The sequence below is a fragment of the Tachysurus fulvidraco genome, chromosome 12 (genome assembly GCF_022655615.1).
Source record: "Tachysurus fulvidraco isolate hzauxx_2018 chromosome 12, HZAU_PFXX_2.0, whole genome shotgun sequence".
In the NCBI taxonomy this organism is placed as follows: domain Eukaryota; kingdom Metazoa; phylum Chordata; class Actinopteri; order Siluriformes; family Bagridae; genus Tachysurus; species Tachysurus fulvidraco.
Window position 1 is genome coordinate 12,287,602 of NC_062529.1, and position 72,089 is coordinate 12,359,690.

At 36.3% G+C, this 72,089-nt stretch overlaps 3 protein-coding genes and 1 long non-coding RNA gene across 10 annotated transcripts in view; 2 read left to right on the plus strand and 2 right to left on the minus strand.

Annotated features, from left to right (window-relative positions):
- The first annotated feature begins 7,354 nt into the window (after positions 1 to 7,354).
- On the plus strand, positions 7,355 to 15,279 carry nkx2.2a (NK2 homeobox 2a). The gene is made up of 3 exons (XM_027172177.2): positions 7,355 to 7,689; positions 12,574 to 12,888; positions 13,490 to 15,279. Exons 2-3 carry the CDS (start codon positions 12,633 to 12,635, stop codon positions 14,038 to 14,040), a joined length of 807 nt encoding a protein of 268 aa, XP_027027978.1. The 5' UTR covers positions 7,355 to 7,689; positions 12,574 to 12,632; the 3' UTR covers positions 14,041 to 15,279.
- Positions 15,280 to 25,976: 10,697 nt separating this feature from the next.
- LOC125146059 lies at positions 25,977 to 29,873 on the minus strand. 2 transcript variants are annotated; one of them, XR_007144566.1, is made up of 4 exons: positions 29,761 to 29,873; positions 29,133 to 29,225; positions 28,392 to 28,523; positions 25,977 to 28,231 (listed from the first exon to the last, which is right to left on the minus strand). It is a non-coding gene; the product is annotated as an uncharacterized LOC125146059 (long non-coding RNA). The 2 variants fall into 2 exon arrangements; XR_007144565.1 differs by having other exon boundaries at positions 25,977 to 28,523.
- Positions 29,874 to 37,024: 7,151 nt separating this feature from the next.
- Positions 37,025 to 39,652, plus strand: nkx2.4a (NK2 homeobox 4a). The gene is made up of 2 exons (XM_027172700.2): positions 37,025 to 37,848; positions 38,261 to 39,652. Exons 1-2 carry the CDS (start codon positions 37,479 to 37,481, stop codon positions 38,941 to 38,943), a joined length of 1,053 nt encoding a protein of 350 aa, XP_027028501.1. The 5' UTR covers positions 37,025 to 37,478; the 3' UTR covers positions 38,944 to 39,652.
- An 18,964-nt stretch (positions 39,653 to 58,616) lies between these two features.
- Positions 58,617 to 72,089, minus strand: part of kiz (kizuna centrosomal protein) — a 25,762-nt gene continuing 12,289 nt past the window's right edge. For 3 of the 6 annotated variants that reach the window (XM_027172663.2, XM_027172662.2, XM_027172668.2), the window contains 7 exons: positions 71,907 to 72,074; positions 71,386 to 71,536; positions 69,801 to 69,957; positions 68,255 to 68,317; positions 66,410 to 66,514; positions 59,978 to 60,027; positions 58,617 to 58,967 (listed from right to left, as the gene is read on the minus strand). In XM_027172663.2, the coding sequence (XP_027028464.2) occupies positions 58,800 to 58,967; positions 59,978 to 60,027; positions 66,410 to 66,514; positions 68,255 to 68,317; positions 69,801 to 69,957; positions 71,386 to 71,536; positions 71,907 to 72,074 (862 nt within the window). In that variant the 3' untranslated portion in view covers positions 58,617 to 58,799. Of the gene's footprint in view, positions 58,968 to 59,977; positions 60,028 to 65,808; positions 65,864 to 66,409; positions 66,515 to 68,254; positions 68,318 to 69,800; positions 69,958 to 71,385; positions 71,537 to 71,906; positions 72,075 to 72,089 lie in introns of all 6 variants that reach the window. The other 3 variants (XM_027172664.2, XM_027172666.2, XM_027172665.2) reach the window with 3 other exon arrangements.

Genomic DNA, 72,089 nt, shown 5'->3' on the forward strand with positions numbered 1-72,089 from the left:
CAAACAGGAGCGTGTTACTGTAAGTAATATCGTCCTAGAATTAAAACATCTTCTATAATTTTATTAAATGTAAAGGTGTGTATTGCAAGCAGTTCCTCACAAATCATTCAAATGCACAAATATTAAACAGGTAGGCATCTGAAAAGGCTCTCAATTTGTTGTCACGTGTCACTGGTAACATGAAATTAATATTGATTTTAGTTACCTTTATCTGTTGGCCACATTCTTTGGCTTCAAATGTGTTTTTTGGCTACATTGCATTGTTGAATGGAAACTAACAATGAAAAATATCAGTCAACTATTTGCTTTATCAACGGCGTTCAGCGGATCAGTCTACTAGGTTAATAAATCAATCTAGATGTTTATAACCAATCTTATTATATATATATATATATATATATATATATATATATATATATATATATATATATATATATATATATATATATATATACACACACACATACATACAAATATATTATTTGTGCACAGAATATGTACAAGCATTTATCAGCTATAATATCTAACTAACAAACACATTAAAATCTATGCATTAAAGGGAAGGAAAATGCAGTAGAAATGTCTCTTTCATCTTTGTTGTCTCTGAACAAACTAATAAGTAATATTAAAATAAAATGAGCTCTTAAGATCTCATCAGTATACCTGGGCACACTGAGACATGCTGCAAAGCTGTAAAAAAAATTTGATGCAGCACTAAAGTGTTAACTGCTGATAGTGAATTAGCACTGCAGCTACTTACCTAATGCTATCAATAGAGGTAGATGCTGTTAGCTTGCACTAATAAATGCCTAGCCATTGTAACACAAATCAGAGAAGATAGAAGTATGGAATAAATATTCCTATATTTGCTGTTTAGGAATACTGATGTGGATAACTGCTATACAACTAACTAGCATTAGCATGTAAGCTAGCAGTCATTAGAAGTTATTCCAAAAGAAATGATTCTCTGTATAGTTGTAAATTAGTAAAAACCTACAATAAAGTAAAAAAAATCAATAATTATTATTGTTGTTATCAATAATAATAATAATAATAATAATAATAATAATAATAATAATAATAATAATAATAATAATAATAATACATTTATAGGAAGCTCAATCTCCTCCATAATGGGAAACTCCATAACTTTAACCAGTAGCAAATCTTCTGTGTGTGACCTGTGTTTTCCTAAATAATTAGTAGGATTATGGTTATTTATCAATATATTTAGCATTGAGTGTTGCATACAGACAAAGAAATCCATTTGAAGCTGCTTTTATTAATAGGAAGATGCAGAACAGTATATGAAGAACAGTATATGAACATGAGAAATGGATAAAAAGCCCTCACTTTCAGAAGCTTCGTATAGTGTGAGCTGTTTTTCAAACAAAGCAGTTGAATAAGAGTTTTAATGTCAAGTATGATTTCCAGCCATAAGTGCAGCAAAACAGTTTTCTTGACTATTGACACTATACAAGCAAGTGGGACATGTGAGGAGGGGGAACCAGTCACCGTGTATACAGTAGTGTTTAAAGTAAATGCTACATTATGTGTGAAGGACCATATCCTCTCTTTTTATCATTTCAACAATGATTTTCTAAGTACCTGCCAAACCACTGTTTAGTAAGAGAACATATAATTATCTTTTGTTTACTTTAATAAGAAGACCTAGAAGTGCCTGCACATTACGCATATGCACACACTCATGCACTAGAAATAAACCTAAAACCAGCAAGAATTATATTATCCCATTCATGAGCTGTAATTAAAACATTAGTAATTAATTGCCCTTAACTAACCCAAATGCTATGCAAATGTGGGTGACTCAGAGAGATGCGCAACAAAAGACTTTTTTCCCCTCCTGCTTGCTGGCAATTTAAGGTTCACCTCTGAAAATGTTGTTTAGAATGTGACGTGATGGTGCTGTTTTATTTCAAGAGGTACTTATCTCAAAGTCAACATCTTACTTCTGTTTTCCCTGATGCCATGCTTCGCCACCTTTATTAGATGGTAGCCTGGCAACCACAAGAGTGTGGCTATAGCAAATGGCTGAATTTGGGATGTGACTGACCTGACGTAGCCCACCAGCCCTGACCTTCACAGCCATTTTGGTTTGCTTTTCTCTCCATGCCCTGGAAGGTGTCAGTGATAAATATTACCTTTTTTCGGCAGGTGTGACCACATGGAGAGGCCCATCGCACCAAGGAGGTCACAAACCCATGCCATTACCCCCATTTATTCCAGTAATGGCCCATTACATGTCACCCATTGAAAATGTGTCTATTTGTGGTCTGTGAGAAATAAAGACAATAATTAGCTGTGAGACGTGGCACTGCATACAGTACTTTTTCTGTACTTGGGTTGAGCAGTGTTCCCTGCACCCAGTGAGTCTTCAACCACTAGATGGCAGCAAAGGCAAGAGCCAAACAGGAGGCCAAGCAATTGTTTTACGTCCTGCTAGAATCACTTTGCTTTCCCAAAGGAAAAGATTGAGAATGCAGAGACACAAATGAGAGATGCACAAGAATGTTTACTTTTTGCTCATGCACTTTTGTGAGGATGAAGCCTTAAAATTATGACCTGAGATTATGTTATATGTTCAGGCTACAACCTAAAAATGCAAGATTAATAAATAAATCAGAGCTAGCTTGCCTAATAATGCAAATAATTCTTACTTATTTGTGTTGGGGCAAGTTTTCAACATAGGCCAGTGTTCTTCTTCAGCTTTCAATATTATTCTGCCTGTTTAAATCATAGACATAATGAGTAAAATCCAATGACTGTTATTTAATACTTGAATGACATTTAAATGTTCCCTGACCTGTTCTCACTTTCTGTATTATTATCAGACCAATCTGATTTTGCACATGTTTTAAAGAAATATAAGAATAATATAATCACATGTCTGTGCTATGACTACTTGATGCACTTCATAGTGTAAATAATGTGTGTATTTTGTAAATATTACATTGTGCTGCTGTGTAGTGTCATTAGGCTGATTGGTATGTAAATGCCCAGAAGCTTTTGTTTTTGTTTCATTTTATTAATTAAATATAAATTGTGCTTTGCTCCATGTCAAATGGCATAATTGGATAGGATTTTTTGCCTTCATTGTGGAGACATGTTTATATGAATTGTAAAAAAGAGATGGCCAATTAAGGTTGCTTGAAGATGAGTTCCTCATAGGTCCTTTACATTTTATTCTTCAATTGGTATCACCTTATAAAAGCACCCTTTCAGTATTGAAGAATGGACAGCAAATTTGATTCCCTTCACAGATGGACTTCAATCTATCATCACAAATTGTCATCTTGACCGCTTTAGATGAAAGTTTTCCCCTCTCCACAAAACGTGCTAATTGCCATCATAGGTCCAATATAAAGCATATATCTACTGCACAATTATCCGAAATTTGTCTGCCCATCTGTAGAAGACACATTGAATTTCTTGCTCTTCTCAGCTTTTATTTTCGATGTGTTAATTAAGAGGCTTCAGAAAAAGCAGATGGGTAATGTGCGTCTTTCTGGGGTGATGTCTAGTTCAAGGTGAGTGTTACAACCATTTCAAAATCGTGGTCTTGTCTCTTTGTATGGCCGGCCTACCTGGAGTAGAACACTAGCTCAACCTCAATTTAAAAGCCAGTACACTCTGGCTGTCTAACAAGCAGACCCAACTGAGGCATACACACACAGGACAAATATTATTTTCTCATCCTTATGAATCATAATATTTTTCTAATGGAAAGTTATTCTAATATAAATCAGTTGTCTAGTCATTCCTTATTCAGCAAAATCATGCAGAGCTAATGTTCATTATCAGGCATGGATTATTGAGAAAATTACCAGCATTACAATCAGCGAAAGCAGCTATGATCTCTTTAAAGTGGTGTGATTCTTTGCTCATCTTAGATAGTGATCTCTAAAAATGAAATTTTAAAAGGAAGTTTGGATTATCTTTTCACAAGTCTAAATACTCTCCAGGCATTTTATTCTTTGTTAGAATTGACTTTGAAACAAGACTGATATATTCAAGTACATCAGACATGGAAGTGAGTGAAATGGAATGAAAGCTCCTTTTGAAATGTGAAGTAAGCCCTTGTTATGCTTTGATGGTGTGAAGGATGGCTACTTAATATCTTCTTATTGTGCCACTTTTGCAGTGAAACCAAAATATATATATTTTTTTTATCTGACATCAAATTATTGTGTTTTAATTTTTTATAAAATGAATCATATAGAAAAAGAGCTTCCATGATTATCTTTGGACAGCCTGTTTATTTGGACAATGGAGACACTGATATCATATTGCCAGAGTAGCTGCTCACATCCTGGAGGATTGCAGATGGTGTGTGAAGGACAGATTGGCTGGTCTACCAAAAAGGCCAGGGCTGATCTGATTTACAATGTGCCATGGCAATGTGATGTGACATGGTATTGACACCAAGAAGTCTGACTGAAAGGTACAGCAGCCTTTGCCATGTTTACCACATGGTAAACCACAATAAAAGACAGTGGAACTACTTGAATACATTAACACATTACTTGTAAGTACGCAAAAACTTTGTTTCCCCTCCATCATCTTTTAGGTTTGTCATATGATTGGTTCCTGAAAGAGTCCAGCATTCAGGCAAGAGAGAATGCAATCTTCAGAAATGGTATGTACAGCCTTTCCTGGGCACTACAATAGAAATGAAAAATGTCTAAAAGAAGAAATTGGAAGAGAACCTGCTGTAATCAGTATTCATCAATGTTAATTGTGGAATTTGGAGTTGTAGCACAACGTTATAGTCATAAACAAAATCACATGTATAAACCTGTCAGTCAGTTGTTTATTTGATATTTGGCTGATTTGAACCTTCTTGACTTCACTTGTTCTGTCTGTAGTTTGTGTGGTGAGCATGAGCTAAGTGCTGTTTAGTTTTGATTTCTACCCGACTGTGCATCAAAATTGAGCTTCTTAGGAATAATTGCAGGACACCTAATCAGTGGCTAAGACTTCCACACATTCATATTGATTCCTCCCCCCACTCACCCCCTACCCCCTCCTCTGGTTTAAATCACAAATAATCTGCACAAATGTGCAATCATGGAACATTTCAAGTGTTTGTCTCAATTGTTTTTAAATGAACCATTGTTCATTACTGTGAAGTTTTGGTGCAATTGTCATGCTGTAGATTCAGTTTATAATCTACTCTTCTTTAATTCAACATCAATTCAACATCTTGCTTAAATATAAAGTCTTCCACATTGCAGTGCATTATAATGTTGCCCTGGTAAAGAACATTGAGTTTTGTCATAAATCTATCATTATATTGGCTTTAGGTTGATAAATTGTTATTGGTGATGTTATGCCCTATGATTATAGATGTTTTGGGCTTTATGGAATTATAAATTATTTCATAAGTTTGTGAATAGCAGACATTCTTTCTGCTTTATGTACGTGTACGTTAACAGACACTTCATGCTAGCAGCCATCACCTGATTGACTCACTGGCATCAGAAAGGCGTAGAGCCTTCTCTGGCTTTGGCCTTACTGACATTATGGCTCTTCCAGCATTAAGTTGAATTTTAAATTCACAGCTTTGTCTTGTTCACAGAGAATCAAGCCTTTCTTTTTCAATCATTGTCCAGTGTTCTGAAATTTCCTTATTCATATGACCTGGCATCTTGAAGCACCATTTAATCAGAGACGTCCTTGTATTTCAGTCAGAAGTGTAAAACGGTTCCTTTTATGTCGATATCAGTGGTCATCATGCTAACCAAAAAGTAAGGTGTGAACAAGTCCCAAGATCAGGAATCTTTCTCACACTAAAATGCACAAGGCCACCCGGGTGTTAATTGAACATTTTTGCTCAGAGTGCACCCTTGGATGAGAATGCACAAAGCTCTCAGTTACGTTTGTGGAGAAGCATTCCTTCCTCATGAGTGTCTTCCTTTGAGTGGCTGATATATTGAAACTTGAACTGATAGATTAAAGAATGGCATGCCATTGGTGTCTTTATGTGCATGGTGTGCTTGTCCAGCTCATCTGAAGTGTCTCAGTCATCAGGCTTTGGGCAGGGATGAGTTCTAATAGATTGACCACAAGGGTCTATCTTCCCCATCGTCTTTCTGAAGGTCTTTTAGTTGGCCCTCTGAGTAGATTTAATGGAACTCCCACGGCACAAGAGGATTCACATGTTAGAGTGAGTGGAAAGCATTTTTGTACTGACTAGGCCCTGCATGAATACATTGCAGGTCTTACCTACTACTTTAGGTTAATGTGGACTTAGAATGCTGTAATGAGGCTGTTTTATGTATCCTCTAGTCTTAGCAGTACTCTTAAGAGGAGAGATAGTGCTGGACTAATCTTTTATCACTAAAGTGGAGACCTACAAAACCTATCAGTAATGTATTCTTCATTGACTGCTTCTTGCTTCTGCATTACTTGGCAACACCATCATTATAATAGGAGGATTCCAGACTGCACACAGGAAAATTACCCATTCAAACTGACCTCCTCAGTTAGCAAAGAAGAGAGATTAGCTCTCCATGTCTCTCTCTCTCTCTCTCTCTCTCTCTCTCTCTCTCTCTCTCTCTCTCTCTCTCTCTCTCTCTTAAACACACACACACACACACACACACACACACACACACACACACACACACACACACACACACACACAAATTAACAAGAATTGGTGTTAAGAAAACATAAAAACACCCAAAGAGCTCGTTTTTGTTTTTTTGACTTGCTAAAAACACCCAGTAGGATGGAAGAAGCCCGGAGCGAGCTACACTACCATAGGCCTAATATTCACAAGTCATATCAGTACTTACTTAGTTTACACTATTATGAATACAGCAGGTCTATTACATGAAAATAAGTGACAGCAAGGTTAAATTAGGGACATTGCATGTCGATCAATTTTCCTAAAAATGTTGTACAGGTTATTTAAGGCTACTCTGTTTAATATTTTTATTAAACATATTCTATATCAGTTCGTTTGTAAACACTACTTTTATCTGAAGGTTTAAACGGTGTAAAGCTTAATGATGCTTTAGAGCTCTTACAGTTAAGACTACAACTACTTTGACCTCGGATGTCAGCACTTGCCTCATGGTATCTTAAGTTACCTGATTTTTCCCCCTAAATAACATGCCACATCTGCCCTTTTTACTGTATAAACCCTTGGTAACCAAACGATTTTCAAACAACATATCAGCCTTATGAGCAAATGTAAATATACGTATGTAAAATAATCAGTAATAACAGGATTAATCCATAGAGTATGGAATGTTTTTTTTAATAATCTGCTACGGATTCGATGAATCCAGACACTTGTTTATAAACGACAGTTTAAAAAACGATGATTTTGTGCCGCACACGCAGCTAAAAGCCCAGACAGGAGGCGGCCGTGTTTGCTCTCATGACCAATTTATTGTCGATGAACATATGGCCAATATTTTGCCTCGCGTCATTGCGGGGGAAAACAAACATGGTGCAGTATTAGCGTGGTAGCTACAGCAGTGCCACTTGGCCAGCTATGCAAACGCACTTGGACAATAAGAGGAGAGCAGCACTTGCTGGTCGGGTATAAAAAGCACATCAGGCTTATCGAGGCGTATGCACTCCTGACTTCCATTTGGAGATATTTCATTAACAGTATAGTGTCTTAACTCCACCCACCCTTCCGTAAGCCGCCAGGTGAGCACTTTTACCTTTATCACGACGCTGTTCACGAGCTAATTCTCTCTCTCTCTCTCTCTCTCTCTCTCTCTCTCTCTCTCTCTCTCTCTGTGTGTGTGTGTGTGTGTGTGTGTGTGTGTGTGTGTGTGTGTGTGTGTGTGTGTGTGTGTGTGTGTGTGTCTGTAATGAAATATGATTGAAATATTGTGTTGTGTCGCATATTGCAGATATATGTCTGTTAAAACTGTACAAAGTTTCTGTTTTTCAAGTTCTATGATTCTAGGGCGTCCCCTAAACCAAAATGCCAAATTGTTCAACACAGGGTTCCAATTAGATCGATTTAGAATCGGATTATTCAGTGATCCCTTAAACAGACATTTTCTAGTGTGTTAGTTCAAAAGTAAACTAACCATGCAGGTCCAAAATAAAACATGTCTAATAATAATAATAATAATAATAATTATTATTATTATTATTATTATTATTATTATTATTATTATTATTATTATTATTATTATTTGCACTAGTAGATTTCTTGTAGTGATAGTTAAAGGATTACTTTACGCAGGACAATGCGCAGTTCTGTCAGTAGAGTTCGCTGGAGTATCAGAGATGAGAGAACCGGGCCTCAGAGAAAACACTGCTATCCGTCTCACAGAAATGCCTGATGCTTCCCAAGTAAAAGGATATCAGCTTTTTCTACTTGGCTGGATTCTAAGAAACTCAGGATGAATCCAAGTATGTAAGAAATCCCGAAGTACACGAAGCAAGCATTGCTTTTTAAAAAAAAAAAAAAAAAAAAATTCAGTAATTAATTTCATACAGACTTGAAGGCATTCCCTTCAGGCATTAGGATATTGAAAACATGAGTGATTAAAATGATAATCCTTAAACCAATTTGTTTCGGGTTCGACGATAAAGGTGCCGAAGAGGAAATTTATCGCCAGAAAATTCACCGTTACAAATAAACTAGTAGTTTAACAAATAATAGGCATCTCCCCGGGCTACGGGCACTGAGCTAATCTCTTTGCGACACGTTTAATCAGTAGGCAGTTTCAGACGAATAAAAGCACAATGTCTGTAGCCAAAAGGTGCCTGGATTTCCTGAATCAAACACCAGTAAAATGCTTTACGCTACGGGGCGTTTTCTTGGGGCGATTGCTTAAATCCACACTCCACCGGGCTTAGAGCAGCATTCGGCACTTCATGGCCTTTTAATCAGTGGGAAGGCACAAGCAATCGCCCTTGTCAGTTTACACATTTGTCATGAGCACCTAAAGGGAAACGAGGTTATATTATCAAAGCCTAAATACTCGCCTGAGGCATTGAAACACACTGAAATTCAGCGATTAAAGCAAGAAAAATGATCAACCTCATTATAGGCTTCACACTTCCCTCCGGCGTCCTGACTGCATGCTGTCTGAGATTTACTTTTTAATCAGAAAGGCTATACGAAGCTCTTTTCCCGCCTCACAATGGTCTTCTCAAAATTTGGGCAGAGTCGATTTGAATTATCTACTAATTCCTGTGACATTTTTGTTGTTGCGAGAAATTAATTAGTGAGCAACCTCCCCTTTTATGCTGTTTATTTTCATTGTGCCGAATCATTTACACTAATATGCCTATAGGTATTTCTGTGCAACATGAACATTAGCAGGCATTTTATTTATTGCATCAACAAGATTGACATTGCATTTAGGAAATCCACCTGATTTACACGACGTGAGCTCAATATATAGTCCAGTTGTTGCTTGACTAAAATTAGAACCCTCATTAGCACTGGTACAAAATGTGTTTTATTTTATGGCTAAAACGCGATTTGTATTTAAATTGTATTATTATTAAACAGATCATGTTCTTCTGAAACAGTTTTTGGCGATTTGGCGTCAAAAGATTAAGAACATTTTATTGCATAATAATAATAATAATAATAATAATAATAATAATAATAATAATAATAATAACTATTTATTTATTTATTTTACGATTTTATTAACGTTATTATTAATTATTATTACTAGTATTGATACAACTAGTGTGTGTGTGTGTGTGTGTGTGTGTGTGTGTGTGTGTGTGTGTGTGTGTGTGTGTGTGTGTGTGTGTGTGTGTAAGAGAGAGAGAAAGTGTAAGAGAACAATAGACAAGGAATAGAAAAAAGGCGTTTATATACACACATTTTTTTCTGTTTCTTGTCTATTGTTCTTCTATGTTTTGTTGGAGAACAGCAGAGCAGTGTATAGAGAGCGGTAGCGATGTAAACATTGTTGAAAGCACTCATCAGGATTTACACGAGTCGAACAAATCAGCTAAATTGCGGCATGCTTCTCGGGAGTGTGTTCCCAGAGCTATACCTGTAAATGTAAACAGGTAAACACGAGGCATGGCTCTTGAAGTGAAGTATGGCCACTTAGCCTGTGCACATTTACTTCTACTTGCCGAACTCCTCCTCGCTTGAGTTGTTCAAATAAGTGAGTGGCCGCACCCCGCGCACGAGCGCTGCTTCCGTCATCCGTTAGAGCGCGCAGTGAACGTGACGCAAGACTGATTTTAGGCTACCGAAATAATCTGCTGTTAAAGTCATAATTGCATCTTTCCTTTTGCATACAGTTCTACCAAACAAATCTCACGAAATCATAAAAGGATTATTTACTGAACTGAAACCAGCGCTTTTTGGTTATTTGAAGTTTATTGTGAACTAGGTTATTTTCTATCCATGAGCTTCTTTTCATACTAAGCACGGTTCCTGTGTGGCTTTATTTCAGCGGCGGTGCTCAGAGTGACCTTGCGAAAGCGCTTAGTGTTCGACTTTGCTCCAGGCCCAGCCAGTTCAATGCTGCTATTGTCCTGCATATGTCGCTGCATGATTAATTTCACCAAAAACTCTGGTGAAGCATTTACATTTCAGGTAACTGATTATAGAACAAACAGAATATGCTAGAAAAAGTATGCATATTGGACCATGTACTGGTAGATTTCAAAGGTTGTAAAAAAGTTATTTATTTATAGGACTATAGCAGCTGAATTAAATTACAATAATAATAATAATAATAATAATAATAATAATAATAACAACAACAATAACAATAATAAGTATTATTATTGTTATTGTTATTATTATTGTTTATTTATTTATTTGTTTGTTTATTATGTATTTCATCAATCGTGTGTTAATAGAATTGTTTGTAAGTGTGTGGAGAGAGAGAGAGAGAGAGAGAGAGAGAGAGAGAGAGAGAGAGAGAGAGAGAGAGAGAGAGAGAGAGAGGGGGAAAAATTAAGGACTTTCTTTAATATCGCGAAGCGGCTCAGAAATGAATGAAGAGATAGTTCACTGAATGCAGTTGAATGCCATGACAACTAGGAACAACCTCAGATTTATTCCAAACAGTTAGAATGTATTGTACACGGGCGTCAATCATCTATTATTTTGGCCCTTAAATAAATGCAAAAACTGCGGCCGGACAAAGGCTTCCAACAGGAGCCGGACATTTGTCTACATTTCCTCCATTGTCTGCAGCTTAGCAATCGGTTTGTATTTGTGTTTGCCCGGGTTCGACCACCCAGGATGAGTAGAGAACTGGCTCAAAACGTGCAACATTGTCACCCACATCACATACGAGATAGAAGGCACACAAGCAAAAAGAAAAGAGAGACGGGAGGGGTAAAGAACGAGAGGAAAAGACACTGATCAACAATAATGCTTTGCTTTTCTGTAAGCTAGGGCAACGAAAAGGACCAGTAAGTGTGAAGCCTATTAAAAGGGAGAAAAAAAGAGGAATAATTTGCCTGTTCTGTATTTGGGTTGAGCAGAATGCAAAGAGAAAAAGAAAAAAGAAAAAACGTGACGTTTCAACATGAGATATGGCTTTTGATCGCTGTTGAGTGACTTCAAATTGTAAAGAGTATTTGATAAGAATTCGGAGTCATTTTATTGAGAGAATAACTGACTAATGATTGCGTTATCATCTCTGACACGGTAATCAATCACTGTCAACAGCAATAATAATAATAATAATAATAATAATAATAATAATAATAATAATAATAATAATACATTTCTAGTTGTTTCTGTTGCAGAGGTATTTGATTACTTAATCATGTCCAGTGAAAGCTCTTCATCTTAATCCTCAACTAAAATATTGACCTAGACGTTTTACATATATTATCCTTTTTGCCAGCTGAAGCGATCTCAAATAGTTGAGTGTTTAAATAAACCCCAAAATACGTGCAAAAATGTATAGTAAAATAAACATTAAATTCCGATTTGTAAAATATGTATTTTATATTCATATATATAAATATGAATATATATAAATATATGTATTTTTTCTCAAACTTTTTTTACACGGACGCTTTGCTAAAGCGCGCTTTCAAGTTGCTCTGCGCCGTGTATAAAGCTACTTGGAGGTCCTTTGTATGTAAATAGGGTGTAAAAAGGCCCTCCCCATCTTTGTAATTAATTGACACGTTATACCACTCATCATGTTGTGAAGCACCAATGGTATAGGCTCGGATCTCCCCAAAACCCACAATTTCACATCGGCAAACACTGTCTTCATCCACTTGACTCCCAAGACCCGCCCACACGTGGCCAACCTTTTGCGTTTTTAATGCTTTTTCACTGCAGGTTCATGTGTTGAGACCAACCTTATATGGACTGATCAGTCCGGTAATGGCTTATTTCCCCCTAACACCCAGCCGTGGTGCGAGTTCCATGAAGCAGAGGTAGCTCTTCACTCTTTGTGGCGCTCTTCCTGGACTTACAGAACTGATTCATCCGCTACTTTTTCAGGCAATGCTTATCGACCGAGCCCCATGAGTCGCCTTCACTGTGCTACGTGCTGATTCTCTGCATTGATTCACCAAACCTCGCTTGTGCATTTGTGATTCTTTCCCTTTAAACAGCGGATTGCCAAAGTGGTGCAGCAACTTTCCGGCATTAACTGCATCCGCCGTCCCAGAACATGTCGTTGACCAACACAAAGACGGGTTTTTCGGTGAAGGACATTTTGGACCTCCCTGACACAAACGATGAGGAAGGATCTATCACTGGTACCGAGGAAGATACGGAGGGCTCGGAGTCGACTAAAACACCTGGAGTGCTAGTGCAAACCCCGATAGAGAATGTCCAAAACCTACCTTTAAAGAACCCTTTTTATGATAATACTGACAATCCATACACCAGGTGGCTTGCAACTACCGACACCATTCAATACTCGTGTAAGTAACACTGAAGAATTCCAACTTTATTTCCTGTACCAGTTTTAAAAGTCCTTTTTTTGACCCAGACCGTATTTAATGAACGTTTTCATTTGTTATATTTATATGTATGTATATGTATATGTATATACATATACATATACATACATATAAATATATATTTAGGGCAACGAAATATATATATATATCAGATTTTTGTCAAACTCTTACAGAATGTGTGTTATTTTGTCTGCACATTTTTGTCTTACGGCATCACGGTATTGTTAAATGTGCTGCGAATTGTCTTGTAAAGTGGCATGGTAAATAAAATGCAGATTGATTTGATACAATTACCATGTATTTGTTTGCATTTTGTTCATTAACAAGTGTTACGGATAAAAGTCTATATCTATGTGCATAAAGAAGCAGACCATATAGTGATGGTGAATCATTTTTCTAAGAGGAGGGGGTTGAATTTAATCGTCACTGAATATATTTATTTAGTTATTTCATTTTCTGAAATGTTGAGCAAGAGAATTGTCATTTTGTGATTAACTTAATTAACTCATATGTACATAGAAAAAATATTATATTGACTCTTATATTGAATTTTTCTATGCAGTGCACGGTCTGTCTGCAACCTCTCAGGACTCGTCCGCTAAATCTCCCGAGCCGTCTGCAGACGAGTCACCCGACAACGACAAGGAAACTTCGAGCAGCGGCAGCGACTCCGGTAAGAAGCGCAAGCGGCGAGTGCTGTTCTCCAAAGCGCAGACGTACGAGCTGGAACGCCGATTCCGACAGCAGCGCTACCTCTCAGCCCCCGAGAGGGAGCACCTGGCCAGCCTGATCCGTCTCACGCCCACTCAAGTGAAGATCTGGTTTCAGAACCATCGATACAAAATGAAGCGAGCCCGCGCGGAGAAAGGTATGGAAGTGAGCCACCTTCCTTCCCCGCGGCGTGTGGCAGTGCCTGTGTTAGTAAGGGACGGCAAACCATGCCACGCGCTTAAAACTCAGGACTTGGCGTCCACGTTTCAGGCGGGCATCCCGTTCTCTGCCTACAGCGCTCAGTCTCTGCAGCATATGCAGTATAATGCGCATTACAGCGCCGCCGCCACGCCGCACTTCCCCACGGCGCACTTGGTGCAAACGCAACAATGGACCTGGTGAAGCCGTAGTGACTTTTTTTTTTGATAGGGCTGCGTTTCAAAGACCTCGTTAAAGAGTTTTTTTTTATTTTCCAACGAAAATAAAGAAAAGACTGGTTTTCGCAGCTCGACCCATTCTCGCCGTTTCATTTTGGGGGCTGATGTGTGCGCCGTGTTTACATTTGTTTTCGTTCAGAAAACCGGTTCCAGCCCTTTCTCCCAGATCCGAGAATGTTGAAGCTCTTGTGAAATTTTGTAAAATATTATTGTGTGTTGTAGAAATGTTTTTCTTTTGTCCTTCGTGTTATAAGCACGTACAAGACCACTTTATAATTATAGAAAATTTTATTTCTAGCTTTTACGATGGACCGAATATATTTATGGCCATGAATAAAACAGTGGCAACTTTTAGCTTATTTTATTTGGTTTCTTTTCTTTGTAAATATCTGTGGTAAGTGTATGCAATGCAGATATATTTGGGCGCTCACTTAGTTATGAAGACATAGATTATATTCCCTGGATGATGGGGAAAGTGGATCAACATTTATCGATAAATATCTCTATAAAATGTTGACAGCCGTTGCAAAGAGCGTTGATGAAAAATAGGCTACCCCGGTTTTTTTTATAAGACTTTTAATAAAATCCTGTGTTTCAGAAATTTCGCTTTGAATTGCGTTTGGTTTTTGACGGAAGGACGGACGGGATTCATTGCATCTTATTTTAGTTTGATCGTGATATCTGTAGCGTGACTCCTTCATGAAACAAAAGAAAAAATATAGTACTTCGCTTTTTATGGAATGGATTCTTGATCCTTTTATAGAAAGTCTACTTTCGAGCAAAGTCGCATGGGTATGTATACATTTGTTCCACTCTGCTTTCAGAAAGGTCATTAATTGCCTCCATTTTCTGAATTTATATGTATGGTCACTTCAGCAAAAAGAAGGCTAAAGTCACTTGTGAAACGGGGTAAAAATCCACTTACTTAATATAAGAGGGCTTCAGCCGTTAAGCAGCCTTTCATCCGCTGGCTCTCTGCGGTTCAGTGCGGCACTCCAACACTCCAGTGCTAAAAATGGCACTTTTACAAGAAAAATATATCATGCTCGAGTTTCTTTCTTCTGTTACTCTGCTTTCGTTTTTAAAGCTGTATATTTAGGCGATTCATTCACTTTGGGTCAGTACTTCAGTGTGCATTGTGCTAATTCCGTACTAAGTACTACTACATGTTTGATATGTACTGGTATGCCCAATATTAAATTCATATGAGTACATAAGATATATCTTTGTGACTGTTTTCAACACAGAAAGAATAAAATATTTTTTAGAGTAGTTTTTCGATAACCTCAGAGCGAGTAAATAAATATTGCCTAAGAAAGAAAGAAAGAAAGAAAGAAAGAAAGAAAGAAAGAAAGAAAGAAAGAAAGAAAGAAAGAAAAAAATAGCCTTTCTCCTTACAGGGGATTATTGTCTAGTTAACTGCCTGATGTAGATAGAATATCCAATAGAAAAATCTTACTTGGCCTGTTTTCCCCGCAAATAACAACAGATGTTAAAGCGACCTCACTATCATTAAACAAACTAGTCGATTGACACACGGTGCTAATTATTTACAGAAGTCCGTGTCATGGGACCAGGGCATTTTCCCCTAACGAAGGGATTCTGGGTGCACCGTGTTTTATTGCGCGCTAAATCGCAAGACTTGTTGATATAGCATGCGTTACTAATATGTGAGTGATATGTTTTCATGATGTCTCAATTTTTAAAGAAAATGTCCTGTAAGTAATTCTATTAAAACGTTTTGCTTTTTGCCTTAATTACAAAATACGGTTTATAAATTATTCCGAGTTAAACTATTTCAGACAAATATATTAGGTTTTATTTGGTTTGCTTATTTTACAAAGCGAAATTCGTGGATATAAATGTATGCACTAATTCATAGCCTTCTGCTTTATGTAATGAACTGATATATACTTTATGACTACTCTATGTCCTTTACTAGCTTTACTACAATTTTGGAACTTTTTAAATAGTAAGTATTGTCTATTACATTTACATGCTTGCCCAAATTGACTCATTAGTGCTTAGGATATTGCTAGAGCTAGACGTTCTGATCTAATAGTTGTCAGAGTGTGCCAAAGTGACAGAGTAGTCTATCGTTACACAATATACTGTACACGACATGAAAATGAGCACAAAGGCATGGGGTCGGTTGTTGTGGTTGTTAGAGGCGTGCATTTTAACAGGGGGAGTGAATTCTTTGTTAGTATATATGACTGTGTGTGTGTGTGTGTGTGTGTGTGTGTGTGTGTGTGTGTGTGTGTGTGTGTGTGTGTGTGTGTGTGTGTGTGTCGGAGTTTCTTGGTACTATTCAGTCCCTTTATGTCGGGCAGTGCATCCCGAATCAGGGAGATACATCCTTGTTTCTTTTTTTGTGAGCCTGTCTGTTGGTGCCATTGTGGTCCTTGTTGTACATGTTCTCTTCCATATGGACAGCTGGGCCCACGAGAAGAGAAAGGGATCCTTCACAAAACCCAAATTGTGTCCGGCTTTCAAACACAGCATTGTTGTCTCTCAAAGAAAAACGAATTAAAAATTCGTGCTATATCTATTCGGGAAAGAGGCAAAGCCTTTCACAGATAACAGGGAGTCCTTCTTCCTTGATATAGCACTGCTAACAACAGTTCTCTCATTCCCTTTAGCCTCTCCGGAATCATCTCTTCTGCCTGGTGAAAGAGGACGATTATTGTCTGTCCTGCAGAGTCTTGGGTGATACTCCTGCAAAACTATTTAACACACCAAACTTAATCCGTTTTTATGTCCTGCCTTTATACCCGTAATGTCATTGATGTATTCTGAACTTTTGGCCAGCATGGAAAGATTTTTTTTTTTTGTTCATGTGGACGAGATGTATTTAATAATTATGCCTAATTTTTATATTTTAAGAACCAAGAGCGTGGCGGAGAAACACAAATTTTCGATAACACAGAAACAAACGCAAAACATGCGAACAAAATTTAAATGTAGCTACAAAAAAGCTCATTTGCCAAAAGCTAATAACTTAGCAAGTGGTACTTACGCGTTTAGATTGCGCTAATATTTATTTATATCTATAATATTTTATGTATTTTTTTAAATGTTGTCACAATGAAAAGTCACTACAAAGAAAATGTATATTAAAAATCGTGATACCTTTATTTATTTTTAATGAACAAAAAGTATCTTTAAAAGTTTTGTATTTATTGAAAATATTCTACAAAATATTTTCGGTGCTTATAAGATGGAAGTGCGATTTGTGTCAAACCAGCATTAACCCTAAGGATCTATCATGCAGCGCACATCCACTGTGATAGAAAAATAATCCAGCTCCGTGTCATCGCTTTAGAAACACTGTATTTATCTGAAATTGGTTTCAGTTACATTCTCAGAGAAACATTATAAACCAAAAAAAGAGAAGCAAACAAACGAGAATATGACTGCGATCTATATAACCCATGGATAATTCCATTTCATGCCTCAGAAATGGATTTCTTCAGGAAATGAGTTCATTGGATCTTGGTAATCGTGAGCGTTTGAACGGCAACATAAATCATTTTTATCGCACACATCTCCAAATAACGAGCGTTCTCAGTGCCATAATAAGAGGGACTTTTATTTAAAGGAAGTAATCTACTATTTTATTGCCTCTCCGAAGATCCAGATTACATTGACCCCGCCGCCAGAATCCAGATACTGAACCGTTTTATACACTGGATGATAAAGATGGCTACGTAGAAAACCACTAGATGGCGACAGAGTCCTTAACAAGGAAACCTCTGACTCAAGCGCCTCATTAAAGTCTATCATCCAGTCCAGTACGCTGCATTACATAGATTAAACGCTATAAATCGTTTTCAGTGTGTTTTAAAATGGAACTATTACAGTTGGACAGTAAATGATTCTTTACAGGTTAAAAGCAATCGAGCCCACAGTGATTGCGTCCCCACTGACCAGTGACCTTAAATGTGGGAGGAAACAGCAAGCAAAATGCGTAACGCAGAAGCGGTAATGAACCACAGAGAGGCGCAATTGACTCGCAAAACCAGATGCATACACTTTGTCCAATCACTTCTCTTGGAGTTACAGTTGGCTTTAACTTGCTCTTACAAGTGCTCTCACAAGTGCAATTTGTTAGACAAAAATCAATAATGGCAATGGATTCATACGGGTTTGTACTCTTTAGGAACAAGGGTATTAAACTGTACAGTTCATTGTGGCTGGATTTAAACCCTCAAGCATTAAACCTTCTGTAGTTTTACTAACTTATATGTAGACAGTTTGATATAGTGTAGGCTACTGTTAAAGCTTTACTCCAAGGAATCATGACGGTCCAATTATCTACAATAATAAATAAAAAAAAAGTAGGAAAAACTATATCCATATATCCAGGTGAAAGATTCATATTAAAGGCTCAAAATATTACACTCCTGTAACACACCAGAGACAAGGAAATGCATGTCTGGAAGTTCTGTCTGTGTTTTTTCCAAGTTTTTTCTTTCTATAAGCTACTGTAGTCCGTATGAAATTCGAGCGAGACTGTAGAAGTAAACAGACTGACCATTTAAATGTAATATGTGTTATATCCAGTAGAATTTTGCGTGCTTAGCAAAAAAACAAACGAAAAATCCTACTAAATAAATACACACTCCTGGTTATGGTGCCAAATTTAGACGACATGTCCTGAATTCCTGTCTAATGAGTGTCCTTAAAATATGGAAAGTTAATGCTTGTTGTGGTTTTGTGTTAAGCAAGGTGGCGCTCTTGTAACACTAATGATTTACAATAACGTATACATTTTTTTTAATTCTGGAAAATTAGGCCAAATTAAAGCTCTTACTTCATAACTCATTGGGATTTTATATGCTTTTTTATGTGTTTCTTCAGGTTCTGGTTGCACTTAGCCCTCCTCCGTTTGGTCTTATGGGCTGTACAAACAATACACATGTAATATAATCAAGCAATAACCTAATAAACAAATGAATTACAGCAGGTTTCAAGATCAAATTTAAAAATGTGCAATTCTGAATGCTCTGAAGAACTCATTAGTATTTAAAACGAATTTCATTAGTGTTTGTTCTAGGAAAATATTGTTGTGTACAAAAATGCATGGTTTTTAGACATACATTAATTGCATAAGTCAGAAATTCAGGCATTTAACTGGAAATAGTCTTTGCAGAAGTTAAACAGAGCTTAAACAGTTCATGAAGCATTTGGTATGTAAACTTGGTTGGGTCATGGATGTCAGACTGGTGGAGAGCTCTTGTCTCCACTGTCAAAACAGTCTCAAGGTCCGGTGATCTCTCAAGTCTCCTTATCTCTTCTGTGGTCCATGCAAAGACGCAAAGTACACACACTGAACCTCATTGATTTGTGACTTGTGGCTACATGCATGGTACAAAAATACTAATAGATTTTTATTTTGTACTTTTATTAAGTCAAAATAAAAACATTAAATCAGTGGAAAACTCTGGATCAGGAAAAACTTTTGGTCATTAATAATTCCAATACCTTAATAGTTCCAGTACCTTAATATCAAGGGATAAATGCAATTTATCAGCAAATATCTTTCATATTATCAATCCTATATTAATCCAGTCATATCAGTCCAAAACATATGAGTAACCATATTCAATTGTTGTTCAACTACAGGAGTATAATGGAGCATTTGCTCTATTGTCATTAAGACATAAAATTGTTTGGTGTTTTTGATGACACATTTTGTTTCTTAGGCGCCATTGCTGGGTCAGTGGTTAAGAGGCCACCTAACATTTTAAGGATCTATTAAGGATCTATAAGAAGCCTATGAGTTCAAATCCCAGGACTTGCAGAGAACAACACTTAGGCCTTTGAGGTCAGTTTAACTGCAACTTGCTTTGGACAAACACCTGGCAAATAAATGCATGTCCATGTGTAGATGCAGGCCTGTGCACACAAAAGACTATCGAAACAGTCTAAATGTATCTAAGTGTATAACAAAAGCTTAATGATGAATTTCCATATTATTAAAATTATACAATTTTATTTGTATAGAGCTTTTGACAATTGACATTGTATCAAAGCAACTTTACAGGCACACAAAAAAATCTGAATAAAAATGACAGAGTTTCAATTTATATTTATTATACCACTAATGAGCAAGCCACAGTCAACGGTGTCAAGGAAAACACTCTGAGATGATATGAGGAAGAAACCTCACAACAGAATTTCTCCCTGCTAAAGCCATCAAATGATGGAGACCTTAATGCAAAACTCACTGCAGCAACAGCAGTTTAAAGCCCTGTCATGGTCTCCAAATAGTGCCATCCACAGCAGTCCCAAGCATGTCCACGTAGCTCACATGGAGACAACCACAGCAGCAGTGGGCACCTCCAAGTGAGAATAAAACCAGAAGTAGGGTATTCGGAGGAATCAAACAGGTCTGGAGAGAAGAAGCAGTTAGGAAAACTGGGACCACAAGACAGAGAGACAAAGAGGCAGAATATAAGGTTCTGTTTATGTTATGTTTAAGGACAATGTATATTCTGTGCAAAGTGCAAGTAGGGACTCTAGCAAGAAGCAAAAAGCGGCCAGCTACTCCACTGTCAACAAAACTGAACACATTGGAGTGGGGGTGTGACAACATCCAAACATCTTTTCCTGATCTGATGCTTCACCTTCTTTTAAATTGGATTTAAACTCTGAAACTTTGTCTGAATCCCGAACACTAATTGGAAGGCTGTAAGAGCCAACATGCAGGGCATGTAAAATAATTCTTTGCTTTATAGGAGAGTAGTAGTTTATAATCAATGTTAAATTTGAGTGGGAGCCAATGTTTAAGTATAAGATACCAATGTTGAGTAAAAGATACCAATGTTGTGTTCATATCTTTTGGTTTAAGTTAGGACTCTAAGCGGAGCTTTCTTGTGCACCTGTTGGAAGGTCCAGACAATAGGGAATAACAATAATCCTGGTTATAGATTGCATCATGGAGTTACATTATATTTCTTTAGATTATTTCTGAGATTTTACAATACCGTAAAAACATTTTTTTTATATATATTTGCAAAGTAAGTGAGCAGGAAAAATTTTTTCTAAATAAATCAACTAAATATTTGGAGGCTTAAACCTCGGTGAGGAACAGCCTAACTCTGCTATTAAGATGAGGTTGTGGAAGACCAGGCCATACACCATGGCAATGCATAGCAACAAGACACAAGGTAGTTATACTAAGTCAGCAAGGTCTCTTCCAGGCAAAGATATCAAAGCAGACTGGTTTTCAAAATGTGCTGTTCAATTATTTTGAAGAAGCACAAAGAAACGGGCAATGTTAAGGACTTTAGAAACAGAGCCGGCCAAGGAAACTTAATGCAGCAGGTGAAAGACACATCATGCTTACTTCCCTTTGACATCGGAAGATCTCCAGCAGTGCCACCAGCAAAAAACTGGTGGAAACCAGTGGGACCCAGGTACTGTACACCTATTTACTGTCCATAGACGCCTGGCCAAAAGTGGTATTTTGGAAGAATTGTGGTCAAAAAGCCATACCTCCGTCATGGAAACAAGGCTATGCAACTCAACTATGCAGGAAAAGTGGGGAAAAAATTGCATAGAAAAATGGCAACAAGTGCCTCTGGACTGATGAGCCAAAATTTGAAATATTTGGCTGTAGCAGGAGGCAGGCTGTTTGCTGAAGGGCTGGAGAGTGCTACAATAATGAGTGAGAAGAAAAAGGAGTCCTGGAAGTGATGGTTTAGCCACCTCAGAACCCTGATCTCAATCATTAAGTCTGTCTAGAATTACATAAAGAATCAGAAAAATTTGAGGAAGCCTACATCCACAGAAAATCTGTGGTGAGTTCTCCAAGATGTTTGGAACAACCTACCTGTCAAGTTCCTTCAAAAACTGTATATACTGTAAGTTTACCTACTGTAGAAGCATTGATGCTGTTTTGCAGGCAAAGGGTGGTCAGACCAAATGTTGATTTGATCTGGATTTCTCTTCCTTTCATTTACTTTCCATTTTGTAAATTGACGAAACATGAAAATAAAAAATAATTATCCTTGTATTTTTGAAAGCATTCTTACTTTATAGAATTTTTACATCTGTTATCTATCTTAGCTTAAAGTTAAAGAATAGAGTCAATAATCATCTCTTTTACTGCTGCACATGATGAAACAGAAAGGCAATCCAGAGTTACTTTGTAATCAGAAAGCATTCTTCTGGCTGCATGTGGTCATAGGACAAGCACTTCTGGTATCAGATTTAAGTAGGAGGAAGTTGATTTTTATTAAGCTTTTTTTTTTTTTTTAAATTTTTCTTTTGTGAAGCCTAAAACTGTATGTCATCAGCATAACAGTGGAAAATAATAACCTATTTACAAATACATTTCCAAATATATATATATATATATATATATATATATATATATATATATATATATTTGTATTTATTCATAAAATAAGCATGGTGAAAATGAATCATATGCTAATGTCAGATGTTCTTTATAAGAGAGAAACATTAGAGCTGAGCTGCAATCCACTGAAACGGTCCTCTGGATGAGAATCTGCAATTCTATCTTAAAATAACAGGTTGTGTGCTTCTAATATTCTAGCAGCTGTTCACTTGTGTGTTGTGAGTGCTGAAATATTTAGAAAATGAAAGACATTTCTCACAGAAAATTGAATCTACAATACAGTGTTTATCACATAACTGTGCCAAGGACATGTTAAATCATTTTATTAGTGTATTATAGTGTTTATGTTTATGCCATATCATTTTATCAGTTACATCAATTTTGGAAAGTGTGTTTCTAGAAGCATTATTTTGGGAATTTCTTATACTTATGTATTTAACATGTCAGGAAATACTCTTTAGAAATCCATAAGTTCATTGTTATGTTAGTTTACATTAAAGGCTATACTGTATATGAATGCATTAACAATCATACAGACAAATGATGTAGACAGAAAAACATAAATTGACAACATAAATTGTTTTATTAAAATAGGCAGCTGCCAGAACAGCTTTGTGCACCTGAGCAGAGATGTGCTATGTTATCTAGTTTCACTAGAAGTCTCTGGATGTGTACTGGATGGATGAAGACTCTTCTTCCAGAAGATATTCCATCAATGGAGTTTTGATGATATATAATTTATCATCTATATCACTATAGTGATATAGATCAGTCTTACGTGTCAGTCCAAAATCTCCAATAGGTGTTTATTTTTGTTAGGCTTAGGCTTAGGGACTAAGATTTTCACTCTAATCACACCATTAAGTGAAACTCATTAAGTGATCATGGTCCTGGAAAAGTAATTCCCCATCAGGAAAGGAATGTTTCATCATAAGGTGATGGTGATCCTTCTTTTGTAGAGGATATGCGAAAAGAAACTATGCCAGAGAAATGCTGATGATGGCATAATAGAGCCAATAATTTTTCCTTTAATTTGTTAACCACCTGTATATGAGCACATGGGTGACAGCTAAAACCACCCTAACCATGTGAATAAAAAGCTTATTTGTAGATCTGAACTGCAATACAAAGGTAAGTCTGATATTTCACTGACATTGTGATTACAAATTTTGTGAATGTCACACATAAATGGCATAGGATGGTAAAGACGCTTATCACTAATGCTCTGAAGGTTAAGTTCATAGAAATGTTCTGAATGCAGTTATATTTCTTTTTTAAAAACTGGTCACAAATACACACAAAAAATTCACAATATAATTTTGCCAAGTTGTATCTCTTTTGAAATCCTTTTCATTTTTGAACAAAAGCCGTCATGCACAGAACCCTTTTGCATATTCGAGATTCAGACAGCATTATTGTTGGTACAGATGAATTACTAAAGTAGTTATAATAATATAATAATAGATAATAGACAGCAAATTCAGTTAGATATGTTTTATTCACATTTACAAACAAGGCAAATAAAAAAAAGGAACAAACACAAATTGTGATAAATACACGCTTTATGGCCAGAAGTATGTGGACACATAAAAACTGTGCACATTCTAAAATCATTGGTATTAACATGCAGTTGGTCCCCTCTCTCTTTTTTTTTTTTTTTGTCCACTTAGACATTAAAGCATTACTGAGGCACTGAAGGCCTTCTAATTCATCCCAAACCTGCACAGTGGGGTTGAGGTTAGTGCTAAGGCCATTTGATGTCTTCCAAAAACTGTCTTTTCTAGTTCTCTTTGGGCACACGGGCATTGTCATGAGGAAACAGGTTTCAGCCATTTAGTTTTTAGTGAAGAGAAATTGTAATTCTATAGCTGTTTACATGGATAGTATTTTTTGTCATAAAAAACAAAACCATTTTATTTGCATATGCATTTCAAATAAAGAAATCCAGAAGTCAAGTCAAGAAGCTTTTATTGTCATTTAAACCATATATAGCTGTTGCAGCACACAGTGAAATGAGACAACGTTTCTCCAGGACCATGGTGTTACATAAACAAAGACAGAGCTAAGTAAGTAGTCTTAGCCACATAAAGTGCATATGTGCAACCTGGTGCAAACAGTGCAAGACAAAAGACAAGAAGACAAAAGACAGTGCAAACAAACAATACAAGACATTACACAAAAGACAATACACAAATGCAGCATCGACCAGTATACATATTGTATGTTCTATATCGATATTTACAAATATTTAGATTTTTTTTAGTGCTTGGTCAAACCATTATATATTCGACAGACATCATCAACATATCTTAGACATCACAGCATACTTACCATCCTAATATACAAATATTGCAATTAATATGAAAATATTACACATTTTTTTCAGAAACAGTAGAATCAGTTGTAATTTCCCTTACAGTGGAGGTTAAGGCCAATCACAGTAATGTCATCTGTAATTTTGAACATCTTCACAGATGCATCCCTTCAGTCATTTGTTATGAGTGAATATAAGAGGTGTGAGAGAACGTAACTTTGTAGTGCTTCAGTCCCAGGGATCAGAAATAATCTGACCAATTCTCACATACTGTCATAAAAGAAGGTTTCGAATCTGTTACAAATGAAGTAATTCTAAATACTTGCAAAGCAAAGAGTTTCACTTGTAGGAGCTCAAGGATGATGGTATTGAAGGCCAAGAAGAAATCTATAAATGTTAGTGTAAGTGTGAGTGTAAGTGAACCGAAGCATAATATTAAATGCAGATCTGTTGCTTCTTTATTCAACTTGCAGTGCATTCAGAAGTTTCTGAGGACCGGATTTGAGAAATCCATTCACCAATCTTTCAAAGGTCTTCATTATTTAAGATGTAGGCTACTGGTCTGTTATTATGGGACGAGGACCAAGGTCATCAATCATGTTGTGTATTGTATTGTAATTTTTATTATCAGTTGTTTTAACCTTACTACTGTGAGGAATCACACATGCTGTGTCAAAACAAAGGTACTGTATGTCTAAAACATTCAGTTTGAGATACTTAATTTTATAAAAAGCTATGTTATTATTAATTTAATCCTGCCCCACCAGAATGTATATTAATGAGCTACTGCTGAAAGTAAATGTACATAGTTTTGTAAATCCTAAATATACCCAGCAAACAAAGAGATTTTCCTTTATTTGAACATCTTGTTTGCCTTTGCTTTGTTTTTGGGAACTATTTTATAATAATTTGGGTAAAAAGGTAAATAAAAAATAGTAAACAAGTTTTTGTCCATAATTATCTCAATGTATTTTTTATATTTTTTTTCTGATAAAGCTTTCAGAATCATATTTCATTTATGAATAGACATTATGCAGGCAATTATTATTTTTGCATGTCATTTATTTGGTTAGATAGTCAGTGTTAAACAGTTTACAAGTATCTCACTAGCTATTTTTATTTGATGGGAAAATATGGACTTTCTTCTTTTAATAAATAAATCAAATGAGTATTTTTAAGATTTGTAAAAAATTCAGATTAATTTAAAGACACAGTATTTAATTAAATTTATGGTGCACATTGAGGTATTTGCTGTTAGGCTGCTATTTAGGCTCATACATAGGATGGGGTATTTTGCTGCCTCTTTGACAGAACAGGAGGAATCTGTTTCGGAGTGGATTCACCAGGATTTATCTATGAGGTGTAATGGTTCATATGTTTCAGTACTCAGCCAGTAGCTGTATTTTACAGTCAGTACAAATGACTGAAGGTGAATGTCAATGGCTTTTATCAGATATGCAACAATAGTTACGAAAAGATAGTAAGATGGAGAAAGGCTTAACACTGTACTGTACACATATACTTCATCATAAGAATAAAGTTAAGAAAGTGCTTCTTTTATATATAAGTTATTTAATTAACTTGTTTGTGAGAGAATATCAGTTAGAGGAATCTGAAGGCCAAGCTGCTGTCTCACTGTCCTGAAGAATGTAAGCAATGCTGCCAGAAATAGACACGCATGAGCTGCACTGTTAAAAAAAAATCATAGCACTGAAAACAAGTTGTCCATTTGTCATTCATTACTGATTTAAGGTATATATACTTATATACATATATGATCCAGAACACCTTAACCAAACTTTGCTGTGTTAAAATATCATATGAAGGGTTTGAGTAGCATTTCTTTTCCTGCTTAAATAAAATGTATTGCTCCACAGAACATTACGAGTGTCTGTGAGAAATTGAATGGGTTATGAACCAATCAAAATGGACTTTTTAACACAGGGTCTCATACCTAGGATAATTTAAAACAAAAATAAAAATAAAGATGTGTATATTTTTGTAGAGATTAAATAAAGTGCTAGCAGAACAGTTTTAAATGCTTCAATCTGCTGTATTCTTGGACACTTGTAAGCAATCTTGTATATATCGTCATCATCTGCATTGTTTTCCTGTATAGTATTGTGTTATTTATGTCTGTACCTGAGAGTCACACACTGCTGGAACCAAATTCTAAATAAATCTGATTCTGATTCTGATTCTGATATTGTGTATGATAGAAATGTCAGCTGTCAAGTCTGGACATTCTCCTTTGACCTCTCTCATTAAGACATTTTTTCACAGAGAGATGCTGCTCACTGGGGTGAACTGAGTAAACTGTGATGAGTAGTTTCTGAAATACTCAAGCCAGCATGTATGACAGCAAATTACTTTTTCCCTCCATTCTGATGTTTGATGTGAACATTAACTGAGGCTCTTGACCTGTATCTGCATGTTTTTTATGTATTGTGCAGCTGCAACATGATTGGCTGATTGGATAATTGCACAATTGAGCAGGTGTTTCTAATAAAGTGACCAGTAAGAGCATTTCTTACAATGGGGTTGATGCTGTCAGAATATGTTTTATGTATTAATTCATTCATAAAAGCAAACATACAGAAAGTTAATATGCAGAATGAATAACACATCAGTGAGAGATCTTTGAGATCACATATACAGGGACACTATATAGTTTCACAAGCATACGAAGGCACCTGTACAGTTCATTCTAGAGAGATAATAGTACCAAGTCTCTTCCTGTAACACATGAACATTGCATATGTGTGTAAATCATTTGTTGGTTAATTTGAAAGATTATTTAATGTAGTTAAAAGTTTAATCTTTGTCTATATCTTAACCTCCTGGCAGAAGTAGCCAGGGTTTGACTGAAATTTATGATGCTATAAATATAAAAAAGAAAACTTTTAAATCGCAAAAGCCATATATTATATTGAGTATCAGGTGCAAATTTTTTTATACAATGCTTTTTTGTTGACAACATGCTGAGGCTTTGTTTGACAACAAATTCTGGTCTCATCTGACCACACACAATGCCAGTTGTAGTTGTAATGTTGTGATGTAATGTTTGATAAAGAATAGGTGCTCCCTGAGATGTTCTTAGTAAGGCTGTCTTTTATGTTAGACTTCCACACAGCTTTTTGTCATGAAAATGTTTTTGATAGTTGAATTTTTAACTCAAATGCTACAACAAAATGTAAACAAAGTTTTTTTAAAATCTGAACTCACTGTTTCTGTCCATCACTTTACTCATCACTGTGTGGCCAGATCGTGTGATAAAGGCTCCATCACTTGACAAATTTCCAACAATTTCAGACATGACTGATTATGTGCAAATTCTGATCATTTACAGTATACATTTACTTGGAATGTACGCTATATCTGTCTCTTTTGTGTGACAAAAAGGGTAAAAATATGCTTGTGCGTACCTTTATATTTCTATGAAGGAAGACATGATGACATGAAGACAAGTTCCTGGTAAGTGAAAGCAAATTCTGTTTGTCAAGATTGACTATTTGTTTGCATTTATTTAAAATATTTTTAGAGACATTCTTAATTTGTCACATGCAGTTTTGAGCGGTTTTGAGAGAAAGCAATTTAACTATTTGTTAAAAGCATACTAAAAGCAGCGTACATGTACGGCGCAGTTGTTCAGCATGTACCACATTGCCACCTCACAGCTGAGCATAGGTTACTGGCTGTGTGGAGTTTCTTCGGTGTCCAAGCCTGTGTTTATTCCTCCAGGTTCTCCGGTTTCATCCCACATCTGAACATTATGTTGATATTTGGATTGGTTAAGATTCAATTCAACATTATTTGTATAGCACTTCCAATAATGGACTTTGTCACAATGCAGCTTTACAAAAATTTATAAATTCTAAATAAAATCTTTGAATTTATAAAATTTTCCCAGCGTCTTGTTCTGTGATAGGCTTCAGATCCTCTATGACCCTGGCTCACTAAACATGAGTGTAAGCACTAACAAGAACAAGAAGTCTTTTTTTTTTATTTATTGCATGTAATGTTTATTTTATGCAACCAGTCTGCTCATTTTTTAACTTTGTTGTTCTTTATGATTCCAGTTAATTAGGTGCATAACTGTGATCTTACATAACAGAGACTAAACACTTAACTGAAAACTGAAATGTTTATCTCTTATACTCACCCTGACAAAATCATTTAAAGGAGTCATTATTTCTAACATATAATACACTTCAAAATACAAAAATCATTCTCTCTCTCTCTCTCTCTCTCTCTCTCTCTCTCTCTCTCTCTCTCACACACACACACACACACACACACACACACACACACACACACACACACACACACACACACACACAAAACACGAATTTTAAAGTTTCTTAGTACTTACAAGACACAATGAAGACAGAACTTGCGTTTACAGGAGGAAGAGAGAAAGCGTTGATATGCTGGTCTTTTTTGTGAAACTGCATGTAACTGATATCTGTAGAGATGAAGTAAACAAACAAATCATAGTAACACAATAAGAGCAAATAAATTTAATAAACTTCCCACTGTCAATCTTATCTTTGTAATGTGCCACAGTTATAAAATTTTTTGCATATATATATATATATATATATATATATATATATATATATATATATATATATATATATATATATATATATATATATACTTAATTTTGATTTGATACTTAACTTTTATGTCAGAGAAGTAACTTTATTTTAAATACCAATTTAAACTAAACTACCAATACAGTAAACTACCAATTACTGTACAGTATCACAGGGTGAAGATTTTGATAGTGAATTGATTTTAAATTGTTCATCATAGTTTTTTGTCAATGATTTTTTGCTTGTAGTTGTTTTAGAGTTCAGCATGTGCAATTTCACTGAAACTGACAATAATTAATTCCAACTACAAAACCACTGCAATCTGCACTCTGGGTTTTGCATTAAAACAATGGAGAATATAACATAACTAAAAGTGGCAAAAGAAATGCTTAAGAAACTTACACACTCTTCTTTAGAGGAATTTAATCCTTCAGCCTGTGTACAGAAAGGATGTGGTAATAATTAATTAACAGCACTGCACAACAAATTTGTTATTAAATTGCACATTTAATGACGTCAATAACCTTATTGGATTTTTGAGTTTTCAATAGATAATGTTAAAATGTTGAAATGATGAAATGATTCAAATGATGTCAAATGATGTCAAAGTCCAAAAAATAAAAATAAATCTAACAGCCATGAAAACATTTTAGTTCTTTTGCATTTCAATTAATGTACTGCATTTGTATTTGTGATAACAGAATATCCATGAGACAAAATAGAATAAACCTTTATTAAATCAATTTAAATTGAAGTTTATTCAGTTATAGATGTTAAAGATGTAGTTTTGACACTGGGGGAGGTTAAAGAGTTGACAGCATCATTCATAACTTTCTTGTATTACTATGTATTTGTTGTGCATTTAATATTGGTCGTTATTAATATGATAAATACCACAACTAGCTACATAAACCACAACTATTAATTTTACTGCTGAATAAATATTATAAAATATTATTTGTTGATCTATTTATCTTTCTGTGCCACCATGTTTGAATAACAACTTATAACTATTATTTACAATGTATAGATTCATTCAGTTATGCATTAGTTTTCGGAAAACAAACAGCAGTTTAAACAACAACGCTACAATTTCACTAAGCCAATAATCTTATATAATGTTGCTGTACCCTTTAGTGCTAATGCTGGGACAAATGTGCTCATTCTGCAGCTGTTACTCACAAGTTCTAGTGTCTTGTTTCGTATCGTTTCCCTTTGGCTCCTTTTGTTTTCCATTCTTATGTGTTTATATCACACTCATATTTCACTAAAACAAAAGAGCTATAAGAATTTGCAGAAATGGGGAAAAATTACAGGGTTGTCAGGTTGTAAGAATGACCTGAGTTAAAAGTAAAAGAAGCCAACGGGAATGAATTTGTCTATTAATGCTCTGAAGTGAAAGTGTTTGCAAGATATATGACTAGAATATTACCATTTTGTCAAATTGCTTTGGTTATATTGCTCTTTTCATCCCATGTACTGTCTTTAACAGGAAAATGCGAGTGCACATAATCATATTCTTCTTAAATTTTCAATACTCTGATGCAGTTATACAAAAATCTTTATCAAATAATTATGTAGAGTCAGTGTTTGGAAAACAGTGTGTACTGTTTATATATTTTAACACTGAGATAATAAAAAAAATTGTTGTTAAATAAATGTGAAATATTCATTTGGATATTTTGTAAGGTATCGCATGCCTTCAGGATGTTATCTGTTGTGTATTGCATGATGCATAATATCAGAATATACATTTAATTTACGGCATGTATAGTATATTTACATTTCACTTATCACTTAACTTTAGTTATGTTTGGTTATTACAAGGTTAAAATACCTAACAGATAAAAATCTATTATAAACAAACAAACACAAAATTTTATGCACTGAACATTACATCTGATTGCTTTTTGGCCCTAATCCTAATGCAAATTTAAATTAAATCCTGACCCTGGCATTTTCTATGGTTCCTGAAGTATTGGGATTAGGACTCTAACAAAGAGGAAAGCTAATTATCCTGTTGGGAAAAATGTCCAGCAGAGGCAGCAGGCTAGTCAGAACAGCTGAGGATTTTCTTACTTAGTTGCAGAAAATGTTCAATTTCCTGATACTAATGAGTGAATCAGACATTAAGCACCAAAACTATTTTTGTTCAAATAACTCAACAGTTCAAACACACAAGCCTCAAGCGCATATCTTGGAATTCTAATATCATGTCAGTCTGACTTTGTAAATTACTTTGTGCACTTTTGCACATAATTGTCAAATATTAAACTACAGCAGATATTCTGTAAGAGAAACTATCTAACTTTGTGAATCAATATTGGTAACTTTAACAATATCTGGAATTTGTAACTGTTTAATGATAAAGAAGAAAATTCTCGATCTCCACTCGATCTTCTCTATTCTTAAACACAGTCTGCTTTCAGAGAATAAGACTAAATAATATTACTCTGCTTTATTATGAGACCTCTCTGAGTGTTTCCTTAATGCCTTGGAGACTTTTGTACAAGATTCTATTTTGTCTAATTCTAGGTGGATTTTCTTAACTTTAAAAACATGGTGGACATTTAAATAATTTACTACTACTACTACTACTACTACTACTACTACTACTACTACTACTACTAATAATAATAATAATAATAATAATAATAATAATAACAATAACAATAACAATAACAATAACAATAATAATAATAATAATAATAATAATAATAACAATAATAACAATAATAATAATATTGCAATAGGAAAATTTTATACTTAAAATAGTCACTTACCCCCAAAAGTAAGTAATACATGTTTTAGATACAATTGAATAGTGTATTGCTCTCACAAATAACAGAGACATAAGTTAAATAAATCATACACAAATATAAAGCTGTGCTATGATTATTATCAGATATCAGATTGTAGCATGGCATATAGTTATCTCTGTTGTATCTTGTATCCCCATGTTTTTAGCCAGTTTGTATGTTTTTGTTTGTTTTGTTTTGTTGTTTTTTTAGATTGAAAATCAATAAGTTGTAAATACTCACATACATGCACAGCAAACGAGTAAAAGATAATAAAAATTCTTCTTAAATTCGCCATCATGGTAAATACGCTTTCCTCATCCCAATAAGAAAACAAACACATCAATTCTCAGATTTCGTTTGTTTCGCATTACACATAAAGCTTTTATGCATTTAAGATATACAAAACAGATTAAAACTATACGCTGCTTTAGATGCTTCTTCCTCTAGATCACTGTGTTTTTTGCTACCTATTAGCATCATTTCGTCTATCGAGCTCCATTAATTGCGTGTGAATGAAAACTTGGACTGAAGAATACGGTTTTGGAGAGGCCTGTCAGATACTTAGAGCTCTTGGGAGGACCTTTAACCTTCTTCACAGTGGGTATGTATCGCTTAAGGAGCTGCGACAAGCACCTGCAGGCTTTGGCCCAAAATGGGTCACAAATAATACGTGAGCACTGCCTTATATGAATTATTCTCTTAGGACAAGCCGGTTAAAAAAAGATTTTTAATTTAAAAATATCTGAATACCAGACAGCCTTGTCGGATAAAGTTATTTGCAAAGTGTCGTAGAAAATTAGAAATACATTCAGCACGTGCAACACTGTGACTGTATAAAACCTGTGTTACAAACCTGAAATAAACACAATATTCGATATTAGAAATATCAGCTAGATGAAAATAAGAGCTATTCATGTGATTGTCATATAATGGACTGAAACGTACAGATGTGCAAGCTTGCCAAATAGCCAAATGCAATCTCACATATTACACTATAATTCACTGTAAAATGGTTCAAATATTACACGCCAAGACAAATGCACATAAAATGGAGTGTGTATCTAGGTCTAAATGCTCTTTAGCTATAATGAATCGTTTTGAGATTAGATGATGTTAACATAAAGTTCAAATTAGTCAACATAAAGATAACAATAATTGCGCTAAAAAGAGATATATATCAAGTTTATTTGTTTATTTATTTGTTATTCAGAGTTAGCTTGTTTGTGGCATTGCATATAAGAATTGGGATAAAATAAAAATAATAAACACCAAAATTAACCTTAATAAACACTAAAATTAACCCAAATAGGCAATTTTATACTATAATATATAAGATCTTTTCTAAGTCATATGGATTTCTGAATTATTTCAAAACAAAATGTACCTATATTCTGATGTGGACACGAGGGTTTTAAAAGTGTCTTTGATAAATGATTCACCAGAGATGTTAGAAATATTAACATTTAACGGAAATTGTTATTCTATTGTTAATAATATATTAATTAATAATATACTTTTTTGGATGATAATAATAATAATAATAATAATAATAATAATAATAATAATAATAATAATAATAATAATAATAATAATAATAATAATGTGTTTTTTTTATTAATACAGTTGCTATCTTAAAGCTTTCAGATACACTGCACCATTTAATGAAAATGTTCCTTGAGCTATTTACATTAAGGCGCTTAATAAGATAAATGCGTTTTTCCCAAGTAGGTAACTTTAGCCTTCCACCCAACGGGACCTGACGTGCTACGGGTTTCTTGCAATTACAAAGGTAACAGATTTGATATGATGATCTTAATTTATGTAAATTGTCCTCTAAATTAACAGAACAAAGAGCCAGTGTGTTGGTCGTGGATCTTCGGTTCCGCATCCTCGTGGCGCTTGGTTCAAATTGGATGCTACCCCTTGAACGTGAGCCTTAGTGGTTCAGTACACAGTTGTGTAATTAAAATCGAAGAAGTGCGTCTTGAAAAGTTATTGTATGTCGTGGGTGTTCTGCTTAAGCGAGAAGGAAAAATTAATCATCTCTTTTAGAGCCATGTCTTACGCTCTTTTAAGCGACCCGTGAAGCGCCTTGGAGAGATCAAGCTCTTTAAAAGTTTAATTTTACGCATAATGTAGCAGTCAAAACACAGCTTACTCAATCGCACTGTTCTGTGCCACCCGTTTGTTTACACACTATAGTTACACACTGTACGTTACTGTGGAACCTGGCTACTGCGCTGTCAGTATCCTGTTTCTGGACACTGTGTTCCACCGCTGACTGTGTAAGATGATGGCTGGGGAGCTGCGCTCTCACTCGGAGCGCTTTTGGCCCTCAGGTTCCTCTCAGTCCTTCATCCGCCTGTTATAGCCCCATCAGCCACTATAGAGAACATGCGATTTTGCCCTTTCTCTCTGCAGCAAACTGCTGACTTTCCTTAAAATTGATCTTTTTTTAAGTGTGAATGCATTATGCCGTGATCTTTCAGACATCAACCATCAAAGACTAAGTGCAGCTCGGATAAAAAGAGCATATATGATGAATACAACACCAACATTTATTTATTTGATGACTGACCAATGGCGCTTAACATTTCTACCGCCTTTGTGAGCCATGGAAGGGAAAGGAACTTGAGGGGATCATACAATATCTTGATAACCACCTCAAGGTCAAACCAAATAGCTCTCTCAGGAAAACTACGGATATCTTTTTTTAGTGCCTCCATAGTAAACATGTTGTTAATAGTCCATTGACTTGCGTCTATTTACTGGCTTCATTTTATAGCAAGATAAATAAAGTCAACATTGTTTTACCCAGTCGTTCAGTCTTGCGAAGTGAGACACTGCATACATATATTTGACGTGGTTTTAGGTTACATATTAATAAGCTTTCTATTAAGAAACAGGCCTACCACGTAGATTTATAATCACATAATTCTGCCACTCAGGACTGTCCAAACTTAATATTCACCAAACCATTATCCACGCATTTTACAATAACACATTTAAATTCCACGCCTATTAATCGGTTTTACTGTAAGGTACAGTTTTTATGTACGAATACATGCATATTTCTTTACTGGGTTTTCGTTTTGCATTGCAGCTATCTTCATATATACATTCTAGCACGCTCGCCCGTGCGCGCGCGCGCACACACACACACACACACACACACACACACACACACACACACACACACACACACACACACACACACACACACACACACACCCCACACGCACATGCACCCACACATAGGCAAGGTCATACAGAGGAATCTATGAGCCATCAAGAAACCTGTGCTTGAATACAAACCATTTTTCCATACAGGTTAGTTATCATTCCTTTCTTACCTAAGAAATATCTATATAGGCTACCGAAGAACAGGGACAACATGACAAACCAATCCGTTTGAATACCTCATATAACGTGGTCCACTACATTCCAGTCTTTTCTGCGTTTCTTTATTCGAGTGATCTTGTCCTGAATGAAGTAAGAACATTTTTCTTAAGCAGAGATGAAATCCTGATCGGTCACCAGTGTCGTGTTTCTGGTGAGCTGCAGTGAGGCGCGCGCTTGGCCCGCGGTCGCGCTCTCTGTCTTAATATTGCACAAGGTTGAGTGGCCGGCCTCATTTACCTAATGGCGGAGGCACACACATGCCAGCCAAGTTTCTGCGAGCGACTACGCAACATCAATCTAGTCTAACAAGGCTAGTTGATGTCTTAAATTACGACTTAACAAAATGCATCGGATATTAGCCAAGTACTGATTTTGGAATGTATTTGAAAACTGAGATACGCTGAGCCTAAAGTTACTCAAGTCGAATATATGAGTAAGATGTATTGATTTTTAAATATTTAAGTGTAACTATATACGCTATGATGAAACTTTAGAATTTGTTTTTTATTTGTATTTTTTACAGTGGGTTTTTTTTTTCCAGAAATTGGAGCTTTTAACAATAAACCTGCGTCTGTTTGTTCTGCTCGAATCAAAACGCGTATCTGACCTTTTTAAATACATGCATTAAATAAATGCAATAATTTGGTTAATATGTGTTTAAGACAAACTATTTTCATTGATGCTGGCTTTGACAGAGTTTTGGTTAAAAGGCTGGTTGTGAATGAACTTAAACTTTTTCATCCTCTTTTTAGATAAATTGGCTTTCATTTCACCTGTAGAACAGACAGATTCAATTAACAATAATAATATAAACAATTAACATAATATCTATCTATCTATCTATCTATCTATCTATCTATCTATCTATCTATCTATCTATCTATCTATCTATCTATCTATCTATCTATCTATCGCTCTCTCTTTCTATGCATTTATATATGAATAGATGAGGGAGAGAGAGAGAGAGAGAGAGAGAGAGAGAGAGAGAGAGAGAGAGAGAGAGAGAGAGAGCATAGAAAACGATGCAGTCATTACACTTACCGTTCAATAAAACACACTGAACGAAGAAATGCAGTTTTCTAAGGCAGCAATATATTGCAGAAGAATATAGTATCATATCCGATTTCAACGACAGAATCGCAAGAGCGATAAACCTTATGAACCTAGATAAAGGTCAGTGCTCTTTGTACTCGGCTAATGTGTATACAGAAAGTAGTCTTACATATGATTTCCAGTATCACTTTTTTGTGGTCAGAATTTTTTATTTTTTTTATTTTTTTTTTTTTTTACTTTGAGCTAATTTGGAAGAGCCCCTCTCTGGTAGTGCAAAATGATGCTCAAGGCGCATAAATTAGGTCATACAATGGAGAGGCCTTCATTGTGCCTCTTTGCTAGTGCTCGGTGGCGCTTATGTCTCGTCAAAGTGCTCTCAAACTTGGGGGAAAAGTATGGAATTCCCTATTGACGCTGAGCAACAGCGCGTCGGATAAAAAGTTGTGCTGATCCGTTTGATGGAATCAAAACAGAGGCTCAGAGAAAGGAACACTCGTTTAAATGATTATTCTGCTACTGTATAACCAAAAAATTGGAATTGTTGGACGGGGAGACATTGTAACTAACGCGGGAGGCTTAACTTAATATGAAACTAAAAGCATTTTTTCCTTCAATTATCTAGCCGAGATGTCAATGACTATTGTTTGCTGGTGCGGGCCATCGCTCCGCCCCTCATGTTTGTCGTAAACCTGGCGCCTGGCTACAATAAACCCAAGATGAGAGTGGCCAGGGCTCGCCTCCTCCTCGAAGGCGATCAATCGGATCTCAGGCAACTACTGCAAGCGTTCTCTTACGTCGACGCGCGCGAGAACGACGCGGCCGAGCGGCTCCACCACGCGCATCCCCGCCTCGCTTTTCTGAACCATGTCGCTGAGCCCAAAGCACACGACACCGTTCTCAGTGACAGACATTCTCAGCCCCATAGAAGAGACGTACAAGAAGTTTAGTGGTATGGAGGGCTCTGGGAACCTGGCATCTCCGTTGGGAGCCTACCGGCAACCTCAGGTGTCCCAGACTGGCATGCAGCAACACTCGATGGGCCACAACGCCACGGTGGCCAGTACTTACCACATGCCCCACACCGTCTCCCAGTTCTCCCACAGCGCAATGAGCGGCTACTGCAACGGAAGCATTGCCAACATGGGCGATCTGCCCTCTTACCAAGACACTATGAGAAGCAGTGCGGCGGCAACAGGGTGGTACGGCGCCAACCCCGACCCAAGATATTCAACAAGTAAGTAGCATTGTTTTAAAGTTTTCTTTGTTTGATTGTTGTTTGTTTGTTTGTTTGTTTGTTTTTTTGCTTGACAAATCAGTTATTACTCTAAAATTAAATATTGAATTTTCAACTATGTACTAGTTGAACTAATACATGTTTTAGACCATGGATGAGTTTTACGTGTTAATGTAATTTAGTGTCACTTAGTGATATAACCTCATTGGTAATTTATCAGACATTAAGAGATATGTAATTAATTAAATGCGTTGCGTTGGATTATGTTACTTATTAAATATAAATTTGTCCGCTTGTGTATTTACTCGGTATTTATAACAGCAATATGCAACGTTATTTAAAAGTACGATACCATTTATTCTGTTTCTATTGGTGACTTAACGGCCGTACGTGTTTATGTATATTTTTTAAGTTTCTAGATTCATGGGACCTTCCACAGGTATGAACATGAGCGGAATGGGAACGCTGAGCGGGATGGCGGACGCCACCAAAGCCATGACCCCGCTGCACGCAGCGCCCAGGCGGAAGCGACGTGTCCTTTTCTCTCAAGCCCAAGTCTACGAGCTCGAGCGAAGGTTTAAACAACAGAAGTACCTTTCAGCACCCGAACGGGAGCACCTGGCCAGCATGATCCACCTGACTCCCACTCAAGTGAAAATCTGGTTTCAGAACCACCGCTACAAGATGAAACGGCAGGCCAAGGACAAGGCGGCGCAGCAGATGCAGCAAGAGAGCAACATGTGCCAACAGCAGCAGTCGCCCAGGCGGGTGGCTGTACCCGTGCTAGTCAAGGACGGAAAGCCGTGCCAGAACGGCTCCAACACTCCGACACCCAGCCAACAGCAACTGCAGCAGCAGCAACATCAGCAACAGCAGAATAGCTCTGGGGTCGTGCTTCCTGCCACAAGTAACTCTATAAATCAACACCAGAGTCAGCAGGTGGGAGCCTTAGTACAGGCCCAAGACCTAGAGGAAATGTCACCCAGTCCTCCATCTCTCCACTCTTCACTAAACAGCATGGGACAGATAGACACGTCTGTAGATTACACTAGCAACATGGTCACATCAAACCTGCTTTATGGCAGGACGTGGTAGGACTGATTCATCATCATTTTATCCTTTTTTATATATATACAAACTCTAACTCTGAAGTGAAAACGAGGCCAAAATAGACATCGGTGTGGGAAAGTGGAGTGTGTACGGATAAAACAAGGCTTTGGGTCAAGCCACCTTTTCTTTATCCAGGGCATATTTTTTTCCACATTAAACACTTCTGCCATTGAAGGACAAGATGTCATTTATAGCCTTACTCTGTGTGTTTTGGACTCCCCTTTATTATCGTAGTAGAAGGTACCCGTTGTTGAACAAGGTCGCCGCTCTCAGCAGTGGTACACAAACAGAAAACGGGATGCCTGGGTGTCAGGTACAAACTTTTGATCTATAGAAGATCTTCGAGTGACTTGATCTTACAACGAACCTCCCGCGATGAACAATTGAATTTATTCTGATATGACTATTGTAAGCTAATGTATCCTTTTAGATTAATGAAAAGTAGGGATTGTATATTTGGCTAACACTTAATTTTCTGTTTACCTGTAATATAAATGACAATTTTTTGGTGGTTTATTTTATTTCCTTTTTTGTAAGTTAAGACAAACACATACACTATGGCTGCTGTATATGTTTCACACCAATTGAACGTTGACAATAAATCGATTGAAGTACAAGTCATTCTCCGGGAATTAATTTGGAGTGAGTTGCATTTAGGCCCGTGGTACCACTGAGCATCAATAGAACGGAAAATAACGACCGTGGAAGTAAAGTAAACTGCGTCAAATAAATAAGATAAATATTACAGTTTACGCGCTGGGAAGCAGAATACTTCATAGCAGTTACATTTACTTATTTAAAACAATTAAACATGAATCTGCGGATCGTTTTTACAAAATAGTTGCGAATTAAGCTGTTTTTAGAATATGAAATACAAATGATTAACGGCTATTGTTTGTCACTCTTTATATATTTTTATAAGCATCGCTTTTATAAATACGAGCTTTGATTGTTTATTATATATATATATATATATATATATATATATATATATATATATATATATATATATATATATATATATATATATATATGTGTGTGTGTGTGTGTGTGTGTGTGTGCGTGTGTGTGTGTGTGTGTGTGTGTGTGTGTGTGTGTGTGTGTGTTTGTTGTGTGTTATGGCTTTGTTTATTTATATATAAGCAGTGTATAATATATTACTTTAATGAAGGGTTTTTAATGACTAATACAGGGAGTTCTGACCCAAAATTATAGGCCGTTTAGTTGTCCTGTCGTTTTAAAAATGTGATGTCAGAGTTATGTGAAGAGGATTGAGAATTATTTTAACATTTTTTATTTATTCTATTTGTTATTATTTATGTCATCTATCTCACTATCTCAACTTTTTCATCTCCTCCATTTTTATTATGTATTCTAGCTGATGGTTAAATTACTTTGCCATTTAGAGCGAAACAGGAGCTAAATTAAATTACTGAGGAATTAATACAAAAGCCTGTTTGTAGGCAGTCATTGCTATAAAGGCTTTTATCAATAGCAAAACGCCTTTCATTTAGACTATTGAACTAGCATGGTCACTAATATAACTACTAAACAGTTATTGTGAGTGAATAGTAGAGTAGAGTATCCTTGGTCGAAGGGCCCACACAATTAGAAACACAGGTATTTATTTATAATAATAGTGTTCCTGTCCAGCTGGATTTTTTTTTATAAACATTGTTAATTTCGTTAGTTCAAGTGTTTATTTGATACAAATTATTTTTACTGTACTGTTTTAATCAATATGCAGCTACCCCAGGGAGGCTAATAAATGTTTTTTTTTTTTACTTATTATAAATTAGAATTGGATGTAATTCTACATAATGTTAGAGAACTCACAAACTATTATGTTTATTCCAAAATAATAATAATGTTTCTTCTGTTTGTTCTTCATCATCCTATAATAATAATAATAATAATAATAATAATAATAATAATAATAATAATAATAATAATTAGTAAGTAATTTATTATTATTATTATTATTATTATTATTATTATTATTATTATTATTATTATTATTATTATTATTATTATTATTATTAATCAGGTCTTGTTTGTTTCTTTGTTGGTTCAACCAACTAATACAGCTCATGGAAGTGATAAAAAAAAAAAAGCCCTAGCAAAGTGCTGTAGAGAAATCTAAGGACTTTTATGGTGTACTGTGTATAGTCGATTACATTGAAGCTCAGTTATTATTGAGAATGTATTTTGAGAATGATAATCACCCTTTAGAAAATTAGTACAGGACATCTTTCTTCTGAAAGAAAATATTGCTTTCAAAACTTTATGTGGTTCATTATCTAACAGGTTAATAAAGGTTATATGGGCAGTGTTAGATGACTGCTGTGAGATAATGGTTCTGTTGTCCAACATATCTGAAAAGCATGCTTTAACCTGTTGCCACCTGATTATGATATTTCTTTAAGTGGGCATTGGAAGATTGAATCCATGTGCAAATTGCATCCCAATAATATGTTGAGGATAGTGGCTGGATTTAAATGACAGATTATGACCTTGTTTTGGCCTCATCATTCTGAATCTTTAGTGGCATGCTTTAAGGACTCTCAAAATCCTCTAAACACTTACAACGCATGCAACATCAACATAAAATGTTCTTTTTTTTTAATCACACAATTGTGATTGCTAAATTGAAACTACTTCTAATAAGAGTAATGTTAGAAAAAAACAAAACTGTTGTAATTAATACTGAATATGCCACTATGTAATACAGTATTTAAATTATTACCTATATTATATCTGAAAAAATATTATATATGATAAATATTAATTAGATTTGATCAATTTCAGTACTAAAATATATGATGAATTCTGAGTTCAAAGTAACAGATGGGGATGGATTCTCTGGTCCTGGTCCTAATAGTCTTTAAGATGTTTACAACCTTCAGAGGATCTTAGACACCTTACAGAAAAGGTGTAAAAATTACATACAACAGCTTTTCCATCATGCAGTGTAGATGCCTACTACATAATTGCAAGCTTTTTTTTAAACCATTTATTCAACACTTGGAAAATACAAATATAAAGGTTCAAAGAGAGTAGATTTTTTGGAGCGCTATTCTTTGCTGCTAATTGCAGGATCCAAACGAATTCTTAACAGCAAGTAATTTGAATCCAGGCTGGAGGCCTTGTCTGTATTTTTTCCTACCATTATTCTACTTAATATGTCAGAAGGTCTGATCGCAGAGAAACCTTTTCAAGTTCTATTGATGTGTCTTTCAATTGACCATGGTGACCTAGCAACCTGGCCATCACTAATTGGTGTAGGCTGCCTGATGTCAGCATTACAGTTTTTGTGGGAACAAATGCAGAGCTCATGAAATAATTTTCTAAATTATAGGAACAATGACTCCAGACTATTTATAGGCAAAACAAGAAGAGGATCTAGAGAATAAAAGAGAAATATGTCTATTAAAAATAGTTTTGAATACTGAATTCTATATTTTTCATGGAAGCATGAAATATAAGGAGCTATGATATATAATCAAAAAGGTAAAAGATGAGTGGCAGAAACAAGGGCATTGGTTTTCATGCTCATAATTGTTTATGATCTTTTGCAAATTGAAATATCTTTTTTCTGTCAAAGGTGAAATAAGCATAATACATCAGTAAATTACTTCTTAGCAGGTGTTATTACACAATTAAATACTTCTGAGCAATTTTGTTGTCATGTACACAATTATTTGATATAAAATCACTGACTGGAGTCTTTTGTTATAGTTTGAATTTTATAACAAGAATGAGACCATAAAGCTCCCCACCCCCACAAACTCAAACACAAGCCAGAGGCTGTACATCCCAAAACATAAGAGCCACTTGTGTTACCACCAATTGAGAAGGTCTGAAATACTTATAGCTAAAAAATAGTTGAATTCTGAGCTTCCTAGTTCAGCCTAGGTCATATTGACACTATACCAATTTTAAAATATTGATTAATGCTGTTAATTTGTGTAATTGTTTTTGTTAAGGTTTTTTAAACCAATCTGTTCACTGTTCTGTTCCTTACTGTTCACATCTCACTACACTGCATTTATTTTCTTCAGATCCTTTGACAATTGCAATTGTACCACACAGCCACCTCAGCAACAGTCCCTATGAGCAGTGCAGCCAAAATGGCTTGGCAAGGTATACAGAATTGAGGCATTTTTATGCAAAACCATGTGCATAAAGTGTATGACACCGTTGGTCCATTGACTGTGTTTCTGCAAATTGTGTGTAAAGTCATGTGGTTATGAGAAGCCATCGGATGAGACAGTACACCATGTAAAACACAATCTTTCCTAATTCTAGTTATTCAAAACTGGCAACAAATAATCCTCCTCCAACAAAAGGAAAAACATCTGAAGAATGTCAAAGGACTCAAAAAGCAATATTCACTCTAATAGATTTCCATAAAATAAGTAAATAATGGCATGTCATTGCTGAGAACTATAGGACACATACAGTTTTATACACACACACACACACACACACACACACACACACACACACACACACACACACACACACACACACACACACACACACACACACACACACACACTCTCTCTCTCTCTCTCTCTCTCTCTCTCTCACACACACACACACACACACACACACACACACACACACACACACACACACACACACACACAAAAACAACAACAACACACACACACAGTTTTTGTGAAGGCAGTTCAAAACTCTAGTGTATACTCCTTCGCATCTACAACATGAGAGAGAGAGAGAGAGAGAGAGAGAGAGAGAGAGAGTGAGAGAGAGAGAGAGAGAGAGAGAGAGAGAGAGAGAGAGATAGAGAGAGAGAGAGAGAGAGAGAGAGAGAGAGAGAGAGAGAGAGAGAGAGAGAGAGAGAGAGAGAGAGAGAGAGTGAGAGAAAGAGAGAGAGAGAGAGAGAGAGAGAGAGAGAGAGAGAGAGAGAGAGAGAGAGAGAGAGAGAGAGAGAGAGAGAGAGAGAAGCATCCCTTATTACCAAACCATGTCACATTCTTCTCAGTGCTTGCCTATGCTGCACTGGCCAGCCTGTAATCCCCCTCCAAGTTCTGCATACATCTTATTCAGGCATCCCATAAGTAGTTAAAGAAACTGTTTTCAGTCGCCACTAATAACTACTGACCTAGAGTGACACAGGCCTACAATGGCTTTGCAAGGCCTGAGTTGCAGAACCAAAGAAGCTGATTAGTACTTGAAGAGGTCTGAAGCAAGAATCAATGGCTGGTCTGTCCCTACCTGCTGGGTTTTGGCTAGCAGTAATTATGGCTGTACACCATTACTTATGCCTCATTAAGTTTAGCAAACATCCCCTAAGAGAAATTTTGTTTTCCTTTGAACAACTCATATCATCTAAATAAGGGACCATATTGACCTAGATGGAAGAGGCACTGTGAAGCAGGACCGTAATAACCAACTTTGAATATCTGGATATTTTGTGAAGTACTTTATTTTAGTTAAAAGGTTTCTCTTTTTTGGTCTACGTATGCATGATTGCAACCATCGTTTTTGAGGAGTGCCCTGTTTCTCTTTTCTCTCCTTCCTAAAGCTAACAACTTACATTAATGAGTAAACAGTGGAAATGCAAGAAAAACATTAGCCATGATTGTTGAAATAGGAGCAAGGAGTAAACATTCTACTCCTTGTGTATCATGCAATAATACTTCATAATTAATTCAAACCAGTTCTCTCACTATTTTTTCTCACTAATTTTACAAAAATTACACTGTCAGAAGCTCAAACCTTTCTCATTAGCTAATCATTTTGTTAATCAGGGATTGAAAATGTTGCAGGGAATGAATTTAAAAAACAACTAGTAAGGAAAATTTTCAGTGAATGTAATCAAAAATGCAGGCAAAATTAATTTAAATGTAAGTAAAAAATATTTAAAAAAAAAATAAGGTCAAAATCAGTTAACCTTCCTTCATTTATATCTTAAACTTTATAATTTACAAATGTAGGCCTGAATTCCTGATTAAAATTCACCACTCCCTGTTCACCTGGTTAACGAAAGATTAACATTAGTGTAATAACATTAGTGATTATAGCCTGGTTTTAAAGAGTGAGTGTAGAAAGTGTACATTTATGCAAGCAGCAAATCACACTGTCACACTGCAAAGGCAAACGACATAAAAATAAATGCGCATGTTTCAGATTAAATACAGTGCTCGTTTTACTGTATACCCTAGGCTTTCCAGAGTTAGAGAATGTTGCTAACCAGCATATTTCTTTCTAACTGGAATTCAACTAAAGAATGGAATATTTTTATAAGCCATTTACCTTTGATATCTATGCACAGGCTTTGCATTCAATTTTTATAAAACAACCAGGAACATTTGTACACCTTGACAAAATGCTCCAGATAACAATAGCATTCTCAAGAGACACAAGTGTCTAAGTTGTATTCACTCCCCAAAATTGAAATCGGCCTTGAATGGGCTGCATTGTAAAGTGCTCAAGTATTTCAGGTCTCTGCTGTGCCTTCACAATACTACACTTTCTAACTAGTCCACAGCTCTGTCCCAATCCCATGTTGCCAAGGCAATGGCCAGCTGCAAGGCTAGGCCTTGTTTGTTTATGGGAGCCAGGCTGGATGGTGGTTCAAATGGATCCGGCCAATAGCACGGATTGTTTGTGTGTGACCACTTCAGACATGTGAGAGGAATGAATGAAGTTGCATATGTTCAGATTCTGCTTCATTATGTGCACCCATTATATGTCCACGCTTAGGTGCTTGCTGGGACATGCTGACAGATGCACACTTTCACATGCACAAACACATGCACACATACATATATACACATGCATGCACAATTACAAAATTTGCTATACAAAACAATGCTAAAAATGCAGTGTGTATTGAAGCACAAATAATTACACAATAATTATAAACTGATATACTAAAGTCATTACAGAAACGAGAAACAACTGCATGAATGATGTTACCATTATGAAGGATTATGGAGAGGGTAACAAATAAAATGATAATTTTTTCCACCTTGGGATAAACAGGTTAACCTAAGTTGTTAATATCACAGTAATGTCCTTGCATTTACCCAAGGGATCAGCCCGCTAATAAGTTTAATCAGCCTAATTAAGAATGTAAAATTAAGTGACAAACACTTTCTTCATTAAGTGCAGATGAACGTAAGCATTTCAGCGCATTTATCATTGTTCTATCCCTGTATACAAACTGGGAAGAGCAAATCTAATACACATACTAAACAAACGCAACGAGCAGAGAAAGACCACCCACTTTCTTTCCAATTATCATCTTGTGGCAACCTGTCTCCTCTTCACCATTCATCAATAGACATAGTACTCCAAGGAAGGCATTTACAATTAGATGCCTGTTGTTCATCTTAATAAATTTCTAGACTGTTGCTTAGAATCAATAGCTTGCAGTCCATGTTCCCCCGAAGACAAACAGGATTACACCCCAAATCCCACGTTCCTGCTCCTGCTCCCCCTCCCGTGTTACCAGGGGGTCAGACACTCAGAGCTAGTATGTGTGCAATAGACATGAACAGAGTGCTATCTATGGTAACATCTGAGTTTTTATATTTGTCTGCTTGTCTGCTAGTCCCTTTGTCTACCTATTATGTATTCACATTTGTAGGTGTCTGTCTTTTCATGTCTGCTTGAATTTCAGGTCTTTTCATGTGATCCATGTTCCCTGCAGCTTTACACATAACCTCCTAAATATGATGCATGTACATTATGCAAATGTAACCAATTAGGCCAGGAAACGCATGGGACAAAGGTGTGTTACAGCTGGCTAGCCTCTTAGTCACAGCAAACGCTGGAGTGTTTGTTTGGCCTGATTTCAGCAGCTGGTCACAGAGGTTAGTTCTAGCAAGCAGGAGAAAGAACATATTCATCCTACCCCGCAGGGGGTACAGACACACTAAAGAGAAAGTTAACTCAGTTTTAGTTCGCTCTTCATGTCATCCCTCCTGGAACCTTTTGGTGGGTTTGATGAAGACACAGGGAAACAGGGACAATATGCATTGCAGCCAGTTCCTCATGTTTTCCCTAAAGTCCTCAGTCCAGCCACACTTCATGGTTAATTAGCATCCTTTAAGCAGCAACATAATCACAACAGCACATTAAAGCTGCCCTAATCAGGCAGACCTAATCCTGGATCTGCACTCTTGCTCACTCTCCCTTACTTTCACAAGACGCATAGTTCCTAGCAGTATTGATTAGAATCAATCAGCAGTTGGTGTTGGAAATCCACTGGAAAAATCAATGATTTTACCAGATCAAATGGTGTTTAGATCATTTATTATTGTTTACAGTTTTAGTTGTCCTCACCTTTAGTTATTTTACTTTTAAGTGAATGTACATTGAATGTGCAGTTGGCTGTGTTATATCTTAAAACACTAGAGAAAAAAATTATATTATTATCAATATTTTCTATTTCTTATCCCCACATGCAGAAATGTATCATTTTAAAAAAGTCTTGCTTTTTCCTATAATCTCTTCTTCTTCTTCTTCTTCTTCTTCTTCTTCTTCTTCTTCTTCTTCTTCTTCTTCTTGTTTTTTTTTTAGCTAATCCATGCTGCAAAATACGCATAAGGTAATTACTGTACTTTTCAAGACTATAAGGCCATAAATTAAAATCTCCAGCAACTTCTCAAGTGACAACTCATCTAATCACAAGGACAATCATGGAGAGGCTATGCTGTTTACTGATTGCACTAATCAAAAATGGCTTCTTCAAAGAGCTCTAATTGTTAAGTTTATCCACAGAATCACATGGTAGATATATGGAGGACACTGTCGTGATTCGTCTAACCCAAAAATCCCATTTGCATTGAGTGCCACCAGAATGCTCTTGACTCCCACAAGTTATCAGCAAACCAGACAATTATTCATCAGGCACAAATTGGCACATCAAAGTCAAATCAGAGAATTATGGAGAGGAACACCCAATGTCGGCACTGAGAGATGTAAGGTAGCCTTTGATTGACCGCATTGCCCTTCCACAGCCATCGCCCACATTACCATGTTTAATTCCCCACAGAGCCTGATCTGACCTCTGGACAAGTGCTAAACTCAGATAATGGCCATTTAGGTAGATAAATGGAATTTGTCTCTTTCAACCTGGTCTCATGAAATCGACATCACATCAGTTTGGACAGCTCAACACATTCATAACTAGAGAAAATTGGGTTTTTGGTAGATATGCCATTGTGACTTCAAGTATGAAACTATGTAAAGAAAAATCTGTCAGAAGCAGTAGCACTGTACTTAATAGACACAAATATATGCCTGATACTTATGTAGATACCAAAGTATCTAAGAGGTTATGTAGTGCAGAGGGATTTTCATAAAAAAAAAAAAAAGGATTTATATTTGCCCAGACTGCTGCACTACAGACGGTACATTCTGTCGATTATCCTCAGATCATGAATGCACAAGATTTAATTCACACAATTTTCATTAAAGGAAAACTGGCCTTACCTTTAGGGAACTCAGGAGACCAGGGCAGAATTTAATTGATTACAAACTCTCTCTCTAACAGAGGTTCTCATAGTTTCATCAGTTAAGACATCTGTGGAAATATGAGAGTCTCCTTAAAGACTGATTAAGTTCATCACGGGTGCAAAGGAAAGAGCACTTTGCTAAGTTTAAGACAAAGTGTGAGGGCAGTGGGTTAGAATTTTACACAAAAATGATGAAATGAAAGAAAAGAGAAGCTGCTCAGGTTTTACACCACACACACACACACACACACACGTACACACAGGCACACAGACACAGACACACAGACACACACACACAGACACACACACACACACACACACACACACACACACACACACACACACACACACACACACACACACACACACACACACACAATGTTGAAAAGGATTAATCCTATATTATGTAGAGATCTGAACAGCAGGTAGTCAGAGCAGCAAATAAATGAATGTGGTTTGGCCTTCCTTTGCTTCACCACCGCTTGATGGTCTTTTGAATCATCTGAATAGCACATATTGCTGCACTTGTAAATGTGTCCTACATTAATAAAAGGTGGAGATGCTTGCATGAACAGACAGACACTCACACTCGAGGACTATGCTATTCCCAATTTTTTTCTCACTGCCAAGTAAAACAAACCATACAAGTCCCTATTCAGCACTAGTCATAAAGGAAACGCTTCTAAACACAGCACTCTAGGACACCCAGCATAATATAAACATGCATTACAGATCAAAATGAGTGGCCTTGGAGCAGTTTTATGTAGATGGGGTTGGAGATGAATACAGTGCAATTTGTCTCAAATTAGAGTAATTTTTGGTCTCTGTCCTCTCTAATTCCATTTTTTTTCCATGTAGTCACTTGCAGTACTGATGGAACTTTCAGTTCTTTCGTACTGTCCATTTCAATGAATTGAATAATTAATTCACCCAACAATAACATTTTATTTAAGAGGAAAACAAGATTTTTCATTGCTAAATGAAAAATGGTTCTTTTCCAGTTTGCCCAATCTTAACAATACCAAATGCTTATTGTATATCTTTGCCATCTTAGTTTTGTGGTTGGTGTCTTTGATTTTTTTGATTTGTCCCGATCAAATGCAACTAGATTTCTGAATCTCTCAGATTAGTGCATGTTTATGATTGCATAACATGGAATTCGTCTTGGGTTCTCAAGTGATTTTGAAAAGACTGTGTGTTCGTACCGTCCAACTTTAAATGAGACAATTAATTGTGTTGTATTTCATGAGTAAAACTTTAGTTTCATATCATTCCAATTTGCATACATTCTGTAGTGAGTTGACTGATCTTGGTTACTGCTATTCATTACTTTTATTAACTAACTACATCATATGCATCTTTTTGTGTGGAGTCACCAAGTGTACAGGCATGTGCATAGCAGCAACAGGAGAATAAAATCCAGGTACAAAAATGTAAGCAAATTCAAATTCTACAGGAACAGAAGGAAACAAACTATATGTACAGTGCTGTCTGACTTCACTACAGAATTCTTTGTTAGGGCTGTCATTCATGACCAGGAGTACAAAAGATCAAACTGGCCCCGTGCTCTGGGTGGGAGTCTGAGTCTCATGTATATGCATGCATACGAGTGAGGATGTGATAGGATGGCTTCATGTGTCATGTGGGGAAGCATGCTAGCCTTCATCCTCCCTGGTTGGCAGCTGTTATATAATACTTGAAACCTGACTGAAGATTATTTCCTTTAGAAATTCCAGTTCCAACCAAGCATGAAAGCTATAAATTAAACTTTACATAATTAACCTTTAATGTTATATAGGGCAAATTCTTTTACTATCCAATATCTTACAAAGTGCCAAATTGGCAGTAATTTGTTTGTTTACATACTTTCTTTGCAATTCTGCTCTTGAATAAATGGCTTAAAGAGCTACATGAAGGCTTCATATCTAGCTCAAATTAAGTACCGCTGTGTCAACTGAAGTATCCAAGAGGAGAAACTAAATCCTATATGTGATAAGTAGCTCTTTAAAAAGAGACTGGTATTAACTACTATCAGATTCTGATGACAAAATAGCAGACAATTTGCTTAACAGTAACTTTTTTATATCCTTGTACATACTGCTACACTGGTCTCCTTATCCTCAGTAACAGTGGAACATGCAGATATCATTCCCTTAAGAGTGGCAATAAGACTACGTCTGGGGGAAAGTGATGGCTTTTCCATTTCATGTGGAGTATTGACAAAATACTAATTATCCAAACCATTTATATACTATACATTCAGACTGCTATGAAACTTGAGAGCACTTGTTCCCCTTTTTGAAAGTACAATACAGCAAAACAGCAAGGCAGGCTCTGGAGTGGTCACATGCTCTTCACACACCTTTATGAGTGAGTTTTCCCCTTTTGATGAACAAAGTCCCTAAGTCAACAGGGAGCAGGGTCAATGACTACATTGCTTTATAATGCAGCAGAAGAGGTGGGATAGGAGAGTAGCTCTCAAAGAACAACAAAACCTCCATAGCCTAAGTGATATGTCTTACAGTAGCTGTGTATGTCATGATGCCTGGCCAGTTATATGCTCCTTAAGAACATTAATATATATACATATACATATACATACACACACACACACACACACACACACACACACACACACACACACACACACACACACACACACACACATATATATATATATATATATATATATATATATATATATATATATATATATATATATATATATATATATATATATATATATATGCATTTTATATACACAATTCACAATTGGCAAACCATGACACATCAGGAAATATCAAAGAGATAAGGGGTAATGCGCAGTGGAATACATATTGTCACTTGGGTGCTAAGATTTTGAAAATAAAGTGTAAAATTTATCTTCCAACATTAATTTCGTATTTAATTTTATGTAGCACTTAATAATAAATGTCATTAGTAACCCTGTAATTGGAGAGGCATAAACAAAATGTAGCACCTCATTTAAAATGAATAATGTGTTATACCTTTTTCCCTGTATATGAAAAAGAATTTGTTCTGTAAGAAATTAACCTTGCATAATGTACAGCCATACTGATACATGTGAATAAATAAATAAATAAATGAGAAATAAATGTGGAAACATGACCTTCATATAAATATTACATGATTACATTACATAATTACAAATTTTCGAAAATTACAAATTACATGACTTCTGTTGAGCTAAAACAACTAATACTAAAACAATGACAATTAATAAAGAAAAATATTAATGTTGTATTTCATTTTATAACATTTATTTTATTTGTAAAAAGTTTTTTTTTTTCAGCTAAATATTCAGCTCAATATTACATAACTTTGGATACAGGCATCTGCCAACATAATAAATGCTAATATGTAAATTAATAAATGACATATATGACATATGACTGTATCCAAAGATCTTGGATAAATTCTGGGTTTCCAAATTTTTATGACTGATTCTACACTCTGAGGGTACAATAAAACATGACTAAGGATTTTAGGGCCCAGTAATTAAGAACAGCCTTTTTAAGCCAACTGAATGAACTGTTGCAGTTGCTGAAATGCCGACTGCCACTTTAAATATCATTATTGTTTCACATCCTAGTGTTGATCTCGCTTGGAATGTCTTTCCTTGCTTCATCAGTATCTACACAGGGCTGCTGTTGGGGAGCAGGTGTCTGAGGCTCAGCATTAGCATTTCCTATTCATGCTAATGGCTGAACCCTGTTCCCCCCATGAGGAGCTCTGTGCCTGCTCTCCTCTTCAGAGCACAGTGCATGCTAATAAGAACACACTCTACAATTCCCACACAGTGTGTCTTGACTAATCTTGTTTTATCACCTTTGTTAACATCTCCATGAACAACAGATTTAATCCAGGCAGAGATTACCGTAATGTGACTTCTGCTGGCCCAGATGGAGCCTGCAGCCAACAGTCTATAAACATTTGTATTCCCAGAGGTAAGACAAACAAAGTGGAATGAAGTGAAATGTTATGCAGGTCGCAGCAGGTTATGAACTGGGTTTAAATATGTGAACATGTAGATTGGGAAGACAGACAGACTCATAGAGACAGGCAATGGGAGGAAAGAGTTTAGGCTTCATTTCTGGGTGAGATGTTTGACCTCTTCAGATCATTTTAATGCCGTTTAAGCAGCAAGTCAGTGGATATGTGGCAGGCAAAGAGAAACAAGACAGATGATTTTGCCTCTATCTGCAGGACGAGATGATGAATAATTTGTCCATCCCTCGAGATTGCCTTCAATCATTGAGCATAAGGTGCCAGTGCTGTAGCCCTGCGTACAGCGAGTAGTGAATTAGTTTCTGACAGATTTACGAACAGACTCTAATGGCACTGCACTAGCTTAATTATTTGATGGCAAGTCAGAACTCATGATCTGGTGCTAGGCTTCTTGACAAGAGAGCAGATACGGTCAAATGTAAAACAAGGCCGGAAGAAGAGAATGTGAGAAGACAAACGTGTTTAGGTCAGCCAGCAGACTGAACATCAGTTGTAGTAAGTTCTTATATATTTGCTGAAATTACACCACAGTAAAGGATTAGCTACAGGTGACTCTATCATTCAAAATAGCACAGCTAACTAAAGTAGTTAGGCATTTTTGGTAATTTTCATATTTTTCCTGTCTGAACTGCATAATTAGCATAATAGGTGGAAGTCCAAGGGCACAACTAGCCATTAAAAAAAAAAAATTAAAAAAAAAAATGCAGGTATAATGTATGTGAATAATGTAGGTACATGAATAATGCAGACTATTAGTATAAAAAGTATGGAATTTAAAATCTACACATTTTACACATTTAGCATTGCAGACACATCCAATTGGAGAGCGTGTATTAGTGTACCTTACATTATAGCTCATATGCTCTAGTTGCGTATAGATGAGGTGAAATTCATCAACTTATAAACAAAAAACTGCTTTATAGTATATAATATAGTACTATATACTAATATAGTTAGTAAACATAAGATGTAGAATTATAGGTAAATGGACATTCAAACTCTGAATCTGCCTCTCATTTTTCTCTGATATCTGTGGGGTTAAAAAATCACACTACCATTCCATTTAGCATATCACAGAAATTGATTTGCTGCCCAAGGAATGTTTTTCCCCTTCTATGTTCATGCTGCTCAGTGGCATTCTGCTCACATAATCAAGGATGAACGCTGTCTGTCTACCCAATCTAGCCTACGGTCCCAGTGGGAGCAGAGACTTGTAGCAGGAAAACCTGCATGAATACTAATTCAGCCTCTTGGCCTTAACAGCTTTAGCAAGCCCATCTCATAGGAATTTGCTGAGCATGATGCCTCCCCATATTAATTACTCCATGGGCATGAGAGGGAAAAACATGGAGAGATCACAGGAAAACCTATAAGGAGGGACTTGCTGCTCCAACTTAAATGTGGTTAATTATAATTTGATTTTGTGCATTAGACACTGGGGCCCAGAGGTGTGGAGTGTAGCAGCCTTACATGATCTGCGCAATGTGTCATCACGAACAGTTCGTTTGGACACAACTTACTGAAAATTAGAGCATGTTCCATATTGAAAGCTCTGATTCAAACCATACTAATTTTTTTCAAAGAATATTGTTCCAATGTACTTGTCAAGTTTCAACCTCTGCCCACTGTGGCCTCAGATATCTATTCTTGGCTGATAAGAACAAAATGAACTGATGTTCCTTAACATTTGGTGTGCTGTGTGTTCTGAGATGCTTTAATGTTTACCATGGTTGTAAAGAATAGCCCCTTAGACTTCCTGACTGCCATTCTGTTGTTAAATCTCCCATTAAGACATTTCTGCCAGCAGAACTGCATCCCACTAAACTTTATTCGTACTATGTAAGCACTAAAGATTTTTGTGGGTAAAAGTCCAAGGAGATTTTTATTCTTAAATAGTCAAACCAGCTCATTTGACAGTAATACAGTCAGTCACTCAGATCACATTTTTCTACCATTGTAAGCCTTTGTATGAACATTAATTAATCTTTTTGACCTGTATCTGCATGATGACATGCATTGCACTACTGATACATGACTGGCTGATTTGATAATTGTATGAAAGAGCAGTTGTACAGGTGTCCCTAATAACATGGAAGGTGAGTGTACTTGATGGATGAACGAATGAATCAGTAAATGTGGCTCTATGATAAACATGATTATATTAGTACATGGGGGTGTCAGACAGTTTCTGTACCTTCTTTGAGTCAGAACCTCACCCATGTCAGAATCTCAACCATTTATGTAAGCAGGGTATGTACTGAAACTTGGCTCACAGCATGTCCTCTGAGTCTAACACAAAACAGTGGACAGAGAGCATGCAGGCCTTCCTCCACCATCACTTCCTTTTCACATGAAACATTCATGTGCAAATGTGCTGAATTTTTCTCCTCTGGGTCATCATTCAAATTCTTAGTAATATGTGACCGGTAGCACATAAGGTTGGACCTACAGGTAGTGACTTACTTATGGTGCACAACTTACACAAATATTCTTAAAAATACTCTCTCATCACTTTGCGTCTTCTTTATCTATGCACCAGTCTCAGCCCACGTCTGAGTGCTACTCCTTTTTAAAGACTGCACTGTCACCTTCTTACGTTCATACATCATACATACAATATATAGATCATGAGAATACTGAGTATATGCATTCTTATGCATTCTTGTAAACATGATTGAATAGAAGTAAAAAAGAAAAAAGAAAAAACCTGTGAGCAAACAAATCCATTGATTCGTACATCACATCAAATCATCAGACTTTCTTCAAGAAAACTTTTCAGAGTCTTCGGAGTTCCATTTGTAAAATGAACTGTTTTACTGTCTTCATGTCTGAGTCTTCCAAAACCTCATAAGGGTTTGAATAACAAAAAGCTATGCTTTTGTGTCTTCACTACACTCCATCAGAAACACCGTCAGAGAAACCATAGCTGCATGAATGAATATTTAATTAAGGCCCATTGAAACAGAAGATCAAATGACCTTGTTTTAAATCATTATTCCTTGGTAAAAAATAAAAGTGGAGAGGGAAAGAATGGAAGGTACACACTTCAAACTTCAACTTGCCCAACAAGCGAGAATAAATTACATAAACATGCAATATGCAAATGGCACAATGCTGGCATATCATTGTTAATGAGAGTGTTTAACTTCCCTACTTGCTTTCATCTGGGTCTTCCTTTCTTTCATTGTACGAGTTGCTGCTGCTAAAGACTGAAATGCTTGGTTTTCATTGCAAAGGGATACAAAGGAGTGCATGTAGCAGAGATGCTATCAAATTTGAATTTAAATTTTGTCCCAACTAAAGCTCACAGTCATATGAGCCTCAGTGTACATTTGTTATTCTTTCTACCCACTGGACAAGCCCTCTGTGCACATCAAGGTTGGACTAAATCTTTGGAAATACTGCATAATTGGAGCACACACCACTACAGAACCAAACAAAGTGATGTGGGCCATGAGCAAAGAAGCTTCTGTTTTTTTTTATGATTTTTTAAAATGTTTTAATAGACTTTTTATAAACCAAAATAACAGGCTGTTGGTTAATAAAGACATTCTCAGAAATAAAAGAACCAGATTTTACATGTTTCATGTTGCAGGCAAATGGTTGTACCTGTTAACTGTATTATGTAGCTGTTTTGTGTATCTTCTGTCTAAAAACAAATAGTATACCTTTAAAAAAACTAGATGACTTTAAAAATTGGACCGCCAATATATACATATAGCTTTACTTTAAAAGCTAATTAAATGTACACCATATGTGACTTCCCAGGTACAGGATTACATATTAAAAGTACAAAAGATGCAGCCTTGATGGTACCACTTCAGCCACAAGGGAACATACCATCTGCTACCTTTTTAAGCTCTGCCTTTGAGCCAAACTCTCCATACACTTTTAGAAACCTTTAAGGATTTTTCAGTTGTGCTCTAGTTTGAACACTTAATTGTTCTACATAGAACATTACAGAGAATATCCTTCATCAGAAACAGGAATCAGAATCTCCAGGTAGATTTCCTTTTTGGAAACCAAGAACCATCAATAATCCCCAATGAACCTTTAAAGAATCCATAAAGATGTTTTTCATAGTAATAAAATCATCGTACACATGACATACCACAAATACATAAGATTCTGAGAAATGTATTAACAGGTCTTTGACAATGACCAGTAAAACAGCATGTAACAGATAATTACTGTAAGTTAGCTAGGTAAAGTCATATAACCATATATTGAATACATGTTTAATCCACAATGTTCCAGCTGTACCACTGTTTAATTTATATTAACAAACTAAGGCAGAAATTTACAACAGCGTTAGTGAAACGTTAGGGATGGAGACAGTTGACACTCAGCTGTATATATAACCCAGTTACACAATATCACACAATCAAAAGTGTCATTGGGTAATGCCCATATTCTAACCATAAGCTTTTATATAAGTTCTTTAAACAAGAAATTAATACTAAAGGACATTTCAGACACAATATGGCCTAACATTCTGTTTATGTTTGCTCCAATAGTGGAAAAAGATCCCAAAGGTACACTCATTGTATTGTACTTCGGCTAGCTTGCTAGCTTGCACAGATTTGTACATTCCTGTTAAAGGTGCTTCAGGTAAAATTTGCATCTCTTCTTCCTATTTATCTTCAGACCCATAAAAAGAAAATAATTTTTCTGTAATTATGGAAAAAAAAAACCAGAGTAAACCCTAGTTTTTGGGCATTTTAAAGGCTCACAAAAATGCTGATGTGCAGCTATGATACTAAAAGAAGCTTCATTTGATCAGAACAATCCTAATTCATCCTTGTGTCTCCTGCTATTATAGTGGTTATAGTGAATGAAGACTAAACTGCTTGGAGGAAAAGGTCCATTAAAAAGAGCTGATTGTGTTTTTAGAGATCAGCACAATGTTACTCTCACCCAGAGCTATCTTTCAGCACACAAGTATCTGTTGACATGATCCTTAACTCAGATATTATGTGAGGGGAGCTTTTTGGCAAACTCCAAATGATGCATGCAGGTTTTGATATGTGATGCACTCAAGGGTCAAGGCTACCTACAGCCATTACTGCTAATGAGTGTGGAGTCCTACTTTAGCAGGTTCAGCATCATAAGGTCATCTAAAAACTGACTAATGGAATCCTACTGATGGACTGAATGCTGCTGCTTTTATATTATTACAGGATTCTAAGCCTTTGCTTATGCTAATTACATTAACACAAGACCAAATTAACTTGGAGGCAGAAACGTATTACGAAGCAGGCAACATCATCCTGCTCATGCAGCTGCGAGTCACAGGTGACGAGGAATATTGATGGTGGAGGGAACGGCCCCAGGTATCAGTATATGGCAATTTTAGTGAGCATTGTTATATTAGGTCCATTAAAATGGCTGTAGTTATTATCACTGATTAGCTGGATCAGAAAAAGCACCTATTGTACTGTTAACTGTTAATATTTCTACTTTATTATAAATGTATATTTCTCTATCTGAAAATTACTGGTACATAAGTTGCATCAAAAATAAATAAATAAACATTATAAAAATCCAGAAATAAAGAAAGCACGGTTAATAGACTGACAGACTAAATATCACTCACAGCATATCTTTTCGAGTTACTGTATAAAAGCCTACATAAATTATCTATAATTAATGCTGAAATTTTCTCTGTTAGTCTACTTTCTAAACCTAATTTCTTCAAGGCCGGTGTTCAACACCAGAGCGACGAGCATGAATAGATTAAGAAGAGAATCCTAAAAAGTATGAGAAATATCATCTATAAACCCTTCACAAAATATAAGCTTTCATATTTAGTTCAAGGTAAAGTATGCAGTGCTGACAGAAATAGCACATTACATTAAGCCATCCGATTTTGTTCTTGTGGCAGTGCAAATATAGAGAGCATTTTTTTTCTATATTCAGATGAGTGCAGCACATTTTGTCCTTCTAAATGGGCCATAGGTACTTGAGTGAGTTCAAAGGTATTTCAGCAGTATCCAGAGAGGCCATTGTGTACCAGCTTTTCACAGGAGTTGACTCACAACATTCCACTCCAGCTCTGATGCAAAAATGTGTGGAGATGCTTGCAATGTGTTGAGATCTGAAATGCATAATATTCACCACAGAGCAAAGGAATCACTTTAAAAACCAAGTTTAATCTATTTTAACCAGGCCTAAGAGTTGTTCAGTTAAAGAGACTCAAGCAGGGTTAACACCAGCCTAGTTTGAACACTCTCCACATTCTTTGTTCACAATAAAGAGGGTCTCCCCATCCTTGTTTTCATGAACTGTTAATGTTTCTCAGTAAAAGACTTGTTTTTATTTGTTTTTTGAAGGACAGTTACAGCATAGGGTCAGGAGGAAAAACAAACGAGATGAAAAAAACCTAATCGTAAAAGTCATCAAAGTCACTGTTAGTATTGCCGGAGTGAGGACGCAAGGCCATTTCAATGTCAGAGTTGGTGTCATCTGAATCGCCCCAAAAAGCTAAGAACAAAAAAAAAATGAACAAAATTAATATGTAATTATCTCAGAATTTTTAATCTCAAAACACTCAAAACACAGGAGTGATGATAAACGTCTGTTTATTAGCATCAAGAGTCATTACATGTCCTTGTCTTTTACTATGAATAAGTATGTATGAATGAAGTATAATATATGAGATTAGAATTTCAGGTCTTCTCTGATTGTGGAATAGATAGAACATGAATCAGACAAGAAACAGTTAAAGTAACTAGTATGCATTAATAAAAATAACGCTTGAGTCTAATTCTCTATTCTATTATATATACACACTTATTGACTGTACAATGGATGTATACTGCTGCTTCTGAACAACTACTATATAATATAGATTATTTTCAAGGTTTGAATAAGGAATAAAACTCAACGAAACAATGTTATAAAAAATTTTAAAAAATCAACAGCAGATGATGCAGCCCAACAGCTAGAAAACTGTATTATCTTCCAATAATAGCACATCCTGAACTGTTCTCTTCCTTTTGTGTCACAACAATTTACCAGGATTATGTAAAAAAAAAATCCTTTTTAAAATTTCATATGAAATTAATATTGTTATAGCAGCTATAAATAACACTTCACTGACGAGTCTCTCTCCATTTTCTCCTTCGTTACTAAGTGATGTAGAATCTCAAAACTCACACGATGGAAAACATGCTGACAGACACAAAACACTGATGAATACATCCATAAATGTTATACAACTCTCTCCTTGCCAGTGAAATCCCAGTACATACATTGTTACTATTAAAACAATAAGGTTAATAAAAGTGCATTAATATATTTGCTGTTCCAGAAAATGAACCGACACATATTTCTGAATTCAACAACAGTGTGGTATAATAACACTTTAACGAAAAGAAATACCTTTAAATGCTCATCTTAAAGAGCAATTTGAGATTTGCTGCAGTAAACACATTGATGCAATGTAATTTTGTCTTTCAGTTGTCCTGGTAACTGCTACATTTTGGTCTTACCTTTTGACTGAACAGCAGAGAACGCCTGGGTTTTCTTCTTTGAATCATTACTGTAAAGGAAGAAAAGGAAGTTGATTAAAAGAATAAGGCTAGAAAACTGGCTTATTTTCCAAAAGATTTCTCCAAAAAGGTCCTAGAGACCAATTTTAATTATGTCAAAGCAAATGTAACAATCCTGAGCATAAAATCCTACCCTGTTTTATATCATGCTCTTAACTAAAATCACAACACAAATCTTTAACCTGCTGTTGTCAGTCACACAGCATAGTAATCAAGAATAAAAGTAATGTTTACACACAAACACACACACACACACACACACACACACACACACACACACACACACAGAGAGTACTGTATATGCAATTGTACACACCTTTACATCATAGAAGGCACTACCCTAAGCCATGTGCAAGATTTGCACAAGGACATGTTCCTCAAAACAGTCAACAGTCATAACCTACTTGAATGATTACATTATCATTTAAAATCCAGTTAATTAAAACCAACACAGTACACTGCAAATCCAGAATGTAGTGGGACAGGTATTATTATTGATATTTGTCACCAATCCTCATCCCCAGTGTTTAAAAGAAATGTCCTGTGATGTTTTTTTAAAACAGACTGCAAGAAATAAGACAAAAAGACAAATCTGACAAAAGCAGACATTTCTTAAAGATTCACCTTGCCACTGTAAGCAGGTGCTAACTAGCCATTTTCTAAAGATAAGAAGAATAACAAAGGCCCTGAAAAGAAAAGTCTGTGTGTGTGCGGTGTTTGTCTGCTGCAAACTAAACGATATAAATAATATATATTTTTGAAAACCTGACCAAATCCAGAAAGCTGCCATTTCCCTGGTAAGACTGTTTGCAAACGAGCCGAGCGGCCAAATAAACTTCCTTGACTCCTTTTCTAATTGTGCTGAAGGACCCAGTCAAGGCCCTCTTTATTCATAAGTGTTCTGAGCAGAGGGTTGCTGGGTTCCCATAGCATCAGTGATATCTCTATGTAAATGAGTGACCCCTGGCAAGCCTTTGATCTGTAGCAATGCATATGCAAGAGCCCAAGCTACTTTTCATACAGGCTAGCTCTTCAATTTCCATCAGCACAGGGTCTATTCAAGTCCTAACAATGTTGTCTTCGGCTTCATCTTGATCAGTGTCCTCAGCGTGATCATATACCCATATTGTTTATTCTGATCCTTTCTCTTTTTGTCTCATAACATTAAAAAAATAAAAAAAATAAAAAAGAAAGTAAGACAGAACTTAAAATTCACACATTTCATGAAATAAACCAACATTAAATCAACAAGACAAAGTACGTACTGTAATCCTTTTTTCTACTCACTGAGGCTAATGCATTTCGCAAATGACACACGATACAGAAATGTTAGAAATGTTCTGCAAGGTGAAGTGATTATGAACTAGTTGAGATGGCTGACTAGCGTAACCATGAACATATCCTGCTTTTACAATTTACTAATCTCAAGAGAAGAAGCAAAACCAAAAAAAGAGTAGGGTTTTTTATGCAGATGCTCAATGTAGCCTTGATGAGCACAATGGTATATTGAATATTCTCATTAATCATGTAATCACATAACGGCACTGCATTAGAGTGTTACACAGAAATTAGAAAACGAAAATTGTGAAAAATTTCTCTCTTATGGCCATGAATACAACTACTGTGTGTTTTATATATGAAGTATATTGCATGACTATATAGAATAGAAATTATATATCTTTACTTTTTCCCCTAGTTATGACAAAGGCCAGACACTAACAAAATAAAGAAGTGTACTGCAAAATATATAGCAGCTGTTCTTTTTAACTTTTATCAAATCATTACTTTTTTCTTGTCTATAACTAAAACAAGCACAATAATAAATACACGGTTCAATGTGTAAAATTGGGCTATTCTTCTATATGACTTGCATGCCATGGGAACGCTCCATCAAATGCTCCTCTTCAGACAGGGACGGGTCTGATTTCAAGACATGATTACCATAGAGAGCTGTGGATGCCACTGACCCCTCCAATCTAATATTCCATTTCCATAAACATTTATGCCAGTTCATCTTGTGCTGAGGTTCACTTAATTGAGGCAACGAATCTGAATATGTAAGACTGGACCGGCAACTGTTTAGCTGTGTCTCATACAGGGAGGTGAATGTAATGTGTAAAATGATGCAAATTACCACTTTGACAGAAACCTCTGTTTTACCTCCACTGCATTTTTTTCTCTGTCCTCTCTGTGGCACATTGTTTTGGGCATTAGGACATATTTGCAATGTTGGATGCAGAGTGCCCCAGTTCATTTCCATGCAAGCATTTGATACATTAATATATGGGACATAATATACGTGTGGGTTGATGTTATGAATTTGAACTGAGAATAAAAAGGCAGACGATTCAACTGGCTTTATTCACTGTGCTGCAGGTAAACAGACTGCTACTGTTCCATGCTTGGCATCTGGGCAGTCATTTTCATAATAACAGTGATCTCACATCATTATAGTTGTGTGATTAAACTTAATAAAAGGGTCTGGCAGACAAGACTGAAATTGTTTTTGAAAGGAAACAAACATCCGGTCAAAGTCCCTGAACTACTGCGTTTATTATCTTCCATCTTTCACGTCACTTAACAATATCTCTCCTAAGAGATTAAGCAAAATGTATTATGGAAGACAGACAGATAGAAAAAGGGAATGAGGATGGGAGAATCAAATCAAATTAAATGAACTTCTTGAATTTCTAAAGTAGTATATATGTCAAGAATCATTTCAAACTGACAGCTATAATTTACTGTAATTAGTCCCATGTGGTTAAGGAAAATTCCACTTATTTACCTGTTGTTAAAAAAAAAGTGCCACCCACACAAAAAATGCTAATAGCACATGCACTCTGAAACAATGTTTTTGTAAGGGTGCAAAAATGAGGCAGTGCCGCCATTCTCACCTCCTCCTACACTCCTGGCAGCAGTGACCTGCAGCACGGCTGATTTAGGATTGATTAGACCTCTGCACTGCACTGCGGCCGAGGAGGCGGGTGGGAGAATGGGGAGTGACACAATGAGGTAATGATTCAGTGAAGAGCAGCAGGAGCGACCTCTACAGGCTACTGTCTGGAAATGACACGTTTATTCTGTAAACCTAAATAGGACTGCTCTCTATTGGCTGAGCACCTGAACTGCAGAACCAGGTTATTTTGTTTCAGTGGTAGCTGGGGCAGTGGAGTTGCAAGATCTTTTTCTGTTCATTTAATTACTGAATCATCGCAGCTTAGAAATCCTGAATAAGGCAGCAAAATATGAGGATTTGCCTGTAATTAAAGGCTAAAAAGGAGATGGTGGGAAGAGCAAACACGCACAATACAATATTAAAACACAATGATCAGTGTGATATGACACAATGACATAAGTAAACATACTTTTAAATCAATAAATAATGTGATAGCACCGATTTGACTGGCCTGATTTGGGTCACGAAAAGCAGAGCGACACCCAGTGGTTGCTAGAGATAAATGCTCCAACAGTTCACACACACACACACACACACACACACACACACACACACACACACACACACACACACACACACACACACACACACACACACACACACACACACACACACAGCACCAACCACCCCCACCCACATCCACACACCCACCCACACGGGCCTAGCTGTCAGGCCCAGCGGACCATTGTGAAAGTTAGTGTATGCAGGAATTACCTCCTGCTTCGATGCCAATAGACAATGAATTATCAAGCAAGTGGATGTGTCACATGCTGTTTGCATTACAAATTAACATCTAAAGAAACTTCGAGATATAACCTACACTACAATATATGCCTACAGTAAAAAAAAAAAAATTACAAAAGCAGCAGAGGAGGAAGCTAAACAAAAATGGAACAAGTGGTGGTCTTTACTTGAAGTGTGGCTACTTTACTCTCCTCCGTCATGAGTTTTATCCCTACTGGAGCACAAAGAATTGCCAATTTACACACCACAATGCCAGCACAAGGTTTAGTATGGCTCATCTTTAATAAACCTAAGCTGATCTGTTTGCTTTCCATGTCATTATTATTAATACAGCTCTGTGCATGTGTATAAAATTATCTTACAGCAAGGGGAGAGAGAGAGAGAGAGAGAGAGAGAGAGAGAGAGAGAGAGAGAGAGAGAGAGAGAGAGAGAGAGAGAGAGAGAGAAAATAAGAAAGACCCCAATTCTCTCCAGTGCCATAATAGTGAAATGAGCAGATATAAATGTGTTAAGAGTATCTCTTGCATCTTGTATGGACTCATGCATTTAATCTGGAAAGCTTATTAAGGGTGAGTCATTGCTATGCAAAGAAGCGCTCAACGCTTTTCTCTGCTCCTTTCAGCCGAGTGCAGTGTTTGGCCAATAGGCCTGGCCCCCCACCTCCCATTGGGCATTCATAACATGCAACATTTGCACAATGTATCTCTCAAAGGCTACTGAATAGGGGGCCTTAATACTCATGTAAACAACTGCAAACCAATTACTTAATGAATCGGCCCAACACATAATGAGGAGCAGCACAAAGGCCTATAAATGCATTTTTTGCACCAAAGCCCTGCTTTAAACTCCAATCCCTCAGCTGTAGCGTCGGCTTAACTGCCACATCGTAATTATGGCTAAGACAACAGAGAGGCAGGCATCTTTTTTTTTTTAACTTTGGGCCCAGCCAGCATATCTTTTGATGTTGCTCATCATCTCAGTAACAAAATAACAGCAATAAGTGTGTGTGTGTGTATGTGTGATAGACAGAGAGAGAGAGAGAGAGAGAGAGAGAGAGAGAGAGAGAGAGAGAGAGAGAGAGAGAGAGAGAGAGAGATGAGCACATGTTTTGTAGTGTTCAAGTGTAGGGCACTTGTGGAAGCAATAAAGCGCAAGAAATTGCTATGGTAAGAGGCATTCTTAAATAGGAAAAAAAAATGAAAGCGTTCCCTGGAAAACTACATAACACTGAAAATAAAGTGCAACTTCATATTGTGCTGATTTACAACCAGACCAAGCAAAGAAAAACAGTGTGACCTCATCACTGAAACAGCCATCCTGAGGTCTCTCTCTGTGTGGTATGACCAACAGATTCTGAGGTGTGTGCTAAAACTTAGAGCTGCAGTGGGGGGGCCAAACGGGATATGTGAGGTGGGGAGGGGGATGGGTTATAATCTGAAAGCATCTCGCCCTGGAGATGGCTCATGTTTATTAATGCAGCCATTCATTGGGCAGGCCATGGCATCCATCAGAGAGCTCTGATCGAGTGTGGCCATTATGCCCTTCCCTTGGCTAATAGTGTATGCTATCCTAGGGAGGGAGGAGGAGGAGAGAGAGAGAGGGAGCGCATCGTAACCATGATCTCCAAATTGTCATCAATGAGTGGACCAGGGCAAAAACAAAACAAAAAAAAAGTTCATGGGGAGATCCTGAGACAACAGACTCCTGCCCTTGTGTCAGCACGGCGCTCAGTAATCACATGAAATCAAAGACGATTACTCCTCATAATGTTTGCCCACCCATTACCTGCCCTAATACATCCAGACTGAAGAGGCACATCAGCACGGAGAGCTTGCTCCTCTGCATTTCATAGCTGATTGTACGTAGATTTATTGATGTGCATTTTAAAATATTCTACACTCAAGCATTTCTGTGATTTAAAGCTCTGATTTAAAAAGCCAATCAAATATTCTACTTCCTGTGTGAGGATGCATGGTATAAAAAAAGTGTGTCTGATGAAAATTCATCATAGCTGCTCTACAAAACCACATACAATATCATGTAAATGATCACCACCCATACAGTTTCTTACCGCAGGTCTTGAATAAGCCTCTTGCTACTCCCTGTTTTTTCATTATCTGATAAACCTTGAAATGTAAAAGAAAATCACGTGCATTATTAAATTACTTGTTCGTCATAGCATAAAACACTTGAGGCAATATGACAAAAATATCATACGATTGATAATGTATGTCTGTAGTTTAGTTCCATACATACATATACATATATACACATGTTTTTTTTCCCTCTGCTAGGAAACAAAATCTGATTAAAAAAAATTCTAATTGGCCTGTACTTAATTATAAAGACATCACAATATCTTAGACAAGACCATTAGATCACAATAAAAATATAATACCATCATATTGCACAGCCATACTTAATATGCTATCACACCTCAAGTAAACAATATAAATATTTTTAGCAGTGTTTCTAACATATCTGAAATATACTTTTAGGGTTGAATGGAGGACCTGCTAACTGGTATTAATAGTTTAATAGTTTTAAGTGTTTGACTGTTTGGTTAAGCACCTGGGGAACCCAAGAATCAGAAAGGTGTTAGAATCAGCGCTTAGGATTTGTGTAAATAATCTCTGAGGTCTGTCAAAAGAGCACACAGATAGATCAATTACCAGACGGGTCCAAGTCAGAACCATCTTTCTCCTCCTTCTTCTGTGCATTCTGCCACTGGTTCTCTTGTGTAACTGACTGTTTAAGCAGCTGATATGCTTTTGTCTCTACAAAAAAAGATAAAAACACACAAAACAGGCTGATCAAATATTTGCCCAAGACCTGGGTTTCAGACTTTGCAGAGCATCCGTGTTTGATAAACCAACAGGAACATTTGAGATCTTTGATGAGGAAAAAGTGGAGGTGGAAGGACAGAAGACAAACACTAAACTACTGATTTATTTCAGACACGCAGGCAGCCAGCTGTCACAAGCAACAACAAGCACACCATCCTTTTGTGTCATCACTTATCTGGCAGACCTTAATTCAGTCAAATCGTGCTTCAGCCCCTATAACCTTTGAATGAAATAATGATAGTGGTACAACAACTTTACCTTGGTATTTTTTAATTAGAATTTACATTAGGGGAATTACATAATGCACCGAGTGTTTTGATAAGTCACATTTGTTTATTGCATGGATGGATAGATAATTAGATAGATAGACAGACAGACAGACAAATGCATGGATAGGATGCATGGACAGACAGACAGACAGGCAGGCAGATGTAAAGTGAGTGGATAAATGGAATGCCAGTACTATCATTGGATAGTTTTCCGATCGCTTAGAAAAGTAACAAACTTCAGATCAGGATGAAAAACTTGGCCAAGTTTGGTGCATTTAGTTCTAGTAGGAGTGGCATTTAAAAAATGTCTAAGAAGAATAAGAATAAGTTTATAACAAAAACAGAAAGTTGGAATGTCATAATAATAATTGAAGAAAAAGAGGCATGATAATGATGATAACAGAATGACAATTACAATGGTCTGAATTCCAGCCAAAGAAAAAAAAAATCAACACTGTGATGGCCTTTCATTTAGAAGCTATTTCTGATTACCACCCAGTGACCAATAAATGGTTATTGAAGGAGAATGAATGTTATAACCACTTTAATCAAATCTATGACATATGAAAGAACACAATAGTGTGTAATGCCTCATTACCTCACTGATAATACTACACAACTACTTTTGTTGACATGCAACTGCCAACAGATAAGTGACTTCCCCCCTTATTCTATTAAGTAAGAAAGATAAAAGGGTAAATCTAAAGTTGGCTTTTATGTGTGCTCCAAAAACATTGCATACATATAGAAATAAACACACATTATAAAAAGGATTTATGTAGATGATTTGGGTATTTACTGTGAAGACCGCAAAAGCAAGACCCCAGTGTCTGCCTGTAAATATCTCCGACATGAGCAGGGATAACAGAGGTGTTTTTTTTGTGCTGCCGTGCCTTTGATTAGTGGCAGTAAGATGCTGGACTTCTTTCTTTTGGGAAGCCAGCAGATGAAAGGCACAGTATGAAATCAGATAGCCAAGTGGAATAATGGACAGTTTTACATTTCTGAGCCTGGTGCTGGGGGCTTGCTACTCTGAACTCTTTAAGACATGCCTTCACATCCAATCTTTTCAAGTCTGCCTCTAGCTGTAGAAGATAATGAGAACCAGTGCCAGATCTTGTATGGCACCCCCCAACCAGCCAGAGGACAATTAAATGGCTGCATTATGCTGCCCGAGAATCTCAGTTTCATGTGTACCAATGACAGAAGAAGCAGGAGATGAGCTTGTTTTCTCTTGTGGCAATTAGAGGACCTGATCGGGTCTTCACCTGGAACTTGCACCTCGATCATTTTTCCAACTATCTATTTTGGGGAGGTTGGGGTAGTGGGAGCCCCCCCATTATTCACTGACCAAGAGTTCTTTCACTTCCAATTGTGCGAGATTTTTGCACTGACTTTTTACCTCTAATAGGAATACTTTCCACAGGGCTTTGGTTGGTGCTGTCCTCTTCATCACTTTGTTCTCCTGGAAAAAAAGAAATGAAAGAAAGAAAAGCATGGTGAGAGGGCAAGAGCAGAAAAGAGAGAGGAAACTGGAAAGAAAGAGGCAAAGAACGAGGTTTGTTGTGCAGTCTTTGTGTATCTGAGCAGCTGTACTGATGGGGACAGGGACTAGGATGGGTTTAAATGGGGTATTGAAGGTCCACTATGCACTATTGGGGTAAAGAAATGAATTCTCACAGTGTTTTCTCATGAGGACCACAAAGCCATAGCACCCTGCTCTTCTTCCAATCTTCTAGCAGAATGGAGTCACTAGATTGAGACTTTGGATCATAAAGCATTACAGATCAATTGTTACAAGCATCACCTTGTCTGCCTCTGAAATATCTGCAGAATAACTCTATGAGCAGTGTGGGCAAAAACAGCTCAATTTCAGTATTATGTAGGGTTGAGTTTTAACTTGAGCAGAACAAAGCTGATCAGCATTCATAGTCAAGAATTAAAAAAATAAATAAATGAATAAAATGAATATTTAAAAAAATCTCTCTCTCTCATATATATATGTAATTAAGTGTGTACAGTGTGTGTGTGTGTGTGTGTGTGTGTGTGTGTGTGTGTGTGTGTGTGTGTGTGTGTGTACATGTGCACACATTTACATTTGTACATTTACTCTGTACTATAACTTGTTAAATTTATATTAATGTACCCATTATTTATTTTCCATATAGCCTTTAAAACAGCACTTCAGAGCCACCTACTGGTATTCTGTAGTTTGTTTTTTGCCTGTTTGTTGAGACTGTTATTGGCTGTAGTTCCTTCATAATAATGCTTAAGATGAAACCTTGTCATTTTGGCTTGTTCAGATCATCTATGACAAAGCTAATTTATCAAAGTGACAGTAGCACAACAATGCAAGACATATGTAACTTGTGTTAATATGTAATTTACTTTAAGAATGTTTCTATTTTTTGGATTACCAAAAAATTGGGTGGTATGCCACAAGAGGAGCTATGTTTAACATGAAAATAACAGGAAATGAAAGTTGAAATTCTGATTATCATCTCATATTCATCTTAATCCCAAATATCATCCTGACTAGCGAAACCAAAGTGAAATGGCCTTGCCATTTTGATGATTTTGGAGAGGCTTGTACACAGCACTTCACAGCAAAACAATGGCAATCGTGTTTTATAGGCCAGCAAAATTTGGATTTTTGTTCGGTTCTAAAGCAAACTCTACCAGTCTTTCAGGACCACTAGTTAGATTCCAAAAAGAGAATATTAAATATATTCTCTCCTGTAATTTTTAAAATAACAAATATTTACTAATTGTCAAATTCTAACCTTTACCAATAATGTTCAAATTCCAAATTTGCTTTTTGTTAAAAATCAGTATTCACCCGTTTTCCAAGCATAACTACATTTCCTTTATTACCTTGTGTGGAGAAAATGGAAGTGTATGACTAGCAAAAGTGTGAGTAGCTGTGGGCGTGCACTGACCGCACGTACCAGTGGAGCTGATGGATTTCTTGGAGGGTCTGGGCAGTTTGATCTCTGTGCTGTCATTTAAAAGCGAGGGTAAGCTGCAGGATGAGGAGTCCTCACTCTCTGCTGAGTGATGAGTCTCAGCCGCATGGGTCAAAAGCCTCTTCAGCAGCACTTCGGCCTGTATCCCAACCACACACACAAACACACATATACATGCACTGAGATACACGTGTAACACCACAGCACTGAATAATATACTGTTTTACTCAATTCAGCAATCCATAAAGAGACATCTAGAGTGACATAAATTATACGCAAATGTGCAATTGTCTTCAACTGTGTAACTGATAAAACATTCAAATAATTGGGATGTTATCAGCTGAGGATATCCTGCCTGCCTCATCTCACTATGACATCGCTTCACAGGAAATACAGAGAACAAGTTACAAGAAAGCAGAAGCATGACATCTGATGATAACTTTGAATATATCTCCAAAAGATTCGCTCTTATCTAATAAAGTCGTCTTTCTCTTTATTCTTCGGTTCCCAACTCTCAAATCGAGTGTGTGCTCTTCATAACATTTAATGAGTATTAATCTAAAAACTTAAGCACTTAAAATATTTTATTTAATTCTATCACTAGGTCCAATCTATAGATAAGTAACCCAGATTACCAGAACAGACTCAGGCACATGCAACTGGGTTTATTTTACAGTCCCAAAGCTTATTAGAGTATATTAGCTATTTGCAGCATGCTGAAAAATAGTTCAATTTTATTTTTTTTTATTGATTCATTTTAAATTTTATATGACCTGATTTACATGCAAAACATGTTCTTAAATTCTTGTTCTCTCAGAGCAAAAAAAAGGCAGCGAGAGGGAAAAGCACTTATATTGCTGCTACTCTTGGCCATGAGGATGGGAGAGCTGTTGGATCACACTCTTGAGAGCTCTAGTCTTTCCCTTCCTTGTGTTTGCACATTCTCTTCACAGTCGCTGCAGCATGTACTCTAATAATTCTCCTTAAAAAAACTGATGCAAAAGTATCACCTCATACAATTCATACATATGATAAATAAGGTGAAATATTGTAAGTTAAGGCTGCATGTTTCTGGGGTTTCATTTTTACACTTGCAGTTATTACTAATATTACAGACTGATTATGAATAATACTATGGCCACATCATGGTATTTATAGCAAAATCTACAGAAACATCCTATATAATTTTATTTATAAATATTCTATATTTCACTTGTACTACTACTAATAATATATGAAGTAACTAATAACAAAAAGTTAACTGATTTTAAGGCTTTTTCATGTTTCCATAGATGCTTTAGAGAAAGCAATTATGTATAGATGCAGATTTTCTTTGATATTAATTTCTATTACAGATAAGACACAAGACATCTAACTATTTATTATTATTATTATTATTATTATTATTTTTTATTATTTTTTTTATTATTATTATTACTATGCACTAAGCGCCTTAAAGATGCCAGGTACACTGGTATTGAGCTATATTGTCAATAACAAAAGACAACGGCATTCAAAAAGAACACGAGTCTACACCTATTTAAGGTTGAGTGGATAGAAGCGCTACCTTGTCTGCGTAGGAGGCATTGTAGTGCACTAGGAGCGGCGTGAAGAGCTGCACAATGCTGTTGAGGGAAAGAACCTCCTGCTGCAGCAACTGAAGGGCGTGTGTGAACCAGCGCTCCCACAGAGCAATGCTATCACCAGACAGACACGACCTAAACGCACACACAAACACACATAATAACAACACATCTCACATCATTATCATATATATATAAAACTGCATAGCATTTGACACCAAGCCGTTGTTATAAAATTACAGATAATTACAAGGTAAAAATTTATCATAGACAAGATGAACATGAAAATGCACCAAGTATATTTGAATAAAAGTAGAATGAGGCATAAGAAACAATAACAACAGAAACTACTACTTAAATGTGTACAAATACTCCTTTTCATGGTATTATTTAGTAAACCATATAAGTGAAATACATGCTTATTCCATGGCTTTCTATGACAGTACAGAAAAAAGAAACACATATATGGTCATGTTACGGCAGCCTGCTGCAGGGTGTAAACTACCTGATGTGTGATGAATCTACTGCAGTGGACCAGTGTATGCTGACCAGGTCGCTGTGTAGCAGGCAGCCATGAGGTGTGTTCCATAATAACCAGGGCAACTGTTGCAGAACCACAGCTCCACACAAACTCAGCCCCTGTCCACTCAGCTCACCACGCTGTCTACACAGGCTGCAGAAAACAGTT

Coding starts and splice junctions, on each gene's coding strand:
- nkx2.2a (XM_027172177.2), top strand. CDS start 12,633: ATGTCGTTGACCAACACAAAGACGGGTTTTTCGGTGAAGGACATTTTG. Junction 12,889..13,489: donor CGACACCATTCAATACTCGT/GTAAGTAACACT, acceptor TTTTCTATGCAG/TGCACGGTCTGTCTGCAACC.
- nkx2.4a (XM_027172700.2), top strand. CDS start 37,479: ATGTCGCTGAGCCCAAAGCACACGACACCGTTCTCAGTGACAGACATT. Junction 37,849..38,260: donor CGACCCAAGATATTCAACAA/GTAAGTAGCATT, acceptor ATATTTTTTAAG/TTTCTAGATTCATGGGACCT.